Source organism: Eleutherodactylus coqui, chromosome 6 (genome assembly GCF_035609145.1).
Source record: "Eleutherodactylus coqui strain aEleCoq1 chromosome 6, aEleCoq1.hap1, whole genome shotgun sequence".
Classification (NCBI taxonomy): Eukaryota; Metazoa; Chordata; class Amphibia; order Anura; family Eleutherodactylidae; genus Eleutherodactylus; species Eleutherodactylus coqui.
The window spans coordinates 58,544,279-58,616,367 of record NC_089842.1 but is presented as its reverse complement, the minus strand read 5'-3'; the positions used below and the strand labels follow the sequence as shown (position 1 = coordinate 58,616,367).

Here is a 72,089-nt window from a genome sequence, read left to right as displayed (position 1 = left end):
ATCCCATGCACACGCTACAGGAACGCATGTGATTGTTCTCAGTAAGAGAAACCAAGTAATTTTGTAGCTATGATACTTTTTAATGGCTAACAAAAATACATGATGTTGTTGCAAGCTTTCGGACTCTCAGGATCCTTCCTCAGGCATAATGAAACAGATCTGGATGGGGCATATATCAATACAAATGTACACACATGAAAAGGCACAGACATAGCAAGACTAATTTGCACTTAAAACAATACCAGACAAGATGAGCAGAGGAGCAAATACTTAATCAGTCCACTGCTAAGGAAAGTGACAGTTTTATGATCTCTAAATTGGTGTTAGGGGGTCACCGGCCTGTGTGTTATCTCTCCTTCAGACCTACAAATAAGGAAGATGAAACAATACCTCTGCAATGCCATCTATTAGATGGCAGCATTTCTTCTAATGAATGTATGACTTTTTACGAAGTCTGTTAAACAATGATTGGAAATAGCACCCCTTCTGGGTGCTCTCCTTGGGGAGAGACCGTGCCATCCACCGACCCACATATCCCCCAGGAGTCCTTTTCTTCCCCGGGTGTTTTTTTAAGGACATCCCTCTTGACCTCCCTCAGACCTTTCATATTCTCCCCTGATGCAAGAATCTTGCTCTGAGGTTCATTCCATTCTTGAGGGTATGAAAAATGTCCATAAATCTATACTCCCAAATTCTTGTGTGACGCTGCGACTTGAAATTGCCCTTCAGTATGATAACTCTCATCTGTTCCATGTTGTGTCCCTGACTAGAAAAATGTTTTGACACAGGTTATTCCATCTTTCCCTTTCTAATTGTGTGGTGATGAGATCTCATCCTTGGTTTCAGTTTTTGTCCTGTTTCCCCAAAACAGGACAAAAACTGAATATTCCATTGTCAAAATCTGCATGTCTAAATGTTAATTTGCTGGTAGAATTAAGCCATTTTCAAATCCATGTCAAAGTCCACAAGTCAGATATGCAGATTTTGATGCAAATTTAGAATGTTTCGACTCTACTGACTCTTTTTCAAGTATACGGGTAAAACACACATGTATACACATATAGAAAAATCACATCACATTACAAACAAATCACAGCATAGCGTGTCAACAGAATAGTTCCGACCGACGTGGTCAAGCCCGCCTGAAACTGGTATTGTCGTGGTGATTAGCTCCTCCATCCAAACATCAATGCGCCAAGAGTTCATCAGTGCGCATGCCCCAAGATGCATCACACAGGGAATTCACACAAAAAAACTCATGTTATGACGTTCAATTTGTCAACCGTTCATGCGCAGGATAATACAAGATTTGTAATAATGACATGGGGTCAATGTTACTGATGTTGCAGTTTGCGCCCCATCAGTGTGCATGCGCAAGTTTTATGAAACACTCGCACGAGACCACGATGCTGAAGTGACACCAGCGGGTACAAACTTACCCGTTTGTTTAATGTTCTAGCTATACCATTGTCTCCATTTACAGGGGGTGATGGTCACCATTAGAGATGAGCGTGCACCAAAATGCTCGGGTGCTCGTTGCTCAAGTCGAACTTTTCGTAATGCTCGAGAGCTCGTTTCGAGTAACGAACCCTATTGAAGTCAATGGGGGACTCGAGCATTTTTGTATGGGACCAATCCTCTGCATAGGTGATGACTTGTGAAACACCAGAAAACATCATAAAGTAATGGAAACACCACAGAAACGGATAGGGAAGGGCAGGGGCAGCATACATGGCTGCATCTGAGGCTCCCAGGTCCCACTATTAAGCCAAAATGGGGGCAAGAGTCTGGCGGTCACCCCCCTAACAATTTACTTGGGACAAACCCTCATTAGCAAGGCACGCGCGCTGGCACATCTTAGCCAAGCACCACACTACCTGCAACCAAGGACAATCACTGCCTGCGGGTGACACCGCTGCCTCTTCTCCTCAGTTGCATAGTTGCATGCTTGCATTGCAGTCCAACAACCCCCCCCCCCGCACGACCCTGCATCCACAGCACACACAAAAGTTTCCCTGCGCAGCTTTCAGCTGCCCTCATGCCACACACTCGCTTCATAGCCACACCACCCTCATGTCTATTTATAAGTGCTTACTGGATGAGGAGGAACCAGAGGCACACACTGCAGAGGGTTGGCAGGGCTAGGCAGCGAACCTTTTTGAAAGTGTGGGCGATAGTCCACAATGCTGTTGAGAATTGATGATAAATTGACGTACAATCATCATTCCAATCCCGTGCCACCTGCGTCACAAAATTGTCAGGAACCGCAAACGTGGGCATAAAGGGGACTCAGGTGCCAGCACTTCTACACATCTCCACAATGCAGCAATACTCTGTGTGGGAAGCACGTGAGCGGGCCCTGGGTCAGGCTCGGTCCCAGCCTCCACCTTGTGTGACCCAAGGTGTCGCGAGTTACATAGCAATGGGAAATCCATGTGTCCCCACACAATTCATTCTGTGTAGGTGTCAGATAGCTCAACACTGCAATGGGAAGTCTTTGAGTTCCTTGGGCTCACCTATGCTGTGGGTGCACAAAGACGGTATTACACAGGAAGAAATCAGAGTGCCCAAACATGGCAGAGTTTCACCCCGCCAAGGACCTCGGCCCACATTTGTACCCTAGTGAGTCAGTGTGTTTGTGCCAGACAGGTAAAACACTGCAATGGGAAGTCTTTGTGCACCCACAGCATAGGTGAGCCCAAGGAACCCAAGGAAAGTATTACACATATAGAAATCAGAGCGCCCAAATATGCCAGAGTTTCACCCCTCCAAGGACCTCGGCCCACATTTCTAGCCTAGTCAGTCAGTGTATTTGTGCCAGACAGGTAAAACACTGCAATGGGAAGTCTTTGTTCACCCACAGCATAGGCGAGCCCCTGGAACCCAAGGAAAGTATTATACATAAAGAAATCAGAGCGCACAAACATGGCAGTTTCACCCTGCCAAGGACCTTGGCCTCGGCTCACACCCTCATTAATTGTGGGCATAAAGCAGACTCGGATGCTAGAGACGCTGTGAACGTCTCATTAATGCAGTAACGCTCCTTTTGTTTGGCCCAAACCAGTGTCTCAGATAACTGTGGTAACACGAGAGAAAATACATGTTGCCTAGCGCTGATCCCCAGATCCCAAGCCGGAGGATGAGGTGGAATAATAAGGCCGAGAAACCATGACCGAGGTAGGACCCGCAATACTCTGTGTGGGAAGTACGTGAGCGGGCCCTGGGTCAGGCTCGGTCCCAGCCTCCACCTTGTGTGACCCAAGGTGCCGGGAATTAAATAGCTATGGAAAGTCCATGGGTCCCTACGCACTTCATTCTGTGTAGATGTCAGATAGCTCAACACCGCAATGGGAAGTCTTTGGGTTCCCTGGGCTCACCTATGCTGTGGGTGCACAAAGATGGTATTACACAGGAAGAAATCAAAGTGCCCAAACATGACAGAGTTTCACTCCACCAAGGACCTTGGCCTTGGCGCACATTTCTACCCAAGTCAGTCAGTGTATTTGTGCCAGATAGGTAAAACACTGCAATGGGAAGTCTTTGTGCACCCACAGCATAGGGGAGCCCAAGGAACTCAAACATGGTATTACACATGAGGAAATCAAAGTGCCCAAACATGGCAGACTTTCACCCCGCCAAGGACCTCGGCCCACATTTCTACCCTAGTTAGTCAGTGTATTTGTGCCAGACAGGTAAAACACCGCAATGGGAAGTCTTTGTGCACCCACAGCATAGGCGAGCCCAAGGAACTCAAACATGGTATTACACATGAGGAAATCAGAGTGCCCAAACATGGCAGAGTTTCACCCCGCCAATGACCTCGGCCCACATTTCTACCCTAGTCAGTCAGTGTATTTGTGCCAGACAGGTAAAACACCGCAATGGGAAGTCTTTTTGCACCCACAGCATAGGCGAGCCCCTGGAACCCAAGCAAAGTATTACACATAAAGAAATCAGGGCGCCCAAACATGGCAGTTTCACCCTGCCAAGGACCTTGGCCTCGGCTCACACCCTCATCAATCATGGACATAAAGCGGACTCGGATGCTACTGCAGCTGTGAACGTCTCATTAATGCAGTAATGCTCCTTTTGTTTAGCCCAAACCAGTGTCCGCGACGGGAAGTCTTTGTGCACCCACAGCATAGGCAGACCCCAGTAACATTTCTGTAGCAAGAGTACAGGCGGACCCCAGTAACATTTCTATAGCAAGAGTATAGGTGGACCCCAGTAACATTTCTGTAGCAAAGGTATAGGGAGGCCCCAGTAACATTTCTGTAGCAAGAGTGTAGGCGGACCCCAGTAACATTTCTGTAGCAAGAGTATAGGCAGACCTCTGTAACATTTCTGTAGAAACTGCATAGGCGGACCCCAGTAACATTTCTATAGCAAAAGTATAGGCAGACCCCTGTAAAATTTCCATAGCAAGAGTATAGGTGGACCCCAGTAACATTTCTATAGCAAGAGTATAGGCGGACCCCAGTAACATTTCTGTAGCAAAAGTATAGGTGAACTCCTGTAACATTTCCGTAGCAAGAGTATAGGCGAACCCCTCAAACTATTCAGTAGAAAAGGTATAGGCATACCCCAGTAACATTTCTGTAGCAACAGTATGGGCGGACCCCAGTAACATTTCTGTAGCAGAAGTATAGGCAGACCCAAGTAACATTTCTGTAGCAAAAGTATTGGCAGACTCCTGTAACATTTCTGTAGCAAAAGTATAGGGAGACCCCAGTAACATTTCTGTAGCAAGAGTATACGCGGACCCCAGTAACATTTCTGTAGCAAAAGTATAGGCGAACCCCTCAAACCATTTAGTAGAAACTGCATAGGCGGACCCCAGTAACATTTTTGTAGCAAAAGTATAGGCAGACCCCTGTAACATTTCTGTAGCAAGAGTGTAGGCAAACCCCTGAAACATTGGTGTACCAAGAGTATAGGCGAACACCTCAAAAAATTGGGTTACCAAGAGTGTAGGCGAATGCCGGAAAAATTAGTTAGATAACAGTATAGGCGAGGGCCAGAAAAATTGGTGTACCAAGAGTACAAGTGCACCCCAGAAAAATTGCTGAACCGCGAGGGCAGGTAAAACCCATAAACATTTTTTAAAGATACAGCTCGCTGTTGCTTAATTTGTCACAGAGCCTGGAGGCAGCCCTGTGAAAAAAAAATTGGTTTCTGTTAAAGTATCAATACTTTTGAAACATTGAAAAATTGTAAAAAACTTTTAAACAGAGCCTTTTGGGCCGCAGAAAAATTGGCAGTTCAGCGTGATGACATGCTGTTTTAGGAGGAGGAGTAGGAGGAGGAGTAATAATATCCGAGAGTGATTGACAAAGCTAATTCCCCCTTTTTTGTGGGGATAGAGGATGCATTTTTCTCCTGTTGCAGCAAAAAGAATCATTAGATTCTGCTACTTTCCGCTGGTGAAGGGAAGTCAGGGGAAATCCAGCCTTTGTTCATCTTTATGAGTTTAAGCATGACGGCACTGGCAGTTGAAAGGCCGGTACGCTAATCCATGATGATTCCCCAACTGCACTAAACACCCTCTCTGACAAGACGCTAGCGGCAGGGCAGGCCAGCACTTCCAGGGTGTACAGCGCAAGTTTGTGCCACGTGTCCAGCTTTGACACCCAATAGTTGTATGGAGCAGAGGCATCACGGAGGACGGTGGTACGATCGGCTACGTACTCCCTCACCTTCTTTTTACAGTGCTCCCTCCGACTCAGCCTTGACTGGGGAGTGGTGACACAGTCTTGCTGGGGAGCCATAAAGCTGGAAAAGGCCTTGGAGAGTGTTCCCCTGCCTGTGCTGGACATGCTGCCTGATACCCCCTCCTTCTCCGCTACTTGGCCCTCTGAACTGCGTCTTCTGCCACTAGCGTTGTCAGATTGGAACTTTAGCATCACTTTTTCCACCAGGGCCTTGTGGTATTGCATCACTCTCGAACCCCTTTCCTCTTCGGGAATGAGAGTGGAAAGGTTCTCCTTATACCGTGCGTCGAGAAGGGTGTACATTCAGTAATCCGTGTTGGCCAGAATGCATCTAACGCGAGGGTCACGAGAAAGGCAGCCTAACATGAAGTCAGCCATGTGTGCCAGGGTCCCAGTATGCAACACATCGCTATCCTCACTAGGAAGATGACTTTCAGGATCCTCCTCCTCCTCTTCAGCCCATACACACTGAACAGATGAGAGGCAAGCAGCATGGGTACTCTCTGCAGTGTGTCCAGCTGTCTCTTCCCCCTCCTCCTCCTCCCCCTTCCCCTCCTCCTCCTCCAAAACGCGCTGAGATATAGACATGAGGGTGCTCTTACTATCAAGCGACATACTCTCTTCCTCCGTCTCCTGTTCCAACCGCAAAGCATTGGCCTTTCTGCTTAGCAGCGAACTTCTCACTAGGCAAAGCAGCGGGATAGTAACGCTAATGATTGCCGCATCGACGCTCACCATCTGGGTAGACTCCTCAAAGTTTCCGCGGACTTGGAAGATATCTGCCATCCATGCCCACTCTTCAATAAAGAATTGCAGAGGCTGACTACCACTCCGCCGCCCATGTTGCAGCTGGTATTCCACTATTGCTCTACGCTGCACGTACAGCCTGGCCAACATGTGCAGCGTAGAATTCCAGCGTGTGGGCACATCGCACAGCAGTTGGTGTTTTGGCAGCTGAAACCGACGTTGCAGGGTCCTCAGGGTGGCAGCGTCCGTGGTGGACTTGCGGAAATGTGGGCAGACGCGGCGCACCTTGCCGAGCAGGTCCGACAAGTGAGGGTAGTTTTTCAGAAACCACTGAACCACCAGATTGAAGACGTGGGCTAGGCATGACACGAGTGTGAGGCTGCCGAGCTGCAGAGCCGCCACCAGGTTACGGCCGTTGTCACACACGACCATGCCCAGTTGGAGGCTCGACAAAGGCAGAGGTCGGTCTGCTCTGTCAGACCCTGCAGCAGCTCTGGGGCCATGTGCCTCTTGTCACCTAAGCTGATTAGTTTCAGCACGGCTTGCTAACGCTTGCCCACCGCTGTGCTGCCGCGCTTGCTGCTACCGACTGCTGGCGACATTCTCACACTTCTTAATTGGGAGGTAGAGGTGGCAGAGGAGGAGGGGGGGGGGAGGGTTTGGAGGAGGTGGCATAAAACACTGCAGATACTAGCACCGAGGTTGGACCTGCTATTTTGGATGTGGGTAGGACGTGAGCGGTCCCAGGCTTTGACTCGGTCCCAGCCTCCACCAAGTTCACCCAATGTGCCGTCAGGGAGATATAGTGGCCCTGCCCGCCAGTACTTGTCCATGTGTCCGTGGTTAAGTGGACCTTCCCAGTAACCGCGTTGGTGAAGGCACAATTTATGTTGCGGAAGACTGCTGGTATAGGGCTGGGATGGCATACCGGGAAAAATAGTGGCGACTGGGGACCAAGTAGGCGCGGGACCACCACCGCCATCATGTTTTTGAAAGCTTGTGCATGTGGGTGGGTGGCGGCGTATTTGCGCTTTCACTCCAACGCTTGTGTTAGCGACAGCTGAACGCTGCGCTGAGAGACATTGCTGGATGGAGTGGAGGACGGTGGAGGTGAGGGTGTGGGTGCAGGACAGGAGGCACTCGTGCCTGTGTCCTGGGAAGAGGGTTGGATCTGTGTGGCAGGTTGAGGCAGTGGTGTGACCCGGAGCAGTGAATGGCCTTCGTCCCACCTTGTGGGGTGCTTGGCCTTCATATACCTTTGCATGCTGGTGGTGGTGAGCCTGGTAGTGGTGGCTCCCCGACTCATCTTGGTGTGACACAGGTTGCACACCACTGTTCACCACTGTTCGTCGGTCGTCCACGCTCTCACTAAAAAACATCCACACCTTTGAACACCTAGCCTTCTGCACGGTCGGGGGATTCTTCGCTCTGACCCTGCCTCTACCCCTGGCCATTCCACTGCCTCCTCCAACCGGTCCTGCTCCCGCACTTGCCTCCCCCTCTGAAGCCCTGTCCTCAGTAGGCTTAGCAAACCAGGTGGTCACCTCATCGTCCAGCTGCTCTTCCTCCGAATCCTCTGTGCGCTCTTCCCTCGGACTTACTGCCCTTACTGCTACTTCACTGACAGACAACTGTGTCTCATTATCCTCATCCACAAAAAGCTTTTGAGACAGTTGCCGGAAGTTCCCAGCCTCATCACCTGGACTCCGGGAACTTTCCAAAGGTTGGGCATCGGTCACGACAAACTCCTCAGGTGAGATAGGAACCGATTTTTCCCACTGATGGCAGGGACCCGAGAACAGTTCCTGGGAGTCTGCCTGCTCAGAATATGTCATTTTCATGGAGTGAGGAGGCTGGGAGGAAGGAGGAGCAGCCAGAGGATTCAGAGTTGCAGACCCTAGGCCAGGAGTGTGTAGAAGACTGGGTGGTCGATACATTGCTGGATGCGTTTTCTGCCATCCATGACAGACCTGCTCGCACTGCTCTGTTTGTAATAAAGGTCTACCACGTGGACCCGTAAATTGTGATATGAAGCTGGGGAGCCCAGAAACTTGCCACTCTCTTAATCTTGCAGCAGCCGGCTGTGATTTACCACGACTAGGAACTCAGCCTGTGCCCACACACTCACTTGGACGTCCACGTCCACATCCTCGACCCTTAGCCCTACTCCTCATCATGGCGGATTAAGAGTAGAGCAGGGCCCAAATAAATTACCCCACTGTACAGCCCTGACAACTGTGGCTTAATTCGCCGCACACAGAGACTTGTAGATAGCGGAGGCTTTATGCTGTGACTTGAAATAATTAACCCGCTGTCTTGTGCTGATACCTAGGGGTAATTTACCGCTCGCAGAGACTTGTAGATAATAGAGGCTGTGTGGAGTGGGAGAAGACTCTAAAGCCAGTGGATAGTGTTGGTAACTGCGGCTCTCTCAACCCCACCAAGGAAAGGGTATTGTGAGACGCTCTGCACAGCGGCAGAGCTGAAATACTTTGCAGTGGCCCCGGTAATATGACAGTACTGTTAAGCGTAGAGACCTCTGTCTAATGCACTGCAGACACAGAACGGTATAACTGAAGTAGTTTGCAGTAGGCTAGGAAATGTTAGAGTGCAGTTTAACGGTGTGAGCTGGTTGTACGGCACTGCAGGCTGAGAACGCTATTACTGAAAGGCTGGGAACAGGCCTAGATGCGTAATACAAAAATTGATGCACTACTCCTCCCAGCCAGCCACAACTCTAAAGCACACAGTCAGATGTAGCCCTAAGAAGGAGCATTGGGGTTCTTGCACAGAGAATCAAGACTGTATGACTTTCCCAATAGAAGCAGCTCTGTCCCTAAATTCTGGGTAATACACTGCAGACTGACAACGTTATAGTTGAAATGGCCTGCACAGCCCGAGATGTTTTAAAAAAAATTGGTGCACTACTGCTCCCTGCCAGCCACAACAGTAATGCACCTGATGTGGAGTAGCCCTAAGGAGGACCATTGGGGTTATTGACGACAGGATTCTACTCTAACACTCTCCCTATATCAGCAGCAGCCCAATCCCTAACCTCTGCCAGCATGTGTCTGAGGCGAGCCGCGGGCGGGACCACTTTAAGTACTCGGCGGTCACCTGATCGGCCCAGCCACTCACTACTGTGGGGGGGGGGGGGGGGCTGGCACATCACAGCAGAAAGTGGTAATGCCTTCCCCGCATGTCTATTGGCCAGAAAATGGCGCTAAACATGCGGGGAAGGAAATGCAATTGACTCGAGTACCACGTGGTGTTCGACTCGAGTAACGAGCATCTCGAGTACCCTAATACTCGAACGAGCATCAAGCTCGGACAAGTGTGCTCACTCATCTCTAGCCACCATACTTAAAAAAAATTTAAACACAATTTTTAGAAAAAAATCCCTTAGAGAAAGTTTTATGAGAAATTCTCCAAAAACATCATATGATGCAAAGAGAACATCATTAGATCATTGCAGGGATCACTATTGTTCCCACTCCACATCACACAAATGTGAGTGCAAATTACAAACAAGATAAACATTGGTAAGAACAATAAGATGCAGCAGTGATGCAGAATGAATAAACTTTTGATTTATATCGTGTACACCTCCAAAAATGCAACAATTGCAAAAATGGGGTTATACATAAAGGATGAATGTATAGAATTGTGCGAATTCCAGAGGAGTATAAGGGTTCACACTTGGCGTATTCCCATCGGAAATCTCGCGGTTTGGCCGCAGCAAAAACCGCGAGATTTCCGCCGGAAGAACCGCCAGGGTTTAAGCCGCGGCGACTTTTAAGCTGCCCGGCCGCTTGCTTTTCCGTTGCGGCCGGCTCTCCCATAGAGGAGAGCGCAGCCGCGACAAAAATAAATAAAAAACGAAAGTAAACAGACATGCTGCTTCTTTTGAAACCTCGGCTGCGGCGGCCGCAGCCGCGGTTTCAACCGGATTTACCGCAGCGGATTAGCCGTCCCGTGTGGACGAGGTTTCTGAGAAACCTCGTCCACATGGCCGGCTAATCCCGAGATTAGCGGCCGCGGACGGATCTGCTGCGGCAGAACCGCGGCAAATCCGCCCTGTGTGAACCCAGCCTAGATGAGATGATGGAGCCTCCACCATGACAGCGGCCGCTGGTGATCTGTAGATAAAAACAAAAAGAGAAATGAAGAAAAAAGCACATAATAAATGCACACAAGACTAATGCGGTACATCAGATACTATCAGTTTACAAGTATTGTGAAACATTATATTCGTGGTTCAACCCCCAGGTGTCATAATGTCTAAAAGAAAATTACAACGTAGTTCTTTTTTCTTGAGGGCCATAATACTACTCTTATGGATGGCGGCACACCATCAATCACTCGAAATCTTCGCTGACTAATTGAGTGAGCGCTTTCATTGAAAGGTCGTCGGATCGGTAGATCCAAGTTTTTAGTACAAATAGTACTTTTATGTTTAACTATCCTGCTCCTCACCTCCATGGTAGCTTCTCCTACATATTGTAGCCCGCAAGGGAATGTTATTAAATATACCACGTAGGATGGGAGCAGGTATAGTGACCATTCATTTTAAATATAGCACCTGTTCGAGCATGATGGAACTTATCCCCCCTTAGGAAGTTCCCGCAACATGAGCAACCCAAACATGGGTACTTGCCCATTTTGCAGGGAATGAATGTTGTTAGTTTTGATCCCTCTCTTTTATTAAACAGAGAATGTACCAGCCTGTGTCTCCGGCTAGAGGATCGCCTATACGACATGATCGGTGGATTCAAGAATTCATCAATATTATTCGTCAGGCTATTGCAAAGACTGTGCAAGGGTACTGTCTCGCTGCAATAGTATATGAACCCTCACAGTGAGACAGCGCGCATGCACAGTCTTGGCAATAGCTCGGCATTCCTTGCTAGGCAGTGAACGCTGCATCACTACCGATGTAATGTAAACTGACCTGCCGGAAGGAGACTGCTGAGAATGGATGCTACATAACAGGAAGTAGAGGATCCGGAGGGCTTGTGATGAGATGACCTGGGGGACTGGAGGAGTCAGGAAAAGATGGGTGAGGGGAAGATGCAGTAAGAAAACTGACGGGGGAGGAATAGGTAAGTATTGATTTTTTTTTTCTAATGACAGAAGCCCTTTGTTGCAAGCGTTCGGAGGTTCCCACTTTGCTTTCAGGCCAGACCAGGGTTTAGCAGTATTCCTACCTCTCCTGGAGTTGAGGGGTGTGGTGGGTGCAAGAGTAATCTCAGTCCTCACCTGATGCTGAATAGCTCTGCTCCTATTTAACCAGTGCTAGTACTGACTCCTGTGCTGGTCAATGCTTCAGTTGCCGCTGGACAGCTACTGAGGAACACATCCTGGCTGAATCTCCTCCGTGCGAGCTAAGTTCCCATTTCTTCTTTGCTTGGTTTTCTGTTTCCCTTTCTTTTGTTCTAGGGCTCCCTGATAGGGACGTGTCAGTGGCCCAGGCGCGCGTGCGGGTCCGCACCTATCGGAGTGATCGGCCCGCCGAGTAGGCAGGGCCCACTCCCAGGTTAGGGGTTTATAGGGAGAGGATTTCCCATAGTTTTATGTTTCCTTTGCAGAGTTGTGCCTTTTTTCGTTTATTTTGGATATTGCATGTCTGGTTGGACGCAACACCCTTTAAAGTCTCCACATACCTTTTAATAGCTGTTGGGCAAATGCTCATTTAGCCAATATGAATTCTTCCTGACCCACCCATACACACGCACACTCAACTCATCTTGTGCACATGTATTTTCAATGAGGAAAGGCTTATCTCCTGTGGGAATAAAGGATTGGGCATGTTGAAGTTCAACATGCTCAATCCTTCTTCCTCCAACATCTGCCATGGGTGAGAAAGGACACCCCCATATATGGGACAGTTGGATGAACTCAGTGGGTTGAAGGGTACTGCCCCAAGTTGGTAGCTTGGAAAAATTTTATTTCACATGTTATGTAACTGCTTTATTAAGTTTGTACCCTCAGATGGCTGTTGTGAAGTTGGGGAGTTGTGTAGGACCATGTATCTTTAAGCAGTGGAGCCCCATTCAGGCTGTGCTGGAAAGCAGCGTATTGGGTCACAGCATCGCTAATGAGAGGAGCTCTGAGAGTACTGTGCTGCTGCTACATGCTTCTTTGGGCCTGCGTGGATCTGCAAGCATTTAACCCTGTGTATTCACAGGGGAATGTTGAGCCCAGGCATCTAGAGTAAGACGACGAAACTCATTTTGGGCAAGTTGCATCTGGTTTCCCATCTGTTGCTGTATAAATTGGGCTACGACTGATATCGGTCCTGTGCTATCTAGCCCTGACACCAGTTTCGAGAGACTGCTACCATTCATCACATCTAAATTGTTGTTGCATAACAATAAATCTTTGTTCCTGTCACTGTGTGAGTCACTTCTCCCCTTTGCAGTGATGTCACTCTGAAGAGAGCGCTGGCCGCACATGCATGGTCAGCACTCCATTCATTTCAATGGGGCTGACGGAAATACCCAAACATGTACCACTTGGGTATCTCCATTGAAAGTGAATGGAGTGCTGTTGCACTTGCACAACCAGCGGTTCCTTCAGTCCCCTGCTCACTACAGGGGGTGCAGTAACCCTGCAGTGAGGACCTCCGTTATTGAGCTCCGCGGGGTCTCAGCAGTAAGAACCCAACGATCAGCAAGTTATCTCCTATTCTGTGGATAGGGAAAAATGTAAAATTCTGGTACAACCCCCTTTAAGCAGGAAACATGGTGTGGGCTGTGTAACAGAACATCCCTCAGTAGAGATCAGCCCTGTGATTTGCAGAATGCTAATCCCATTTAATGGGACCGGATTACGCCTTGCCTCTTCCTATGGTAAGTCAAGACAAGCACCTCCCTGTGGGGGGCCACAACTGGAGGTCCCCACACAGGTTCAGCTAACTTTCCTCTAATGTGTATGACCAGACCCTCAAGTATCGGATGATTCCGTGTGCGGCTACATTCTAACAAGGGGTTATCTAGGTGCGGCAACGCCTTTAATGCAATAATCTGAAATACGTTCTGACTTTTGTATCATCGATGCACGATTCGTACTGTTGCACTTTATTTCTATAGCGGTAATGTCATTTCAGAGAAGATAGTCAGCGGTGGGGGTTAATGGCGCACATTGCTCTTTACTTATTTTCCTGTTTGCATCACACCGCATTATAATATTCTGTTTAGTCTCTTTTGGAAAGTACTGCATACATAGTTGGCATGGGTACAAATAAAATCCACCCGTACAGTTAGTTGCTGTGAGTGATATCTGGCAGCGCTCCCACTTTCCCCAGACAGACATTCCTCCTGTAATAAGCAGCAGCTGGAGTGCTGTTTCCGGGCCTGCAGCTGAGGAAGGTGTGCGGAGGGTGTGCTGGAGCTCTAAGGGGGGACTTTAATCTCTAAACGTCATTAAATTCTGCAGGAGGAACCTTTGGGAGGAAGCAGGGTGGGAGTGATGGGGGGTCAGCACCTTCTATGATGTAGGAAGCATCTCAAGTGTCAAGGCCTCCCTGCTTTAATTTAGCAGCTCTGTGAACAACAGATAGCAGGAACATGCTCATGAGAGGCAAGCAAGGCTGCACATCTAGATCAGGCTGTTATCTCTTCAAGTGCTCTTCACTGCTGTTACTATTGTTACCATCCGCTCTCTGGATACAATTACCCTGATATATATATTTTTTCTGTAAAGTCAAATATGGGTGAATTAACAACGGCATAAATCCGATTAATTCACCTGATAATCATTGGGGAGATCTGTTTTATGGCTGACCATCAACAACTGCAGAGCTATTTACTAATAGTGGCAGGTATGATAGGATGATTCCCTGAAGGATAGCATCAATACCAAACAAACTTTATTTGTATATATTAGAATATAAAGAATCCCCAGACTGGGTAATGTAACACAAATAGAGACAAACAAACAAAGATACAAAGTTTCCACCTCTATTCCCGCAGTATAAACACTTGTGGGAGAGAGGATACTAGTTTTAAATGCACCAGACCCCTAGGTTAGGGGCTGATGGTGAAATATACTGTAGAATGAAATCATAGGGCTCAAAAACTCTTAGAACTAATGGTCACAGGCATAATTGAATTGGAGACATGGAGGGGCATCAAACAATGATTACTTCTAGCAGAGCTTTTTTTATTCTTCTACCCCATGCGCTGTATGCAAACGAGACCTAGACTGTCCGATGGGCGGGCCGCTCTGCTCGGACTCTTCTGCTTTGGCTCTCGACCTTCCTTAGCCCCTTCCCTTGCTTTATGATTACAGAAGGGGGCTGTCAATTATTAAAGCAAGGGAAGAGGTCGAAGAAGATCGAGAGCCGAAGCAGAAGACTCTGAGCAGAGCGGGCCGCCCATCGGACAGTCTAGGTCCCGTTTGCATATAGCACACGGGGCAGAAGAATAAAAAAAGCTCTGCTAGAAGTAATCATGGTTTGATGCCCCTCCATGTCTGGGCACTGATCTGACAGCACTAATAGTTAGTAGGGTTAATTTCACTTGCCAGGCTTCATTTAATGCAATAAGTATTAAGGTAATGTTTGCTACATCTGCAATAGTAGAGGCAACTGGGCATGGACTTAGAGGAAATCGGTCACTTTGTCACTAACTAGGATACATTGCATCTGCTTGCAACAACCCAGAGGGGTGACCCTGGGTAATCTGAAGAGCTGGGAGGGTGAAGTGCTGATGTGTCACGGTGGCACTTACCATGCTCTGCTCCCGGAGGTATGACACGCAGCCAAGGCCATTGTAGACTGCAAGCCAAGCTTCGACACTCCTTTGGCAGAGAGTGTCAATAAAGGGGATAAGGGGGGGTTGTAGTAGATATCACTCGTGACGCCACCGTTCCCATACACCGTTATGCCATGCTGCGGAGTAAGTACCACAGAAACTTGTGTATAGTACTTCGGGTCCCCAGGAATGATTAAAGGAGATGTCCCGAGGCAGCAAGTGGGGTTCAGCACTTCTGTATGGCCATATTAATGCACTTTGTAATATACATTGTGCATTAATTATGAGCCATACAGAAGTTATAAAAAGTTTTATACTTACCTGCTCCGTTGCTAGCGTCCTCGTCTCCATGGTGCCGACTAATTTTCGGCCTCCGATGGCCAAATTAGCCGCGCTTGCGCAGTCCGGGTCTTCTGTAGTCTTCTATGGAGCCGCTCGTGCCAGAGAGCGGCTCCGTGTAGCTCCGCCCCGTCACGTGCCGATTCCAGCCAATCAGGAGGCTGGAATCGGCAGTGGACCGCACAGAAGAGCTGCGGTCCACGAAGACAGAGGATCCCGGCGGCCATCTTCAGCAGGTGAGTATGAAGACGCCGGACCGCCGGGATTCAGGTAAGCGCTGTGCGGGTGGGTTTTTTAACCCCTGCATCGGGGTTGTCTCGCGCCGAACGGGGGGGGGGGGTTTAAAAAAAAAAAAACCCGTTTCGGCGCGGGACATCTCCTTTAAGGCCTGGTAAATTAACTTGTATAACAGGTAATTACAAGCACATTTCACTTGCAGTAGTTACAAGCTATAACTCAGAGGTAGGGAAGATACACAGGATCAATACGGCCCTATAGTCCAAGTTATCTGTATGTCACCGATCCTGGATGGGAGCACTCCGGAGGAGGAAAGGGGGGTAGGAGGTCACTCTGCATGCACTCTGGTAAGAATGCTTATTCAGAAGAGGCTTAGCCAATAAAGTACTTCTGTGTGGTGATCTTAAAGGGGTTGTCTCGCGCCGAAACTGTTTTGTTTGTTTTTTCCATAGGCCCCCGTTCGGCGCAGGACAACCACAAGGGATGTGTTAAAAAAAAATATTACATATTAGTTACCCGAATCCCCGCTCTGCGACGTCTTCCTTCACCAAGATGGCCGCCGGGATCTCCACCCACGATGCACCGCGGGTCCTTTCCCATGGTGCACCGTGGGCTCTGTGCAGTCCATTGCTGATTCCAGCCTCCTGATTGGCTGGAATCAGCACACGTGACGGGGCGGAGCTACGCGATGACGCGTAGAAGGCGGCGGAGCCAGAACGCCGCTCGTGCCTGGACCGAGCAGAAGGGGAGAAGACCGCACAGCGCAAGCGCGTCTAAAAAAAGCAAGAAGACATCAGAATTAGACGGATCCATGGAGACGGGGACGCTAGCAACGGTGCAGGTAAGTGAATAACGTCTGTATGGCTCATATTTAATGCACGGTGTATATTACAAAGTGCATTAATATGGCCATACAGAAGTGCTTAACCCCACTTGCTGCCGCGAGACAACCCCTGACAGATGACGGCACAGGAAAACGCCTGTAATGTGCACGAGTACCTATTTTAGCAAACTGGAGTAGTGCGCTCTCTCTGTTTTCTGGGGTTCACTCCTCTCACATCCACTCTCCAGACGCTATGGGTTGTCGCTCTTCTTCCTCCATCTTCACCTACATGGAAGCTTAAGGTGCTTCCATGTGGCTCTGTGTTAGCACACTCAGGTAGACAAGATGGATCTCCTTTCCCTCTCTCAGACACTCACATTACACAATATGACACAATAGAATAGATACATTCAGCAGACAGAGCTGACAAGCAATGATTTTATCAGTTAACCCTTCAGACGCTGCAGCTGTGCAATACACATACAGAAAATGACATGACAGTTTTGCACACTGCATCCACATGAGACGATACATGTATGACAATTATGGAGAGGAGCAGGATAATGTTCTGGGCCACTACATACTAATGGTAAAATAATGGGTGCAGTAAAGAGTCTTTGCTGAATAGGAGGCTGAAAAAGCAATGTATGTTCTTAGAAGGGTTATACCTGAATTGAAAAACATGGCAAATTTCTTCTTCTTCTAGAAACAGCGCCACGTTTGTCCATGGTTCTTTCTGTTATTGCAGTTCAATATAATGTCCAAATAGGGCTGTCAGGTTCTTTCTCCAGATAGGAGTTGTCGCGGATCTGCATCAGGCTGAGGTCTTACCTTCAGGACAGGAACCTATGCTTGAGGATCCTACTGTGACATTCAGTACTACACGAGGCACAGAGAAACTACATAGTACATACAAGCTACATAGTATGTTAGGCTGAATGAAGACAATGTCAATCTAGTTCAGCCTGTTTCAACCTCCCCTTGGTCCAGAGGAAGGAGAAAAAAAAACAACAAGCCAATTTAGCTCATTTGGTGGAAAAAATTCCTTCCTGACTCCATAATGGCAGCCAGAGTAATCCCTGGATCAATATTTGAGATCAACAACCCCGCTGGTCACCTAATGTCTATATCCTGTAATATCATAGCGCTCTAGAAAGACATCTAGTCCCCTCTTAAACTTCTCTATGGATTTTGCCATTACCACATCCTCAGGCAGAGAGTTCCACAGTCTTTCTGCTCTTACAGTAAAGAATCCCCTTCTGTGTTGGTGATGAAACCTTCTTTCCTCTAGATGTAGCGGATGTCCTCTTGTTACCAGCGCAGTCCTGGGTGTAAACAGATGATCGGAGAGATCCTTGTATTGTCCCCTCATGTATTTATACATGGTTATTTGGTCGCCCCTTAGCCCTCTTTTTCCAGGATAAATAATCCCAATTTTGATAGCCTCTCTGGGTATTCCAGTCCTCTCATTCCATATATTAGTTTAGTTGCCCTTTTTTGAACTCCCTCCAGCACTGTAACATCCTTCCTGAGCACTGGTACCTAGAATGTGCACAGTATTCCATGTGGGGCCTGACAAAAGCCTTATATAGCGGTAGAATAATGTTGTCATCCCTCACCCCTATACCTCTTTTAATGCACCCCAAGACTTTATTTGCTTTTGCAGCAGCTGATTGGCATTGGTTACTCCAGTTAAATCTACAATCCACTAGTACCCCCAGGTCTTTTTCCATATCACTTTTCCCTAGCAGTACCCCATTTAGTGTATATTGGTGACATCTGTTTCTCCTGCCCATGTGCATAACCTTACATATATCAATATTGAACTTCATTTGCCATTTTTCTGCCCAAGCCCCTAGCTTATCCAGGTCCGTTTGTAGCCGCACATTGTCCTCCGTTGTATTAATTGTCTTGTATAATTTTGTATCATCTGCAAATATTGATATTTTGCTGTGTAGCCCCTCTATCAGGTCATTGATAAATATATTGAACAGAATGGGGCCTAATACTGAACCCTGTGGCACCCCACTAGCAACGGTGGCTCAATCAGTGGCCCAGCCTGTAGTTACCAGGCTCTCTTTTGGACCCCTTTTTGTATATTGGAACCACATTGACAATGTGCCAATCCAGTGGTACCACCCCGGTCTCAATAGTGTCCATAAATATAAGAAATAGCAGTCTAGCTATCACATCACTTGGCTCCCCTGGAGCCCTTGGGTGTATGGTGGTGGAAAATACAATCCAACAGACCACTTTAATCTGGTGCGCCTCAGCAGTCTGAAAAGCCAAACTCTAGCGGCCACTCTGGTGCAACAAGGAAAATGTGTCACCCAAAGAAAAAACACTTTATATGCTGCTAAGTGAGACAGCCTTATCTGCACAACAAACCGCGACAATCTGACATGGTGCCTTCTCATTTCTGCATCCGGTATCTCCTGTGTCCTCCGCCTCTTAAAGTAACAGTTACACTGAACTCAAACGAAACAATAAATGACACACAACATTTTAAATGTGGCGGGACGGGGGCCGCAACGCACCTGGCTACATCAACTCCAAGTCGGGGGGAGAGTGAGAGAGATCTCACTAATTAGTACCTTCTTCTGTACCCATTTAGTAGGTGAAATTTTCCTTGATTAGAGGATCTAACTGATGTCTTAAAGGGATTTTCTGGAACTTAAAAAAAAATTATAAAATGGTTAAATCGGGACGTGTAAAAATACATTTATCTTCCTGTGTAAATGGGGATATGTACAACCAACTAATGACACTTCTATGGGTACGAACAATCTTATCAATGATCATTCATCCCCTAGTAGAGTCTGAATCAGGCCATGTAAAAGCCTATTAGTCAAGTACCGCTCTCCATTCTAACGTCGCCATTTTCGAACGCTGTCTGCTCTATTTTCACGCGTTTGTGCGCTTTTTAACGCACCTCGTCACCCATCACAATGATGGCGTGCATTTAAAAACGCTGTCAAATGCTGTAACTTGTGTGAGAGCAGACGTTTACTCCAGATCATCCTAGTTTTTACAGCAAAGGGCCAGTGCTAATGGTGTTTGCGGCTCATTCTTTGTCAGATCCTTATTATCAGACCAGAATCAAGCACAGATCATTCATACTTTGTTACCTCTTTAGTAGTGATGAGTGAACTTTTAAAAAGTTCAGTTCTGCAAGTGCGCCAAACTTTTGCAAAAAGTTTGGTTCAGTCTAAATTAGTTCAAACCAAACCAAAAGTTCACCAAAACCCTTAAAACTGATGTATAACACTGTTTAAAAGCCATAAAAGCCCTGTATGAGTCTCAGACTATTATACAGCATGGTATGGCTCATAGACTGGGTTATACACCAGTGTTAAGTGAACTGAACCAACAGAACCCTGTTTTGGGTAGAACTTTGCTAAAAGCTCGGTTCGAATAAATGCCAATCTGAACTTTTAGCAAAGTTCAGCCCAGCAGTTATGTCTTTGTCTCTCGCCATACTTTTGAACCAAATGCAATAATCAGTGACCCTTATGGTATCCCACTAATGGTTGTCAAAACATTTTGTACCAGACAACCCACGTTTTGATCCTTTTTCTATTCCATTGAGAAAGTGATGAGACAGCAAATTTGTGGCTGATCCATCTTCCTTGTTTGCTAGCATTAAGGTGCCTTTGTCACAGCTTTACACAATCCATCAAGAAGGGGGATAGGGCAATAATAAGCTGGGGCCTGTCTCCATATGTCCCATAGGGACTGCTTTAAAGGGATTGTGCAGTTATAAAGTATTGATGTCCTATCCTCAGGATAAATCATCAAGAATAGACCTGAGACCTTGCCAATTAGTTGTTCTCTGTGCTGGTGCACTAGTGTACTAAACTGATTTTGGCAGGAAGCAGACAGCGCCATTCTTGCCGCAGTGGCCAGGCTTGGAATTGCAGGCACATCTTCTTATAAAATGAATGGGAACTTTGCTTGCAATACGAAGGCTGTCCACTACAGTGGGAACAGAGTCGTCTGCTTTCTGCAAAAATCAGCTCAGTGCACAAGCACACAGGCCTGGCAAACAACTGATCTACTATTGGTGGTCTGTCCTGAGGATAGGTCATCAAACATTTACCGCTAGACAACCCCTTTAATGGTGATTGTGGGATGTAGTGTTGCTCTGACTTGATTGCACATTTTTACCCATTGCATATTGTTTAGTTCATGGATGTGATGTATATGTGACATTTATACGCATTAGGGTGGTTTCACACGAGCGATAAAATTGCGCGATTTTCATGCTATGCGAGAGTGAGTAAAAAAGTACAACTTATAAAACCAATGATTTTCAATTGTTTCCTTCCCATTAGCCGTGTTTTACTGATGCGATGTTGCAAGAAAAAAAAATCGCGGCATGCTCTATCTATTTGTGATGTGCGTTTTTTGGTTTTTTTTTATCTCCCATGTTTCCCTATGGAGCCTCCTTTTTATCACATCGCAATGCACAAACTTGGGTGTGATGCGATTTTAACATTAGAAAGTCTTATTGACTTTTGTGATAAAAAAAACACGTGATTTTATCGCTGGCGGCAGATTATTCTAAAATGGAAGCTCGAAAATCGCAGGAACAAAGGCGCGATTTTGACGTGATTTTCTTGCGGCAGAATCGCGATCACCTGTGTGGACCTATCCTTAAAGCCAAAACTCAGGGTAATGAATCGATCCCCAAGGTAATCGGAGGGTTATCTATAAATGGGTTTGGGGAATATTACGGCAAATCTATTTTGCACACTTCCAGCTTTCCACTTGCTGTTATTCCGATTTAGTGAAATTGGATCAAACCAGTAAGGAGGGATACAACGTGCCTCTTTTCCTTCCTCTCCCTTCTAATCTATTTTACTTCTGTCCATGTGAGCAGGGAGGGCTTAGTCTGCTGTGACGACCTTGTCAGGGAAACCGTCAAGGGAAACCGTGGCTCACTTCCCCATGTACACAAGGAGTGGGGGCTCGCAGACCTCACCCTTGGCTGCTGACCAGCGGCTAGACGGCTTGGCAAGAAAAGCGTGAGAAACAAGGGGGCGACACCCAAATGTCATCACAGCTGCAAAACTGCTGAGCAGAAAGGGACTAATTACAAAAATATGCACCCTGAGGCCGCGGCGCAGCGAATACAGAGGCACATTTTACTCGGCCCCGCCCAAAATCTGCAATGTAAGTTATTTTCTGTCAAGCAGCGTGGGATTTTCGACTCTTCGGAACTTGGCCGCAGCCCTCAGGAGTGTGCCTGGTACACGAACAAAGCACAGCTGGTTACCTTAACCCTCGCCTGTCCCTGTAAAAACAATCACAAGTCCCACATAACACAGCGGAGAAGTCATAAATAATATAGTAATCATCTGGAAATAACGGGGTCCTTACACACACATGCACCCCAGGCTGGAAAATCCATAGGTACCAGCCAAGAAGATTGAAATCCCATCCATAGGCAGTGGAAATCTTCCGTGCGGAAACCAACTGGCGGTGTGGATTTCACAGTCCGCAGCGTGCCAATTTATGTCACGAATTGTTTGCAGATTTCCCCATTGAGATCAAAGGCGAAGTCGTAATCTGCAATGAAATGTATGGTCGGGAACTATGCTGCGGTCTACCTGTGGGTCCTCGCTAAAATACGCACTTGTAGAGTTCAGATCCATTGCTGGAGATTTAGTGAGACTCATGCCAGTTTTTTAGTCTGGCATAGATTTTAGGTTGTGGCACACAGACAGCCCAAGATGCCCCAAATATATTAACAGGCTTGATTCTCTTAAAGGGGTTATACTAAAATCTAAAGTTATTCCCTATCCACAGAAGAGGGAATACATTTATGATCGTTGGTGGGATCTGAATATGGGAGTTCTGGGTCACCTCTTCTCATCCCTGCGGGGTCGCTTCTCCCGCCCGTAGTGACATCACACTGAATGGAGCTCTGGCTGTGCATGCAAAGTCGGTACTCCATTCAGTTCAATGGGGTGATGGAAATTGACGAGTGCTTGTGCCGGTCTATCTCCGGTAGAAAGTGAATGGATCGGCACCATGCATGTGTGACCAGTGCTCCATTTAATCTTCCCCCCCCTCGCTGTGCGGGTTGTAGTAAGCCCATAGTGAGGAGGAAGGGGGACACAGGACTCCCATTCACAGGATCATTGGGGGTCATAAAGTAATTCCCTATCCTGCCGATAGGAATAACTTTAGAATTTGGGATAAACCCTTTGATATATTTAGTGTATCTTCCAAAAGTGGAGTTCATACTAAGATCAGAGTATGAAAGTGAGTCTTAAAGGGGTTGTCTCATGGCAGCAAGTGGGGGTATACACTTCTGTATGGCCATATTAATGCACTTTGTAATGTACATCGTGCATTAAATATGAGCCATACAGAAGTTATTCACTTACCTGCTCCGTTGCTGGCGTCTCCGTCGCCATGGTGCCGTCTAATTTCAGCGTCTAATCGCCCGATTAGACGTGCTTGCGCAGATGGGTCTTTTCCCTTCGGCTCGGTCCGGCAGCAGCGGCGTTCTGGCTCCGCCCCCTTGTACGCGTCATCAGGAGGCTGGAATCGGCACACGTGACGGGGTGGAGCTACACGATGATGCGTATAAGGGGGCGGAGCCAGAACGAAATATATTTGTCCCACTGAGTTTGCACAAAAGTTTGCATTGGCAAATCCCCAACACAATTTAGTATGGTTTTGCTACTGATGCTTTTTACCATGTGTTGGTCATAGAATTCAATGGTGTCCATTTCCTAATCTAATAGGAAGAAATTGAATTTTGCCCTAAATTTACAAGCCTTCCGATAATTTTGCCTAATGGGAACGCTAAGTGTTAGAAGGGCGTAAATTAGATTATTGCCAACTTCCATGAAGAATCTACAGGATGTGCCCATAAGGATCTAATATTTGTGGCTATAAACTGTGAGCTATAAATGGGTTGGGTGAATATTACGGCTATGCCACAGAGATGCTTGTGAGTAGGTGGATCTCAAATTATCCTAGGTAGCTGCTGCATTTAGTGGTATGGAAAGCTTGCCCTATAGATATAGAAATATGCCCAACAGAAATTAGACTTCTCAAATAATAAAGCTCTATATTAAAGGGGTTTTCCCTCTTTTTTTTAATTTTATTGATGACGTATCCACAGGACAGGGGTCCGCCGCTCGAGATCCCAGCCAATCAGCTGATTCCTGATGCCACTGACACTATGGACAGTGCAGGAAGCAGAAGGTGCTGACCATAGGCCATTTTGGCATTGCAGGCACAGCTCCCATTGAGTTCCCACAAACTTTTGAAACTCTTTTTGTGTTGTAGATCCTACTAGACAATTGATTGAAATATATGCAACAATGTTGCAGGTAGGTGCAAATTACCCCTGTGATACAAGTATCCCTACATGGGGCTGATCTATATTTGTCGGTGACGAGGTATCCCAGGGCTGCTGCAGTTTTTGGTCCTCTAGCCAACTGGATTCCCATCTGAGAACATGCCCTGTGGATGGATTCAAGCTGCATTGTAAGTAGTTTTCCAGATACTCCAAGTGTTTCCACATAATCCTCTAGACTCTCAGGAGCATCATTAATGCATTCTTCCGTTACTGTCTATGAGTATGAATACAGGAATCATCCACTAACTCTTTAACCTCTTTTATAGCATGTTTAAATCTGCAGTTTTCTCTCCATTTGCTTCTATTAGGAGAACTGACTATTCTTAAGATCATTATCACTTCCAGGGAAATGACTGTTTATTATTACCAGTCCTGCTTATGTCATGTGTCTCTTTTTAGGACCTTCCATGAGTCAAGTATAGAGATGAGCGAACGCGTTCGTCCGAGCTTGATATTCGTGCGAATATTAGGGTGTTCGGGATGTTCGTTATTCGTGACGAACACCATGCGGTGTTCTGGTTACTTTCACTTCCTTCCCTGAGACGTTAGCGCGCTTTTCTGGCCAATTGAAAGACAGGGAAGGCATTACAACTTCCCCCTGCAACGTTTAAGCCCTATACCACCCCCCTGCTGTGAGTGGCTGGCGAGATCAGGTGTTCGCCTAATATAAAAGTCGGCCCCTCCCGCGGCTCGCCTCAGATGCGGTGTGAGTTAGATGAGGGACAGTGCTGTTTATACCGGAGCTGCTGTAGGGAAAGAATTGGTAGTTAGTGTAGGCTTCAAGACCCCCCAAAGGTCCTTATTAGGGCCACTGATAGCTGTGTGTTGGCTGCTGTTAGCAGTGGGATTTTTTTTTTTTTCTCAAAATCGCCTCTGCAGACCGTTGCACCTGGCATTAGGGACAGAAGTGCTGCATAGGCAGGGAGAGTGTTAGGAGTGAGTGTAGCCTTCAAGAACCTCAACGGTCCTTTCTAGGGCCATATTTATCCGTGTGCAGTACTGTCCAGGCTGCTGTTGGCTGTGCTGCATTTTTTTTGGGCTTCTCAAAATCGCCTCTGCAGAGCATTGCACCCTCCATTGATACTGCAGGGAAAGAATTGTATAGGCAGGGCCACAACACAGTTATTATTCATAGAATATACGCAGTGCTGCCTGTTGGTGGGAAAAAACTGAAAACAAATCTATTTGTCCAGCCTGTGTCCGTCCTTACGCCTGTGTAGACGTGTGAGCTGCGTGAAAAACATTGCTAAATCATACGCAGCCAGCTACGCTTTACTGCTGGGTTCGCCATTTGCTTTCCTTAATTGGGAAAAAAAAATACCTGCTCTCCAAGAGTTATAATAACTCTGCTACCCTCACGTTCTGTGACACATAAGCAGGGACACAGCGCAGTTATTAAACTTCGCAGGTTCATTGAATATACGCAGTGCTGCCTGTTGGTGGGAAAAAACTGAAAACAAATCTATTTGTCCAGCCTGTGTCCGTCCTTACGCCTGTGTAGACGTGTGAGCTGCGTGAAAAACATTGCTAAATCATACGCAGCCAGCTACGCTTTACTGCTGGGTTCGCCATTTGCTTTCCTTAATTGGGAAAAAAAATACCTGCTCTCCAAGAGTTATAATAACTCTGCTACCCTCACGTTCTGTGACACATAAGCAGGGACACAGCGCAGTTATTAAACTTCGCAGGTTCATTGAATATACGCAGTGCTGCCTGTTGGTGGGAAAAAACTGAAAACAAATCTATTTGTCCAGCCTGTGTCCGTCCTTACGCCTGTGTAGACGTGTGAGCTGCGTGAAAAACATTGCTAAATCATACGCAGCCAGCTACGCTTTACTGCTGGGTTCGCCATTTGCTTTCCTTAATTGGGAAAAAAAAATACCTGCTCTCCAAGAGTTATAATAACTCTGCTACCCTCACGTTCTGTGACACATAAGCAGGGACACAGCGCAGTTATTAAACTTCGCAGGTTCATTGAATATACGCAGTGCTGCCTGTTGGTGGGAAAAAACTGAAAACAAATCTATTTGTCCAGCCTGTGTCCGTCCTTACGCCTGTGTAGACGTGTGAGCTGCGTGAAAAACATTGCTAAATCATACGCACCCAGCTACGCTTTACTGCTGGGTTCGCCATTTGCTTTCCTTAATTGGGAAAAAAAATACCTGCTCTCCAAGAGTTATAATAACTCTGCTACCCTCACGTTCTGTGACACATAAGCAGGGACACAGCACAGTTATTAAACTTAGATAATTCATTCACTAGAGGCAGTGGGGCCTTTCGTTTTCCAAAAAGGGCAAAAATTATATTTGGCCTGCAGTCTTGCGCCAATTTATTTCCTGCCTGGGAAATCTAATCACTGGTAATACAGCATGCTGAGGGGTAGGGGTAAGCCTAGAGGACGTGGACGTGGACGTGGCCGAGGACGCGGAGGGCCAAGTGAGGGTGTGGGCACAGGCCAAGCTCCTGATCCAGGTGTGTCGCAGCTGTCTGCTGCGCGATTAGGAGAGAGGCACGTTTCTGGCGTCCCCACATTCATCGCCCAATTAATGGGTCCACGCGGGAGACGGTTATTAGAAAATGAGCAGTGTGAGCAGGTCCTGTCCTGGATGGCAGAAAGTGCTTCGAGCAACCTATCGTCTACCCGCAGTTCTGCGCCGTCCACTGCTGCCAATCCGAATCCTCTGTCTGCTGCTCCTCCTTCCTCCCAGCCTCCTCAGTCCACTACAATGACACCTGCTCAGGAGCGGGAACACTCCCAGGAACTGTTCTCGGGCCCCTGCTTAGATTGGGCAGCAGCGGTTCCTCTCCCACCAGAGGAGTTTATCGTCACTGATGCCCAACCATTCGAAAGTTCCCGGGGTCCGGGGGAAGAGGCTGGGGACTTCCGCCAACTGTCTCAACAACTTTCTGTGGGTGAGGAGGACGATGACGATCAGACACAGTTGTCTTGCAGTGAGGTAGTAGTAAGGGCAGTAAGTCCCAGGGAGCAGCGCACAGAGGATTCGGAGGAAGAGCAGCAGGACGATGAGGTGACTGACCCCACCTGGTGTGCAACGCTTACTCAGGAGGACAGGTCTTCAGAGGGGGAGTCAAGGGCATCAGCAGGGCAGGTTGCAAGAGGCAGTGCGGTGGCCAGGGGTAGAGGCAGGGCCAGACCGAATAATCCACCAAGTGTTTCCCAAAGCGCCCCCTCGCGCCATGCCACCCTGCGTAGGCCGAGGTGCTCTAAGGTCTGGCAGTTTTTCACAGAGACGCCTGACGACCGACGAACAGTGGTGTGCAACCTTTGTCGCGCAAAGCTCAGCCGGGGAGCCAACACCAACAGCCTCACCACCACCACCATGCGCAGACATATGATGGCCAAGCACCCCGCAAGGTGGGACAAAGGCCGTTCACCGTCTCCGGTTTGCACCCCTGCCTCTCCCCCTGTGCCCCAACCTGCCACTGAGATGCAACCCCCCTCTCAGGACACAGGCACTACCGCCTCATGGCCTGCACCCACACCCTCATCTCCGCTGTCCTCGGCCCCATCCAGCAGTGTAGTTCAGCGCACCGTTCAGCCGTCGCTTGCGCAAGTGTTCGAGCGCAAGCGCAAGTACGCCGCCACGCACCCGCACGCTCAAACGTTAACCGTCCGCATCGCAAAATTCATCAGCCTTGAGATGCTGCCGTATAGGGTTGTGGAAACGGAGTCCTTCAAAAGTATCATGGAGGCGGCGGCCCCGCGCTACTCAGTTCCCAGTCGCCACTACTTTTCCCGATGTGCCGTCCCAGCCCTGCACGACCACGTCTCCCGCAACATTGTGCGCGCCCTCACCAACGCGGTTACTGCCACGGTCCACTTAACTACGGACACGTGGACAAGCACAGGCGGGCAGGGCCACTACATCTCCCTGACGGCACATTGGGTGAATTTAGTGGAGGCTGGGACAGAGTCAGAGCCTGGGACCGCTCACGTCCTACCCACCCCCAGAATTGCGGGCCCCAGCTCGGTGCTGGTATCTGCGGAGGTGTATGCTTCCTCCACTAAAGCACCCTCCTCCTCCTCCTCCTCCTCTGTCTCACAATCAAGATGTGTTAGCAGCAGCATGTCGCCAGCAGTCGGTGTCGCGCGGTGTGGCAGCACAGCGGTGGGCAAGCGTCAGCAGGCCGTGCTGAAACTACTCAGCTTAGGCGATAAGAGGCACACGGCCCACGAACTGCTGCAGGGTCTGACACAGCAGACCGACCGCTGGCTTGCGCCGCTGAGCCTCCAACCGGGCATGGTCGTGTGTGACAACGGCCGTAACCTGGTGGCGGCTCTGCAGCTTGGCAGCCTCACGCACGTGCCATGCCTGGCCCACGTCTTTAATTTGGTGGTTCAGCGGTTTCTGAAAAGCTACCCACGCTTGTCAGACCTGCTCGTAAAGGCGCGCCGGCTCTGCGCACATTTCCGCAAGTCCCACACGGACGCTGCCACCCTGCGCACCCTGCAACATCACTTTAAGCTGCCAGTGCACCGACTGCTGTGCGACGTGCCCACACGGTGGAACTCTACGCTCCACATGTTGGCCAGGCTCTATGAACAACGGAGAGCTATAGTCGAATACCAACTCCAACATGGGCGGCGCAGTGGGAGTCAGCCTCCTCAATTCCTTTCAGAAGAGTGGGCCTGGTTGGCAGACATCTGCCATGTCCTTGGTAATTTTGAGGAGTCTACCCAGGTGGTGAGCGGCGATGCTACAATCATTAGCGTCACCATTCCTCTGCTATGCATCTTGAGAAATTCCCTGCAAACCATAAAGGCAGCTGCTTTGCGCTCGGAAACGGGGGCGGGGGAAGACAGTATGCCGCTGGATAGTCAGGGCACCCTCCTGTCTATTTCTCAGCGCGTACAGGAGGAGGAGGAGGAGCATGAGGAGGATGAGGAGGAGGGGGAAGAGACAGCTTGGCCCGCTGCTGACGGTACACCGGCTGATTGCCTGTCATCCTTTCAGCGTGTATGGCCTGAGGAGGAGGAGGAGGAGGAGGAGGATCCTGAAAGTGATCTTCCTAGTGAAGACAGCCATGTGTTGCGTACAGGTACCCTGGCACACATGGCTGACTTCATGTTAGGATGCCTTTCTCGTGACCCTCGCGTTGCACGCATTCTGGCCACGACGGATTACTGGGTGTACACACTGCTCGATCCACGGTATAAGGAGAACCTGCCCACTCTGATTCCCGAAGAGGAAAGGGGTTCGAGAGTGTTGCTATACCACAGGACCCTTGCGGACAAGCTGATGGTAAAATTCCCAGCCGACAGCGCTAGTGGCAGAAGGCGCAGTTCCGAGGGCCATGTTGCAGGGGATGTGCGTAGATCGAGCAGCATGTACATCCCAGGCAGTGCAACAGTCTTTAAGGGCCTGGCCAGCTTTATGGCTCCCCACCAAGACTGTGTCACCGCTCCCCAGTCACGGCTGAGTCGGCGGGAGCACTGCAAAAGGATGGTGAGGGAGTACGTAGCGGATCGCACGACCATCCTTGGTGACGCCTCTGCCCCCTACAACTACTGGGTGTCGAAGCTGGACACGTGGCCTGAACTAGCCCTGTATGCCCTTGAGGTGCTTGCTTGTCCTGCGGCTAGCGTGTTGTCGGAGAGGGTGTTTAGTGCGGCTGGGGGAATCATCACAGATAAGCGTAGCCGCTTGTCAACCGACAGTGCCGACAGGCTAACACTCATCAAGATGAACAAAGGCTGGATTTCCCCAGACTTCTGTTCTCCACCAGCGGACAGCAGCGATACGTAAGCAATACGTAGGCTGCACCCGCGGATGGAAGCTACGTTCTCTCTCACCATCCAAAACGGGGACATTTCTGCTTCATCAATCTGTGTCTAATATTCCTCCTCCTCCTCCTCCTGCTCCACCTCCTGAAACCTCACGTAATCACGCTGAACGGGCAATTTTTCTTAGGGCCACAAGGCTCACTCAAATAATTTTTCAGAACAATTTTTATAAGTTTCAATGCGCTTAAAAGCATTGGAACTTTAACTTGAACCAATTTTTCGTTACACTGGGCTGCCTCCAGGCCTAGTTACCACTTAAGCCACATTAACCAAAGCGATTAATGGGTTTCACCTGCCCTCTTGGCTGGCCATGGCCAATTTTTGGGATGTACATTAGTACTGTTGATACAGCAATTTGTGTGGGCCCTCGCCTACAGTGTAATCAAATTAATTTTTAGCCCACCTGCATTACAGCTGACGTTACCTCAGCTGTGTTGGGCAATGCAATGGGATATTTTTGTGTACCGCCGGTGGGTTCCAGGGAGCCACCCATGCTGTAGGTGCACACTGAGTTTTTAATACATCTGTACACTTCTAAAGAACCCGTCTGACCGGGGCATGCAGTGTGGGCCGAAGCCCACCTGTATTACGCACGACATTACTACCTCAGCTGTGTTGGGCAATGCAATGGGATATTTCTATGTACCGCCGGTGGCTTCCTGGCACCCACCCAGGCAGTGGGTCCACAGGGAGTTAAACCTACATGTGTCCACTTGTAAAGAATCCCAGTCTGACTGGGGCATGCAGTGTGGGCCGAAGCACACCTGTATTACGCACGACATTACTACCTCAGCTGTGTTGGGCAATGCAATGGGATATTTCTATGTACCGCCGGTGGCTTCCTGGCACCCACCCAGGCAGTGGGTCCACAGGGAGTTAAACCTACATGTGTCCACTTGTAAAGAATCCCAGTCTGACTGGGGCATGCAGTGTGGGCCGAAGCCCACCTGTATTACGCACGACATTACTACCTCAGCTGTGTTGGGCAATGCAATGGGATATTTTTGTGTACCGCCGGTGGGTTCCAGGGAGCCACCCATGCTGTGGGTCGACAGGGACTTCACAATAGGGAGTTGTACCTGCCTGTGTCTATGAATTAAAAAGCCCGGTCTGACTGGGGCATGCAGACACCTTGACAGAATGAATAGTGTGTGGCACATAGGTTCCCCATTGCTATGCCCACGTGTGCAGCTCCAGATGGCGGTGGCACAGGATTCTATTTCTCATTGCTTCTGTACAGCATTGTGGGCTATCGCTCCGCCACTTTTAAAGAGGGTCGCTGCCTAGCCGTGCCAACCTCTGCAGTGTATGCCTGCGGTCCCTCGTCATGGCAGACGCAATTCTAAATAGACATGAGCGTGGTGTGGCATGAGGGCAGCTGAAGGCTGCGCAGGGACACTTTGGTGTGCGCTGTGGGGGGGAGGGGGTGCGGTTGGGCAGCATGTAACTCAGGAGAAGTGGCAGTGGAGTGTCATGCAGGCAGTGATTGTGCTTTGTTGGAGGTAGTGTGGTGCTTAGCAAAGGTATGCCATGCTAATGAGCGCTTTTCAGAAGTAAAAGTTGTTGGGAGGGGGGGGGGGCCCACTCTTGCCGCTATTGTGGCTTAATAGTGGGACCTGTGAACTTAGGATGCAGCCCAACATGTAGCCCCTCGCCTGCCCTATCCGTCACTGTGTCATTCCCATCACTTTCCTGAATTGCCCAGATTTTCACACATGAAAACCTTAGCGAGCATCGGCAAAATACAAAAATGTTCTGGTCGCCCATTGACTTCAATGGGGTTCGTTGTTCGAAACGAACCCTCGAGCATCACGGGAAGTTCGTTACGAATAACGAACACCCGAACATTTTGGTGTTCGCTCATCTCTAGTCAAGTACTTAAAGCGGATCTGATACTTTATTTTTTTTCACACAAGAAAGCAGTCAAGGCAACACTCCAACATATAGGCTTACATGCGTGGTTTATTTTTCCATGTTCACAGATACGACATTTCAGTCCCCTTTTGAGCCTTTTTTAAGCAGAGTATAGACACAAATACCCTCCCTCTGACTTAATAACTGATGAAACAGACGCATAACTCATGAAATATACAAAAACCTATTACATATGCGTTAAATGGCCACTTTTTAGAGACCCCCATCTAGTAGCGCGTTGGATCTCCTTTGGGCTTCAGAACCTCAGCAGTTCATTGTGGCATAGATTCCATTAGCTGTAGAAACCATTCTGCAGGAATATTGGCCCATGCGGACAGGAAACTTGCCACAGATTAGATGGAGGTGCTGACATGTTTTGACAGCCCACAGGAAGGGGTCATTACTTCATGCTGCTTGTGAAAATTTTGACCCTCCAATCAGCATGGTACAACTCGAATCTGGATTCATCTGACTGGGAGATGTTTTTCCACTGGTCAGCGATACAATTTATGTGCTCTTTTGCCCACTGGAGTCTTGTCTTTCTGTTACCCAGTAATGGCACTAGAATTGGTCGTCTGCTGTTATAACCCATCCATGCTCATCAGAGTGATTCTTAACATCCTCTGACCCCTTTGGTTTCCAATTTGTTTACATCTACAGGATTCCCTATCACTGGATCTTTGTCTTTAATCACGCCATTCTTTGTATATGCTCCACATTGTTGCACAAGAAAACCCTAGACGGTAGAGAGTATACGAGAGCTTGGTTAGTCTAACACCGATGACCGGGCCTCGTTGGAAGCACTCAGATCGCTGGATTTTCCCATGTAATGTGGATTCACACTGAAACTGATCCACGGAAAACTTTTTACTTGATTTTAGGTTGCACTGCGGGGTCACATGTATTATTTCCATACAGGGAAGTTCTAATCATGGAACAACCGGTGCCTCTAATAGTCGTCATTCAGTGTAATGGGATATATACAGTATATACATAATGGCAAAACTCCCATATACTGTAGAGATATGGTAAAGCCCAATATGTTTGACAGAAACAGAGAAAATAGCATATAGTAGAATGCCAATCCAGTGCTGCCTCTATGGGACCTTTCACACGGGAAGGGATTAGTCCACAATGACATATCTGCGTCACAATGTTATCCATTTGGGGCTTGAATTCCGCACCTATGAAAGTCCACAAGATGTTCCGCAGTTGAAAACGCAACATGATCCAGACTTATTGACAAAATCCGCACCTGTGCTGCGTCCTGTGGACAATGCCGCGCTGCGTGACAAATCCCTAATGCTTTACGACAGACACTTCACATACTGACCATTTACACTTCCATTGAAAATCGTCTTAGCACATGAGCGTGCACTTTGTGAAGCCTGCGGAAATCATGAATCAGTGGGATGATATTCTCTCTACAGGACTATACGGCTAACAAATATGTAAACAGCCTCTAAATGATATTTCCAACCTTTTATGTCTCTAGCATTGGCTGAAGTCCCCGTTCCCTGGAGGATTTCAGAGCAGCAGCATATGGAAGACTTGGCTTCACAGCTACAACACAAGGCTGGAAAATAAGACATGACAACTAGATACAGCGCGCTTCTCCAAGCCTGTAGCAGTGGAACATTACATTCTTAATTATATTGCCATTGTAGCCTTTAAACGTAGAAAGGTATATGGATTCGAGGGCTATTGTATCTCCTTGTGAGAAGCGCCAAGTTGGCCATTCAATGCTCTCCTGGAAAAAGGGGATACAAATTAACTCTTCTTACAAGATCCGAAGAGATCCATGAAGAGCGGCTACAATGTCTCCAAGACATCTCCCGCCCAAGCCTGTCTCTCACAAGAATATTACACCTTGCCCATATAAGCAAATTACACCCAGGCTTAGTTGCAGATAATTACTGCATTTTAGAACTAATTGACATATATGGCCATCATTCATGCAAGGCTTATAAATAGAGAATATGGAAATTGAGAAGAATAATTTATCTACAGGTTGGATATGTTAATCGTCTATGAGAGCTGGTACATCCCACTGTGTCTGAACCTATAAATCTAACCAGGGCTGGCAACAAAGGGAAAAGAACAAATACTGGTATACCAGTAGCCGGCACGCTGCGTAGTCGTTACAGCTAATGGATGGGCAATTGCAGATAACATGATGTGAAACCACCCTAATAATTCTTTGTGCACCATGTGAAATAACTGCAGTACCTGAAAAACAATATTAATAAGGCTGTACAAAGCTCAGTCTCGTAGAACAGAAGTTCAGTTCATGTAACGTAACATACGGTTAGTGCTTAAAGAATTATCACTCTATTTGTATCAATGCAGTGTAATCAAAAACACAGAGTTTGAACTCAGTTGCAAATGTCTCTCTAATCACCAGCTCACACACTGCCCTCTTTGTAATATCGCAGTCCAGAAGCGACAGTGTATGTAAAGACAGTTCGCTCTACAATAAAAGTTCAGTACAGTTCTTGCATTCTCCCACAGGTTGTGGATTACCTAACAGTGTTCCTCAAGGTATGCACACCTAATTTCAGAATGGAGGCTAGCCTCACTTACAGTTTGGTGTGTGAGAATCATCGCTACCACTGTCCTACTGTAGGCTAGTCCAAAGTCAGGAGTATGACTCTGCTTTAATTTCCTTGAATCCTTGGAGCAGCTCTGATGCTTCCACCGAGTTTGAGCCGTAGCACAGATTCCCTCTTTTTGTAGTCTGTCTCCGGTCTCTTGGTTCAGCAGTCGTTGGCCTTTTTCCAGTAGCAGCAGCTCCTCTGCAGACTATTGCATCTCCTGTGGCAGCTTCCAGAAGAACTTCTGCTGGCTTACACAGGCCCTGCGTTCTCTCCTGTGACACCAAAAATTTTCTTTGATATAGCCACAGCTCCAGGCCAGGCTCGGACTGGCTACTAGGGGAACAAGTGAATCCCCCAGTAGGCCCTGAGCCAGAGGTGGCCCCTAGCCCACCACCCTATGCAGGATCTGTCCATATAATGAGTACATGGGAGTCTACCAATTCCTGCTTTCTCCATATAGTTCAGTGGAGACCGGGCTTCACAAAAACACAGCCACCTTACGATCTAAATATATAGAGAATGCTGTGGTGAGATATCTGTGAACAGAGATCAGGTAATATTTGCATGTAGCTGTTCGGGGGTCTCCAGGATGAATCTCACAGGTGAACCCTCAGCTCTCCAGTCTGACAGCTCCAGCCACCAGAAAGTTCCTGCTGAGCATGTTGAGTTCTGCTGTGCCAAAATTTGGCGCACGCTGTGATATCGGTGCAATTTTTGGTGCATCATGCTGTCCATCACCATAGTAACAGTTTAACCCTTTAGGGTGGCTTCACACGGATGTATGTGCAACTACTCTCACTGATACGATGGGGTAGTTGCGCAAAACAGGTTTTTATTTTCTCCTTCTCGGAGCGTTCAAACTCAAGGGCTGTTTAAGCCCTTATTGATAGCAGCCTGAGTACTAGAGGCTTATAAATGGAGTTTAGAATCTGCAACGTGTCAATTTCTGGTGCAGATTTTTACTGCAGGTTTTACTACTTTTCGGGCTCCTTCAGACAAACGCTTGTGCAAATACACTCGCCGCAGCGTAATTGTGCATGAACTTGTTTGAAAAGCCACGTAATCCACCTGTTTCTCGTGTGTCAGCGCATACTACTGTAATATTTGCAAGCGTAGGGCCAGTTCACACGCGCGCGACACTCCCTTTCCATGGAATCGATTGGCTATTAAAGCATAATGAGGTCCAGCATCCTTCTTTTCATGCATTTTGCGCAGTGTTTCACTCTTCCCCTTGTGTACTTGTGCACCTCCCATAGATTTCTATGCGGCCATTGCTACGCAAAATGCAGAAAAATAGAACAGGTCTAATGCTTTTGCACACGAGTTTGAAAAGAAAACTTGAAGACAGATGCCCTCTCTCTGTGAACCCTTTACATCCTGTGATCAACATTGAACACCGATCCCCGCTGTTGCAGCAGGAGGCCGACTATCAGTCACAGTAGGCTCTCACTGTCCATGGTGCGGTCTCTACTTCTGATAGGACGTAAACCTACATCCATTCGCAGGAACTGCTTCCCACCCAGGACATAAGTTTACAAAATATGGCGGGAAGGGGTTAAAAGAGGCATTTGCCCCAGGTGCAGCATGAAGGGAAGCCTAGCAGTGCCTCTGCCAATGGGTTGTCTGGTTGGGGTAACCCATTCAGAAATGGTAGGTCATTACTAATTGTGGATGGCTTCACTGCAGGGGTGACACCCCACCATCCATTCTTAATTGATGTCCATTTTTACATCAGTATCTCTGGTCCTTCAGGTAAAAGAGCAATGCTAGGCGCAGGTTATCCCAAATCGTGGAATCCCTTTCTATTGGCTGCACATGCCCTAATGTATGAAGAAACACACGCATGTATTAGGCACATCTCAGCTTCTCTGTGTGTCTACACAGATATATATGCCAGATCCGATTTGGAATAGGTTTCTGGTATCCTTTACATAAGTTTCTGGTGTAAATTATACACTAATGTATCAGTCCAGGGCAGCGAGGCCAAGTGATCAGAAGATCGTTGGAAAGCTGAGCAGCAGTCAAAAAGTTGCCAATTTTTTGTGTATGGTTTGCACAAAATTTTGCTACTTTTCCATGCCAGAAACTGGTGTAAAAACCTTCATGAATTTCCCTTGTCTCATAATGTAGCTATTTGGTACTGGGTTCCCTAGTATTGTCAGCAGTGGGTCCTATACAATGTACCCCACCGGGTGAAGCCATTCTAGGACATCAGAAATTAGGAATAATTAAGTTTCTAAATGTAGCACTTGATGTGGCTCATGAAAGAAAAATGTGCCCTGTTAGTCTTCCTACAGTTCGGCACGTACATGCACATTCCACATGTACACATAATTCTGCGGCTGTTACCTACGGGGTAATTAGTCATTATGCAACCCAAATACTCACCTGTCATAGCATCCGGAGACAGAACTCCCAGTATGTTTCCAATCAGTGCAACAACATAACCCTGGGGCTGGCTGCATCCCAAGTAGGACATGGAAAATCCATCATGGAATATTAGCAGACCTCCTCCTATTTTCCTGTGATACTAGACTGAATGTCCGCAGGTCCTGGAAGTGGTGTCCCTTCTGCAATGCAAAAACCTCATGTACGGCAAATGCACGCGTTTTTTCCGGTGATGCCAGCAGTGGTATGAGGCGAACGTGGAATTTACAGGTATTTTAACCACACTGACGTCAAATTTGTGAAACACTTGGATGAACGGGGTTTACTGTTGCATTGGATGTGTGGGATTTCTAAAGTCTTCCTGCCGTTGTTACCACAGCACCAAACATCACGAAAATTCAGTCTGTGCGAATTTACTCACATTGCTAAGGCCGTTTTCACATGGCCAAGATTCTCGTGCGAGATTTGTGCGTTGCAACACGGTCAAGCCAACGCGAATATGAACCCCATTCTTTGAAATGGGGTCATACACATGAGCGTTTTCTGCCCAGAAAAAAGTCACGGAATGCCCTATCTTTGGGCGTGTCCTCGCATTGCCCATTGTTATCAATGGGGTCGGCGGCAGCATCGCACCACGTGCTAGGTGCATGCAAGTGCGATGCAATGTAAGACACTCCACGATCCTCTGCTGACAGCTGTGGCGGAGGATCATCTCACATCTGCAGCAAAATCACATGTTGGCGAGCGTGATATCGGCCGGTATTGCACTCGCCCGTGTGATATTAGCCTAACAATTCCGCCAAATTTGTAAATATCAGAGTAGGATGGTAATGATATCTAACATATTATAGCAGTATAATCTCTCTCTCCTTACAGGCCTAGCAAGAAGAATATATATTCTTGCTTTCTATGTATTCTGCTTGCTAGTTCCGATTCCGCCGCTCATACGCAATCTTAGGCTGCATTTAGACGACCGTATATCGGCTGGGTTTTCACGCCCAGCCGATATACGGCGTCTCTCTCTGCAGGGGGAGGAGGCTGGTAGAGCCGGGAGCAGTGCTCTGAGCGCCCGCTCCCTCTCTGCCTCCTCTCCACCCCCTCTCCGCCCCTCTGCACTATTTGCAATGAGAGGAGGTGGAACAGGGTGGGGCTAAGTTCTGAGAATTAGCTCCACCCCTGTCCCGCCTCTCCTCATTAAAAATAGTGCAGGGGGGCGGGAAGGGAGTGAAGAGGAGGCAGAGAGGGGGCGGGAGCTCAGAGCACTGCTCCCGGCTCTACCAGCCTCCTCCCCCTGCAGAGGGAGACGCCGTATATCGGCTGGGCGTGAAAACCCAGCCAATATACGGTCGTCTGAATCCAGCCTTAATTGGGAATGGGCGGCAGAACACAAGGAACCATTAACTTCAATGGAGGCCGACCACACGGAATCCACGCTAATAGACATCATGCTGAGATTTTTCCTCCACTCGCAGAATACGCAATTCGGACCCATGAGTGAAAAGGAAAATTTGAATATACATGCCTTTCAATGCCCGTATGTTCTGTGCAGACAGCGATTGCGGATTCCACTATTAAAATCTGTTCGTGTGAGACCCCCTAGTGATGGAGTGCTGCATCGCTCCATTATTTACTGTTTTCGGGGACACTTTATAGTTAAAAAATTCTCTGGTATCTTTAAGGCTACTGGCCCTTTAAATGTTGATACAAGTGACGCAGCGCAGAGATGCGCCTTCCCAGATATCCCAGGTTTAGAAGGGAAGGAGATATATTGTGCACAAATCTCCTGATCGGGTCGCTGCTTCAAGGCTACACCAGGCCGACTTGGAAAGGGAGGAACTGTTGAATCATTAGAGTCAACAGGGCAGCTGCTGCAAATCTATGCAGCCGGCTGACATCAGGACATGACAGGTCTTCTTTAATTGCAGAACCTAAAAATGTAGCATGCTGTCTGCACGGATACAAATTAATACATTTTTGCAAGACTACATTGAAATCAATACTGTAGAACCCGGTAAAGATCTCCATCGGAAAGGATCTTTAAATAAGTCTTTTTTTTTTTGCAAAAATGCCTTTTCTGATAAAACTGAAAAACAGATTTATATAGGTGCATACATATTTAAAAAATGACGAAAAAATCCCATTCAGCAGACTCCAAGCACGGCTCTCACCTTCTTGGATAGCACGAGAGCAGGTGTGGAATGCACATCTGGCTGGAAAAATACACGGACCAATCCTCCTGCTGACACAGGAGATTTGGGGAACAATTACCGTATACAGGCTATAGAAGCATGTACTCCGCTGCCTACAGCCAGATGGGGAGGACAGTATATTGGGAAAAATATATACTAACACCCTATGGCTCTTAAGGGGCTATGAAACCCAAAGCTGACCTCCTCCAACATCAAGGGGAAGGATGTGGTTTCAGTGGTGTGCAGATATGCAACATGCTTTGCTCACACATTGCATGTTACTCATACATTACATAGCATGTTAGGCTCAGTGAAAACAATGTCCATCTAGTTCAGCCTGTTTCAGCCCCTCCTTATTGGTCCAGAGGAAGGCAAAAAAAAAAACCAAACAGCCAATTTAGCTTATTTGGAGGAAAAAATTCCTTCCTGACTCCATAATGACAGTCAGAGTAATCCCTGGATCAACATTGGAGATCAACTACCCCACTGGTCACCTAATGTCTATATCTTGTAGTATTGTAGCACTCTAAAAAGACATCTAGTCCCCTCTCAAACTCCTCTATGGATTTTCCCATCACCATGTCCTCGGGCAGAGAGGACCACAGTCTCACTGCTCTTACAGTAAAGAATCCCCTTCTATGTTGGTAATGAAACCTTTTTTCCTCTAGACGTAGAGGATGCCCTCTTGTTACCAGCGCAGTCCTGGGTATAAACAGATCATGGGAGAGATCCTTGTATTGTCCCCTCATGTATTTAAACATAGTTATTTGGTCGCCCCTTAGCCCTCTTTTTCCAGGATAAATAATCCTAATTTTGATAGCCTCTCTGGGTATTCCAGTCCTCTCATTCCATGTATTAGTTTAGTTGCCCTTCTTTGAACTCCCTCCAGCACTGTAACATCCTTCCTGAGCACTGGTACCTAGAATGTGCACAGTATTCCATGTGAAGCCTGACAAGTGCCTTATATAGTGGAGTTCTCGTCCCTTGACCCTATTCCTTTTTTAATGCCCCCCAAGTTCTTCTTCAGGTTAGTATATTTACACTAAAACAAAATACAGGAGTGGGTTCCTCATTTGTATAGTTTGGGATTACAGGACGCATATGGCGATGGTTCTGGTTGGCATCGGTGGTCGGTCATTCTTTTTTATGTATATATTTTTACTTCTTCTGTTATTTTTTTTAGTTATTTTTGTAAGAATTTTTTTTACCATCTATGTCCCCCATGATGTTATATAAGACCTTGGGATGAGGGGGTTAATCACATTGTATTTTTTTTTATTTCATACTGTTCCATTGTAGCTGGGGAATCCATAGAAGCCCCAGCTACAGGAAAAAATCCCCCTGTAATGGCAATAGTCACTAACAGAGCTGATCAGGGTCTGCTAGGACCTTGCAGCTCTGCTGTAACAGGGCGCCCCTGGCAGTCACGTGATCCCCTAGTCGCATAGTGGAAGTAATACTTTCACTCTTTAGTACATAGTGCTCATTGAGCGCTATGTAGCCAGGAAAAGAGAAGGCAGAAGCCGTTAAGAACCGCTTCCCCTCGGGGCCTCAGCTGTGACTAAATTGATTGTAGGATCAGAGGCTTTAATCCTGCGCCGTACTTCTGCTATCGCCCGTGATTAAAACTCAGGACCAAGCGCCGTATATTTACCGTGCTTGGTCCTTAAGGAGTTAAAGACACAAATCCACAGAGTAGGGGATGCATTTCTGATTGCTAAGGGTCTAACCTGTGGAACCCCCGGCAATCCTAAATGTGCTCAGACCCCCTGTGATCAGCCATTTATCCCCTCTTCTGTGGATAGGAGATAAATGTCTTTAGTTGGAAAACCCCTAATTCCTCTCTATCTACTGATACTCCTCTGCAGACATGATGACGTCAGAGCAATGTGTTTTATACTGCAATGTTACTAAACATGTTCCTCCCTTTAAGTGTTCTAATTTGGCATTCATTCTTATATGAATCATCCACCTCATGCTGAAATGACATGGCTGCCCTACTTGGCAACTCTGCAAATTATTATAACACATAGTTATCTAATATATTATCTAATTTATAGTATAGCTCCACATATCATCCAGTTCTCTGAAAATGTAACAAAGAAGCAAGACAGGAACAGAGAAAAAGTCTGTGGCACGAGACCTATGGCATACAACATAGATACACTATCCTACCAAAGGTAATTGGGCACCTGGGTAAGAATCAAAAGTAGTATTTATTTGTATAAGTTGATACTTATTGGGCCTCCTTTCCCCCTAATGACTTTAGATACTCCCATGGCATACTTTCTACTGTCAGCACCACATTATTATCTAGAATGTCAGGGTACACCGCCATGTTTGTGGTTCTTGTCACTACAACTAACAGACCGAGACCATGCCATGTAAAACATCCCCAGACCATAACGGAACCTCCGCCGTACTTAACTGGTGGCAAAACACACTTAGGCAAAAGGTGTTCCCCAGACATCCTCCACATCCAGGTATGTCCATCTGATTTGAAGACTAAATAGTCTGATTTGTCAATCCATAGAACATTCTTCCATTGCTCAACTGTCCAGTGACGACGCTCCTTGCACCATTGCAGATGGCTCAATGCATATCACACACGAGCCATGGACAGATGTGGCGTTGTTTTTGCAAGAAAGCAGCCATGTTCTTCTAATCCCGGACAACGTCTTGAAGGACGGCTAATAAAAGAAGATCAGTAACATTTGTCATAGTTTTGCTTGACAATCTAGCTATGAGGAAGTCGCTCCTGGTGGATTTTTAATTAGTAACTAGGACATATTCCTTAACCTGTCTGGCATTTCATGACTGAACCGCATGTCTGATGTCATCTTAGAAAATGAGGTCAAGGAAAGCCCAGGTTCCTTTTGATCTAAAAAAACATACTATACAGCTTGTGATAGTGATTCAAGATTCTGACTCGTGACCCGAGATTTCCAAGATAGAAATTTACATAGCAAGATTATTCATGCGCGATTAATTATGTGTTGGCACTGATATGTGCTGTTAAGAAATATATGACTGCATTTGTAGGATCACACTGCCCGCTATTATGAGGCCATCAAGTTGTGATGCGATGTGTGAAGGACAATGTAATGTCCCAGCGTACTGTATACATACATAACTGCTATAACTCAATGCCTTTAGTGACGAAGCCAATTTTTGGAAATCTGACGTGTCACTTTAACATAGAATAACTCCGTAAAGGCTTTGCATATCCAAGTAATTCTGACATTGTTTTTTCGCCACATGTTGTACTTCAAATAGGTGGTAAAAACAGACCAATAGAATTTGTGTATATTTATTAAAACGGCCAAAATTGGGAAAATTTAGAAAATGAGGAGTTTCACCCCAAAATGGATCCCCCTGTTTGTCCTGTGTTCAGAAACATACCAATTGTGGCCCTAATCTTATGTCAGTATTCACAACGGGGCTCAAACCGAAAGGAGCAGCCGGTGGCTTTCAGAACACACATTTTACTTGAAGGTGATTTAGGCCCCATTGCCCACTTGTAGAGCCCTTGAACGGCCAAAACAACAGAGAACCCCACAAATGACCTCATTTTGAAAACTAGACCCCTCAACAAATTCATCTAGGGGTGTACTGCGTATTTTGATTCCACAGTTTTTGAATTAATTTAAGCAAAGCAGAAGGAAAAAATACTAATATCTTTTTTTTGTCAATTATGTCATTTTAAAAACAGGTTGTTTTTTTTACAGCACACAAATGAATGGAGACTTTCACCCCAAAATGGATACCCCTGTTTGTCCCGTGTTCAGAGACATACCGATTGTGGCCTTAATCATATGCCTGCATGCACAAAAGGAGCATTAAACTTCAACTGATTTTAACTTTTACGTGATCACCATTATCTGGTGGCCTTCTGTCGCTGCTCCAGGCTCTCAGCTTTAGTAGCCAGGGACAAGGAGATTTTAAATTTCATGGCTCCTCTCCAGCTTCTGCCCTTGCGTCCGCCATTTTGGCGATGGGCACATGCGCTGAAGTTGAGGAAAGTTCCATGGATACAGATCCTGGCAGGTGACATTTCCAGAGGCTTTGGGTAAATAATTTCACCACCTCTCATGGAGGTGAAATGTGAACTTTTTTTTAATGTTTACGTTATTGTCATTATGCATTGGATAGCGGCAATCGCATGACCAGGGATCACGTACTGCATCCCCACCCCCCTATGAAATCTCCAGGCTCTCAGCTATGTTTGGTTGCCAGAAGCAGGGAGATTTTAAATTACCCTGGTAATCCGCGGCTTTTCCGCATGCTTCCTCCATTTTGGCGACAGATGCGTGCGCAGGAGCCGGGGTAAGGTCCACGGATAGATCTGAGGGCCTTGGGTACACATGGTAGTCAGGAGCCAGAGAGATTTTAAATTTCCCTGGCCGCAAGTCGTTCTGTGCACACGCCCGATGTTTATGTCTGGCGCGCATGTGCAGAAGCCGACATAAGGTCCTTGAAGGACCAGATCACCACGGGACATCACGAAGGACAGAGATGAGTACTTTCAGCTCCTCTCATGGATCCGATCTATGAGGGGAGGTGAATTTTTAACTTCATTTATCTTTTTTAACACTTTTATGCGATCGCCGTTATCTGATGGATAGCAGTGATCGCGTGACAGGGGGTCGCTTCCCATGGCCCCCCTAACAGCTCAAGCTGACAGCATGGAGCTGTCACTTCCACAGGCTCTGTGGCTTTAAACCGTGCTTTTACAGCCCTGAGGATTAAAGCCTACAAAGCCAGGACATAAAAAGGCAATGGGGCTGTCACTAAGGGGTTAAGATACCCTGGTGTCAAGCGGAAGTAGAGGAGCACAGGGTCTCGGACTCTCACATGGGAGTTGGAGGTTTTACAAATCTCTTGGCTGGGAGCTTGCAGGCTTTTGTTGAGTGACGCAGTAAGGGTGGACACCCACTGGCGATATTTCCTTTCTTGCGCTGCGAGAGCACGTGAAAACTCTCGCCTCATAGCGCAAGAAAGACGCCGAAATACAACCGGCATATCACCAGTGTTTTCAATGGGGCCAGCGGCAGCGGCGCTAGCCCCATTGAAAAGAAATGGAGAATGCCGCGGACTTCTGCCACAGCTGTGACAGCTGTGGCAGGAGTTTCCTTCATCCCAGCGGAGACCGCGGGGATGAAAGAATCCTCTGCCACAGCTGTCACAGCTGTGGCAGAAGTGCAGAATGATATCCCATTGCTTTCAATGGGATCGGCACTGCTGCCGATCCCATTGAAAGCAGTGCTTTCTGGGAAGCCCCGCAGTATGATTATCGGGGAAGGGCTTGAAATATAAGCCCTTCCCTGAAAATCATCAATAAGTGGTGAAAAAAAATTTTAAATTTACTCACCTCTCACGCGTCCTCTGGCTGGTTCCCCGGCACTGCTGTCCAGCACTTTCAGCAGGCGAGGATTTAAAAATCCCTGCCTCCTGAAAGGGCTGTGCTGATTGGCTGAGGGCTCAGCCAATAGCAGCTAGTGCTTAACTATTGGCTGAGCGCTCAGCCAATTACAGATAGTGCTTAGCTATTCATTCATAAATAGCTAAGATAGCGCTATGTGGCAGAAGTCCGCGGCATTCTCCATTTCTTTTCAATGGGGCTAGCGCTGCTTTTACTCTCGCAGCGCAGTGGAGAAAAAAACGCCAGTGGGTGTCCACCCTAAGTATAAGAAAGCAGGGAGTGAGTGGGCAGTTTCTGGGCTACTAATGGTAATGTGTGCTGGTCTGCTACAACACTGGTCTTCCAGACTGAGCTTCTCCGAGCTAGCAGCCCAAGCAACCCTAGTTACGATATCCACCCAGCATGGGAAGTATAGAAACTAAATCCGCAAGAAAGCCACAAGAGCCAGTCCTCCCCTACCAAAGTCTGGCACTGAGCTCCACTTGTAAACTTCTGCGGAACGCTGTTACGGGTGTTTTTATAAATGTTTGAAATAACGGTTTGCTGCAAGCAGCGAAAGTGACATCATGTGGTTGCACCCGCTGACTACCTCTGTGCCAGCTGCATATCTGAAACCCCTACACCTGGGACTTTTATCAGGAGCATGCTGCAAGCCATTATCATTATCAGGCTAGGCCATAAGTGTCAGGCTCCCTTGATTCTCAACCTTCCAAGCCTGACCTACCCCGGATTTGGACACAGCGTTAGACTTCAGGCCTGTAACTACAATCGATCTGATCTCAGTATAGAAAAAGATATCTAAAACCAAAGAGGAGGAACCTTAATATTGTGCATTCCAATATACAATTATCACAGTCATGGTTTACTCTGGCCAGAGGTAAATAGCTTAACAGATGCTGGTTGTAAATAGAAATCTCCTCTGAAGTAACTTAGTCTTGCTGGAACTTCGGTTAACCAAATGACTCAATCCACATAATGAAGTTTGCAGTCATTGTCCCTTGAACAAATTATTAGCACAGTACCTTTGGGGAGGCTGTAGTGATGAAGTCAAAATAATCTGTTTTACTGGTAAAAAGCTAGGATGATGGTACTCATGGTTACACACCACTGAAACATGAATATCCAGATATCGGCTGTCAGTCTATCTGTTCTCAAGGGGCTCTTTCCCCCTATGACGGTTTGCAGTTGGTATTGGTAGCTGATGCTTCTTTGAACGAACAGCAGACCTCCCTCCGGCACTTGCATTGCAATAGCTGGGTAGTGCCACTCCAGGAATCCAAGCTGCCCTATCTCTGTCCTTCTGGTATGGAAAAAACCCAGCTCTCCAGCAGCACTGGAGCAGCTCACTCCTCCCAAGGCTCTCTGTTCCTTGTAAAAACTGCTTTGGTCAGCCTAGAGCCTTTTATACCTAGCCCATCAGCCAATCCAAAGGGCAGTTCGTCTTATTAAGCCACACCAGCAACGCTAGAGTAAAAATATACAGTCATTTAACCTTTTGTTAAGGTTCTAGCACAATAGGGACCTGTAGACACCTAACCTGCATCTTACATGGCTTCAGACATCATATTGATTGGGAATTCTACAGAATGCTGAGGCTATGGGATTGCACAAGGGCGTAACCACAACGTGAAGGCTCACATGAGCTTCAGTATTCTACTTAAAGGGAGTCTGTCAGCTGGAACTGGCTGTCCAAACAGAGCAGGAGGAGCTGAGCAGATTGAAATATAGTTGTACGGGGAAAGACTCAGTATAGCTTGTATTATGTTCATTTATAGCTCTGCACATTTGAGCTGATCAATTCAATGGGTGGAGCTATGAGTGATTGATAACTGCCCCTGTATATAGAGTCAACAGCATGTTGATGCCTGCAGTTTAGAACTCATGTTCGAGCTGAGAGAGTCCCTTTAAGGGCTCGGTCACACGAGCGGAGATCCGCACGTATTCCCGCACAAAAAAAATGCACCGCAGGTGCGGACGAAAATCCGCACGTGACAAAGAAATAACATATGCGTGGCAATGGTTGTGGTCATGCGGACCTTCGTCCGGAAATACACGCAAATCGCCGCTCGTCTGACTGAGCCCTAAAAGAGTAGCTTTCTGCCAAGAGAGAAGTCAGGCGACAGTTTAACTCTCTTAAAGGGGTTGTCCCGAGAAAGCAAGTGGGGTTCAGCACTTCTGTATGGCCATATTAATGCACTTTGTAATGTACATTGTGCATTAATTATGAGCCATACAGAAGTTATTCACTTACCTGTTCCGTTGCTGGCGTCCTCGTCTCCATGGAGCCGTCTAATTTCAGCGTCTAATCGCCCGATTAGACGCGCTTGCGCAGTCCGGTCTTCTCCCTTCTGAATGGGGCCGCTCGTGCCGGAGAGCTGCTCCTCGTAGCTCCGCCCCGTCACGTGTGCCGATTCCAGCCAATCAGGAGGCTGGAATCGGCAATGGAACGAACAGAGCCCACGGTGCACCATGGGAGAAGACCTGCGGTCCACCGTGGGTGAAGATCCCGGCGGCCATCTTCGCAAGGTAAGTAAGAAGTCACCGGAGCTCGGGGATTCGGGTAAGTACTATCCGTTTTTTTTTTTTTTAAACCCCTGCATCGGGTTTGTCTCGCGCCGAACGGGGGGGCTATTGAAAAAAACAACAACCCGTTTCGGCACGGGACAACCCCTTTAAGGGTGAACGCAGCGGTAAACCATGAGTGTGCCCAGCAGATGGATAGTGTTTACCAGAGCCACCATAGGCGTACTCTTCTGCTGCCTGCATTAACCCCTCAGGAGCAGCTGGCACATGGTCAGACCGATGCTGTGACTAAAAGAGGAAGAGCTGAGGATTTGGGACTGTTAATACCAAGGGTCTGAGTCTTTAGAGGTGAAACAAGCTATCGATCAACACCTGGGAAAAGTGAAAGTGAGCCTTGTTCTTAGGAGTGCTATTGTATGAGCAAGGTTAACAATTGCAAATGAGGTGCTGGAAATTTAAAAGCACTATTTCTTCAGGAGACATAAGAAACTAAGTTTTGGAAACAGATGTCTGTCAGTATTCTGTCACTGTCTAATAGACTGGAAAGTGTTGACAGGTTCCTGTTAATTAGAACTTTGTCATCCTGTCGGCTGTTGTGTCTGTCATTCCCCTCGCAACTGCCGTTAGATGGCGTCTCGCCTTCATGGAACCTCCTATCACAGGTCCATTTGGGCAGATTTGGGGTACTCAGTTTTGCTGTTTCACACACTTGTGCCCATTCATTGATTCTGTAGTACTGCAATATATGTTGAGAATAAAATTAAATATTGCTATTTAATGGGTACAAGGAATCGCAATGCCATCTGCTAATTCATTAACACACATTATAGGTAACATTGTAACATAGTATGTCAGGCTGAAAAAAGACACATGTCCATCTACTCAGCCTATTACCCCCCCCCCCCCCCCCCAAGGTTGATCCAGAGGAAGGAAAAAATTCCAGATGCGGTAGCAGCCAATTTTCTTAACGTAAGGGGGGAAAAAAATCCTTCCTGACTCCAATCTGGCAATCGAAACAATCCCTGGATCACCGACCCTTCTGAAGTTATTAGTGATTATAACATGTAAGATTGTATCGCTCAAGAAAGGTATCCAGGCCCCTCTAATACTCTTTTATCGAACTCGCCATCACCACGTCCTCAGGCAGAGAGTTCTACAGTCTCACTGCTCTTACAGCAAAGAACCCCTTCTATGTCGTTGTGGAAACCTCCTTTCCTCTAGACGCAAAGGATGTCCCATTGTTACTGTCACAGTCCGGGGGATAAACAGATCATATGAGAGAGATGTCTGTAATGTCTCCTGATACATTTATACATAGTTATTAGGTCGCCCCTCAGCTGCCTTTTTTTCTAAACTAAATAACCCCAATTTTGATAACCTCTCTGTGTATTGTAGTCCGCCCATTCCATTTATTACTTAGTTGCCCGCCTTTGTACCCGCTCAAGCTCTGCTATGTTCCTCTTGAGTACCGGTGCCCAAATCTGTCCACAATATTCCATGTGTGGTCTGACCACTGACTTAAATACAACAGTATTCTAACCATAGTGCCAAAGCATGCTGCTATGTGCCTGGAGAGCTGGGGCCCAACCCTTATTGTTGTTGAGGAGCTGACATGTTTGCAAAGAAGGGGTTAGGTAAATGATCAAAGAGTCATGGAAAGGGTGTGTAGGGAGAAACAAATACTATATAGCCCACTATCTTGGGTGGTAATCCCGGCAGTTAAATGAAGGGCCAATTTGGTTTCTGCTATGAGATCCCCATGACATTCTGTAATCGGAGTCATTGTCTATTATTTCTGTGCTCTTTGCATTCCTGCACATAGTTGAGCTACGTGAAGTCTGTGAGAACGGGTTAATACAGAAGAGACCTGAGGGGCACACAGCATGTGTTGCTAGGAGGAAATTGAGGGAGTAGGTTCTGGCTGGCCACCAGAGCAGAATGACTGCTTCTATTGTAGGCCGTGTGCTTCCTGCCTGGGAAAAGAGAGGGAGGCCTACAAGACTTGTGCAGCCTCCCACGCAGTGCAGGGATCCGAGCGTCTGTCGTGTGTCAGTACAGCAACACATTATCTACTGAATGCCACTTCTTTCCCACTCACCACCGCTTCTGCTGTTTTCTCACTTCATTTTTTTTTCCTCTCCCTTTTTTTCTTCTCCCTCTTCTCGCCTCCCTTTTCTCTGGCTGCTGTCTGAGCCCTGTGAGCAGTCATTTGGTTTCTTATTTCTTATCACTGTAGAGCTGAACTGGCTGGGAGATAATTACAGGCTTCCAGTAAAAGCCATGATTTTATCAACATTTCGGCTTCTTGAAAATAAAGCAGGAATAATGTATTTCGCAGCGCACTGCATTTTTCGGTCATTTTTTTGCAGCCTGGTAGATCTTCGACATTATCGTGATATATGCATATGGTTTCTATTTTTTAATATGGGGGTTACATGTAGATATATATGGGTTTTAAGACTAAGATTGTGCTTTCCGTCACACATAAAAAATCCTCACAAGGGTGCTTTTAGACGAAATGAGTATCGGTCAAAAAACCGTTCGAACAAGCAAAAATGAATGATAACCGTTTGGTCTAAACACAAGCCAGCGATGAATGGTAGCCGTTCGCTTTTCGCTCGTCGTTGACTTTACGCAGGCATAAAAATCATCGTTGGCTTGTTCACTTATCGTTCGGTTTAACCCCTTAGTGACGGAGCTTTTTTGCTTTTTTCCATTTTTGTTTTTTCCTACTCCATTTTAAAAAATCATAGCTCCTTAATTTATCCATCGACGTCGCTGTATGAGGGCTTGTTTTTTGCGGGATGAGTTGTATTTTTCAATGGCACTATTTATTGTACCATATAATTTACTGAAAAACTTTTTAAAAATTCTTAGCGGAGAGAAATGGAAAAAAACCAACATTCCACCATCTTTCGGTGCGTCCTGTTTCTACAGCACACAAATTGCAACAAAAACGACCTGATATTTTTATTCTATGGGTCAGTACGATTGCTATGATACCAAACTTGTATAGTATTTTTTTTGCTGTAGTACTTTAATTTTTTTTTTTTTAAGATATTTAATTTTTTTCAATTATTTTCTGCGGTCATTTTGTGCGCGCAATACCTTTATTTTTTTCGTCGACGTAGTTGAGCAAGGGCTCATTTTTTGCGGGATGTCCTGTAGTTTCCGATAGTATCAATTTGGAATACATACAGCTTTTTGATCGCTTTTTATTGCGTTTTGTCTGGGAGACAGGGTAACTAAAAAAGTGTATTTCTGGCGTTCTTTCTTTTTTTTTTTTTTTCAGACGACGTTCACCGTGCGGGAAAAATAATGCACTACTTTGATAGATCTGACTTTTACGGACGCAGCGATATCAAATACATATTTTTATTTTATCATTTTGATTTTTTAATAATGGATATGGCAAAAGGAGGGTGATTTAAACTTTTATAACTTTTTTTTTTAACAATTAAAAAAACTTTATTGATTATTTTTTTTACATTACTTTGAAGTCCCCCTGGGGGACTTTAACATGCGATGCTTTGATCGCTCCTGCAGTATGACGTAATGCTATAGCATTACGTCATACTGCTTTTTTACAGGCAGTCTTTCAAGCCACCCTGTGTGGATGGCTTGATAGGCAGTCTGCTAAGGCAGCCCTGGGGCCATTCATTAGGCCCCCGGCTGCCATGACACCTGCACGGATCGCCCAATCTCACCGCGGGGGGGCCGTGCGGGACCCCCGAACAGCGTTCGGGGGATTTAAATGCCGCTGTCAGAATTGACAGTGGCATTTAAAGGGTTAATAGCCACGATCGTGGCTATTGCCCGGGGTGTCAGCTGTAATAAACAGCTGACGCCCGCGCTGTATGGAGGGAGATAGCGCCGCTACCTCCCTCCATACACGTCCTTCCATAGCAGGACGTAGTTTTACGATAGGGCTGTCACTAAGGGGTTAAACAGTGCTCTTTCAGCGAATATGAATGATGGAGGAAGAAGTGGCAGCAATGCCATTTTCCAATGGCGTAGTATATAGGCAGCCATTGTAAAGAGCTGTGTTAGTGGGGCACGCTTTGCTGTTGCACTGAAGAGGCTTAAATCCTATGTCTCCTGAGCTGTGAAGTGGCATGGGGTATCGATCTACCAAAATTAACTGGTAAGGTGTAGCCACATTTGAGAAAGCTACCAAGACTTCCATACCACAGATACCCAACTCCTAGTATTGAGCGTGCTTCCAAGAAGAGTCCAAAGGGCCAGGCCGCACTAATTTTCACAACCTGTCAGTTGTTCATCAGATCTAGGCCCACATAGAATGAAGATGTCTTGCTCCCACTCCAAATCCAGAGGTAAGACCCCAGCTGATGCCCAAAGAGGGAGGGTGACAGACAACCCCAGATCTGCCACACAGTATATCGAAAGCTGTCTTCAAAAGATAAGGAGCTCTTGATCAGTTCCCGAGACCTCCAAGGCAGAAGGCTCCACATGGCTCAGAGCCAAGTGGCCTTGATGAAGCTCCAGTGTCTATCTAGGCTGCCACCCAAGCATTCATTGGAAATCAAAATTCTAGATCCTACAGGAGTCAAGGTTACAGGGAGGTGAGCAAACTGACTGCCCAAGAGGGACACCTATATGGTTACCCCTAAGAAATCCTGTTGACCTTCGTTTTATTCAGACTCAGTGGTGTAGAAAAATTGATAAGATGCATCTAAATATCATATATACTATTTATGCCATATAATTAAAAAGTTCAAGAGATTGATCAATTCTCACATTTTAGGCATAGAAATCTCTCCAACTAGTGATTTGGAGCTTTTAAACAAATGTGAGAAACTGTCATCACATTGAACAAAGTAATATGTAGGTCCCATTATCAATAGCTTATTGCATGAGGCTCTGTGGTGTAAGAATCTCTATTGAATTGCGTATTTGCACTGCACCCTCCCACATGGACACCCTCTGTGCTAGCTTAGTCAGCCCCAATGGGGCATCTGGAGATACAACCCCTTTATGCCAATTGCTTCTTTGAGAAAACATAAGGTTTTCGTTGACCCCTACCAATAAGCAAGTTACTCTCTATCCTGTTTATAGGGAACAACTTGATATTCTGGTGGTGGTGGTGATTATTCGCTCAGTCGAGGCCGACTTTCAGTCACGTATGGACCATCATTCTCCATGCATTCCTATCCTTGTCCGGCCGTGATCCATAAAGTATTTTGGCAGAAATAGTGGAATAGTTTGCCATTGCTTTCTCCACCTCTCCCCATTTATCTGGGCTTTAGACCGGCATGTAGCTAGCTACATGGCTGGATTGATATTCTGGTACAACCCCTTTAATTTAATTTGGTTAAAACATACCTTACTCAATGAAAATCAGGAACCTCTCATAACAAGTACATCAAGCACTGCTTAACCCACGTGTTGCTATGCACATAACAGTCGTCACCAGCAAAGGAGAAAAAGCGGCTAGCTTTGGGCAGCTAACCTGGCAGTCTAACTTAGCTCACCATGCCATCCCGACAGCCACATTGTGCTTCAGTCGTGTAGTCAACAGGAGCTTGTGCTACCTCCTGAAGGGGAATGTTTACTTGAATAAGCCACAAGCTATCCAGGAATTGAAAAGGAATATCATACAAGAAATTGCTGCAAAACATGCTAAACAGAACTTGCAGCAATATAGAGAATCATAGAGTTGGAAGGACCTCCAGGGTCATCTGGTCCAACCCCCGGCTCAGTGCAAGATGCACTAAATCATCCCAGACAGATATTTGTCCAGCTTTTGTTTGAAGACGTCCATTGAAGGAGAACTCACCACCTCCCGTGGTAACCTGTCCTACTCATTGATCACCCTCACTGTCAGCATCAGGAGCATCACGTTCAAGCTTGCTTAACCACAAATGGAGAAAAAAATCCTATACTTTACTAGCTGCATGTCTGGTGAGGTTTAGGCCAAAACGTCAAAGTTTGAAGGGGGTTGCCTTAAAAAAACAACTTGTATTTCATGGCAATAAGATATTTGATAAAGTTCTGATCATATGGCTTCAGCTGACTGGCCTCCTACTGACCCATAAGGCATGTGCCAAGCATCAAGTGGCTGCATGTCACTGGTTCTCCATTGAAAATAATAATATAAAAGCTATATGTGAATGCTCACCATCATGAATTATATATATGACAGATAAATTCAATCTTGGATATAGCCTGAGTTGAGATCAGCTACAAAGAGTGTCTTGAGTTTTGAAAGAACTGGCCTGAACATGCATTACACGAACAGCCCATTGATCCCAATATGAACTTGAATTACTTCACTGCAACTTGAAATCTTTATGATGTTTCATTAGGACAAGCAGAAAATTTGAGAAGGTCTGTGACGTGGTCCCTGTACAAAGTCTTTGAATGACTGGATCCTGACAGCTCTTAATCTCACAAGACTTTTATGTCTCCTGTTGAAGACTTTCTTTGAATCTGAACCTTTGATGCAGCACTAGATCCATAAAATCCATTGAGCAGCTTTTCCAGTCAAGTGCTGTGGTGGAGATTCCAAGTTATCTAATGAGTGAAGACCTCTACGGGTATTCCTGGGTAAATGCATAGGAACGATTATCGCTGGGACGTCCTGTTGGGCATCTGCACCCGACAGGTTGTCCCGCGTAAAAGGGCCCTTAGGTCTTGAATCACTCACTACTTTGTAATGCTACCATGGATGGTTTCTCCAAGCTGCAGGTGCTGCTTTCTTAATCCAACACAGACGTTTTATTTTGAGAGCGTAAACAAAGTGACATGGAGGGAAAATGAGAACTTGTTACAATGATTTAATGCTCCTAATCCAGAGAGTCTGCTCTTGAGCACATTAAGCTAAAAGTAAACATGCTCAAACAAACTTGTCAAACAAGGTTGGATGGAAATGCCGTCCCAATGGATAGAAAGCAATTGTGTACTTTATCAATAAGATCGGCTTACATTCATTATGCAACGCACCATGTATGTGTTGTGGCTTAAAGACATTTTCCATAATATAACATTGATGGCCTGTCCATTATTATATCCTTATAGAGATGTTATTTAGGCACTATATAGTACACCATGGGGGAGGGGGCCTAAATCAAATGTACTGCACAGAGTGTGAAGCATGGGCTGGTGGGATATAGGTCGTAGATACAGAGCAAGTGCAAATTAAGGCCACATGCATATCATCTCCTCCCCCACCCCACCCCTCCAGTCTGTTCCTGTTGGTTGGCTCTGTCATTGGAGCACATGCTGGACCCGAATGGAGCCGAACAGACCCCCATTGACTATAATGGGTTTCCATCTTGCTTATGATGTTCTAACTAGCATTTTCCATGATAATATAGTTCAGCATGCTGTGCTATTTTGTACAAGATTTTGTGCTGGATCTGCATCGGAGGCTCTGAATGCAGCATCCGATGCAGATGTGAATGGAGCCTAATGTGAATAATGGTAACAGATTGACTTAGTGCAGTTTTTACAACACAACCCTCAGTAAATGCAATTAACTATTGGTAGCAACAATCTTTAAACTCTGAATGGGAAAGACCATAGCAAGCCTAGAACTGGCCTCCTTAAGAGGTTGTATGAATTATTTTTTTGGCTATTGACCCCCGCCTGCCCCAAAGTAAATTTAATACATGTACTTACCGTGGCATCAAAGTGGTATTTCAGTACTCTGGCAACGGAGTGCTATTTAAGTGCTCCGGCACCGTGGTGTACGTTCCATGACTTCTAGCTCGGAGACGTCCCTTAAACATGTCATGTGAGCTTCTAATGTAGCAGGTGTATGAGACATCACTGATGACGTCCCGTTGTGGGCTACTATTGGCTGCAGCAGTCACATAGGGCAAACAACCACATGACTGCTGCAGGCAACATCAACAAGTGTCCAGCAGAGAGAAACGGCAGCGGGGGAGCATCGGGGGAGGTGACTATATGTGGTGCCACCAATGGTTTTTCTATTAGAAAACCCCTTTAATGATATTATTGTTGATACTGGAACAACACAATCCTTCTAACTAGTAACCTGGACCTCGGTACACCAGATGCCCTTTATAAACATCTCTGTAGTACTTAGCTGTGCCAAGTAGCTTTGTCCCTGAACAGGAAACTCCTGATGCTAGTCCGGTACGGAGTACGCTAATCCATACTGACGGCGAGCATGTTCTCACATGCTAAATGGGGACCACAAGGCTGAATCCACCAGTCCAGTAGTTCTGCCATCCAATTGGCAATCAGCCAGTTGTTGACACTTTACGGTCTGCTCTCCTGACTTCCACACACACAGCAACTCTGCTCTGCTCCAGATAGGGCTGCCACCCAGCTGGTAGCCACCAATGCAGTCATTAATTTGATCAATTGGCTGATGTTGATATTTATCTTTTGATGGCAATGTTTATTGCTGGTAAAAAATTAATTAAATTACCAAGGCCAGCCTGGTGGCAACCCCCTCCTCCAATTAATTTGCTGCGCCCCACTACTAAATCTCAGGCAGCAATAGAATTTTAGTGTTGAAATGGGTAAATGAAATGCTCCTCATTTACTAGAGGATAGATAATCAACCACTATGGATGAAGGTAAAGGTAAAGTCCCCTGGGGCAAGCACCGAGTCATGACTGACTCCTCGGGTAACATCACTTCGTGGCGTTTTCTTGGCAGACTGTTTTTTTGGGTTGGTTTGCCATTGCCTAGTCATCCTTTTTACCCCTCAGTAAGTTGTGTACTCATTTTACTGACCTCGGAAGGATGGAAGGCTGAGTTAACTTTGAGCCGGCTACCTGTACCAAACAGAGATTGTACCCACAACCTTCAGGTCGTGAGCGAGAGCTTAGGACTGCTTTTCTGCTGCCTTAAAACTCTGCACCACATGAGGCTCTATGGATGATGAGGATCTCTCTAATATAACTCCTGTAAAGGGCTTTCCTAAAGGGTTAAAATGCTGCTATGGCAATGGACAGAAGATATTCCAAAACGTGCACCAAATTACCATGAGCACTAAAATTTGCACCAAGTTATGGCACAGAGGAACTAAGCATGCTCACTGAGAACTTTATGGTGGGACAATGCCTAGATATAAAAAGGTCAATTTCTGCTGTGCAACAGTATTTGCAAGGACTGTTGCAGAGTGAGAGGAGCTGCGGCTGGCCAAGCTGAGAAGGAGAGGACAGCAGGTGCAGAGCTGCAGGAGAGGAGGCAGCTGACCGTGAGGGAGGGTGCCTGGAGGACTGTGAGGAAAGCCCAAAGACCTACTGTCAGCGTCTGGAGCCAAGAGGAAGACAGCAGCCACACCATTTCTAAAAAAACCTGGTGGAACAGCTGAATCGGACATGGGCCTGAGGAGAACTATGGTAGAGTCAAGCTCCTCACCCAAGGCAAGTCCAAGTCAGCAGCAGCTGTGACTTCCACACAAACTGTCAGTGAGGCCGGCCTTGTTAGGGGACACAAGGTGTGCACACCATTAGTGATTCAAACAGTTAAACAACAAGCCTGTTGTGTAGAACGTGAATTATTCTATGGCTAGCAGTTACGAACTGAGATAGTGCCACAGGGATGCAAGCCTACACAACAGAGACATATCGCTTGGGGTACCAGCTCTGTATTTGGGGTACCAGCAAGTGGACTGTGTTGCTAATAGTAAAGCGTTAACCCCTTAAAGGACTGACTGTGTGATTTGTGCTTCGATTTATCTGCATTGATGGTACTGATTGCTGTACAGTGTTATTGATCTTGTAGTTTCAACTTTCTCCTGTACAGTAAACAAAGAATTAATCATCCTAGGATTTACTTAGTTGTTGCTAGTGCCAGGTTATTTCGTGGTAAAAGTTCAATAGCCTAATCGTTATAATTTCATTGTTCACTTTGAATGCTTTGTGTTTATATAAATATTGCATATTGAGGTTACTCCATCTGCTGCATCATATCTTGCATTGCGATATCACCACCTGCAGTCATTAGCTGCTAGCTTGGGTGGTGGGACGAGAGTTCACGCCATCAATAACACTTTTGTGTCTGTGTCTTCCCTACAGATCAATGAAGAGGAAAGTCTCCCATATAGGCTATACATGGCAAAGGTTGGCTCAACATGTAGTCCTTCTATACACCCGTCCATCAAAGATAATGTATACATCCCATAAATCCAGTATATAAAGTAATGATTCCCAGCAGTAATTCCTGCATCCTGGTGCTTAAAATTCGATTTTAGTCATGTCTTTTTACTGCTTTTTATTGCTTGTCTATGTTAAAACCACTTTTGATAATTAAATATACTAACAAATATCTAAAATAAATTGAAAACCCCCAAATCTGAGCCCGTGACCTCACTATTTTAAAGTGCCAGTGTTTTTTGCAATGTAACAGCTATGTGTGCTTCATCCACGTTGGCAGCATGGTCGCAGATTCCAAGTGGGGCTGGATGTATTTAGCAAGCACAAGAGATTTATTCTTCCATCACCGGTCTTCTGAGAGCTGTTACCGAGCGGAAAGCAAGCTCCAGGCCTTGCGATTTATTAACAGCGCTGTCACAGTCTGTTAAACTGAACCATAAGAGCTGTCAGGTGACAACATAGTCAGAGCTCTCCTCTCCGGCTGACCTTTCCCTCCGCACTTCTAATTCTGAAACCTGGTTGCTTATTACAGCTTGGCATTGCCCGTCTCACACTCACAGCACATGCAGACTTTTACCCTTTAAGTGCTAAATCATAAGGTTTCAAATAGTTGGCCCATCTGGGGTTAAATGGAGCAGATCCGTCCTAAAATGATCATTAAATTAATAGGGTGATCACATGAAGCCTCATCTGAGATCATAGCAAGATGATGGGTCCTGATGGGAAGCTGCGGCCTGACATAGGTACATCTACCTCGCAATGGCCATTGGTTGGCAATGCAATATTAAATGCCGGCCGTTTAAACGTATGGTGGATCATGTAATATAGCAGGGCATGCTACAAATTCAACACAGCACAGCTCCGGTACTCAAAGCCACTATGTAAGAGCTCGTTCATACGGGTGAGAAGATTCTCGGCCGGCGGTGTCACGGCCACAGCGCAGCCTAAAATTGCATAAACAGGCATTAAAACTCCCGTTTTAATGCCCGTTTAGACGGCCAAGTGCAGCTGTAGTGGCCCAGTACATGCTTTCCTGGCCCCTTCCATAATGACATACATGTATGTCTTATGTAGATGCTCTGTGCAAAACTGTATTGTCATTCTGTTTTGTGTATTGCACAGCTGCAGTAAATGAGAGGTTAATGTCTGCAAAGTGTGAGCTGACTGTCTGTAAATGTTAAGTCTGTCTGTCTGTATTTCCAATTCTACCTGCACTTGGAACACTGTCTAAAGTTTGCCTTGTATTGTCGGAGTGTGTATTCAAGTAAAGTTATTCCAGGCCCTGACCGTTCCCGGGGACCTGAGGTACTATCTGTGGCTCGTTTATTTCCTCGCCGATGTTCATGCTGGGGGGTACCAGAACGGCATATATATATATATATATATATATTAGTTATATAGTGAGACAGTGACTGACAAAGTGCTGGACGGCAGAGCGGCCTGGGCTCAGTGGAGGAAGCCAGCATTTGTGTGTCAGTAACACTAAGTTACTGACACAGTGTAGTTTTGTAAGTGGCTCCAAGCCGCATAGTCCGGGCCGGCTTTTCCTGGAGTGGTCAAAGTGAAGGGTGGGATGGCCACTCCCACGTACCAGGTGAGGCTGGTACCAGGCCCTATAAAGCCTGGGCCTGTAGGTCTTGGGGATGAGGTTGGCTGAGAGAGCCAGAGAACTGGCTCAGTGGAGCTAGGAGCCCGGCTAGCCCAGTGGGTGGCTGAGAAGGCCAGAGGTTCACAGGGAGACGCCCCTAACCTCCACACCTAGGAGAGGTGTGTGCTGAGACCTCTGTGGGTCTGAGAGCCAGGCTGGCTGTGCGCAGCATGCAGTACTTCTGACAGTGAGTAGTCAGGACCGACTTATGTGTAGTGAGTGCTCAGACGAGCAGGTGTTTATTTCTGTTTTTACTTTATGTTTGCTGCAATAAACCCAGGTGAAGACTGAACTAAAGAATAGAGATGAGCGAGTGCACTCGTCCAAGCTTGATGCTCGTTCGAGTATTAGGGTGCTCGAGATGCTCGTTACTCGAGACGAGCACCACGCGGTACTCGTCTTGATTAAACGAGCACTGACCATTGAATTTAATGGAGCCGGCAATACAGCTGGCTCCATTGAAAGCAATGGGCTGCCGGCGAGCGCGGGATGAATTTTCGGGAAGGGCTTAAAAATATAAGCCCTTACCTGAAAATCATCCTAAAATGTGTAAAAAAAAAAAAAAAAAAAATGTATACTCACCTTTCCACTGCAGCAGGAGTTCAGCCGCGTCTGGCCGGCAGTTCTCCGGAACTGCTCTGAGTAGTATTCAGCAGCCGGGGATTTAAAATCCCCGCCTGCTGAATGAGCTGCCTCTGATTGGTCACAGCCTCACCAATCAGAGGCAGGTCTCACTCACACCCATTCATGAATGGGTGAGTGCTGCCTCTGATTGGCTCAGCGCAGGGACCAATCAGGGGCAGCTCTCAGCTGTCATTCAGCTATTTTTACACATTTTAGGATGATTTTCAGGTAAGGGCTTATATTTTTAAGCCCTTCCCGAAAATTCATCCCGCACTCGCCGTCAGCCCATTGCTTTCAATGGAGCCGCCTGTATTGCCGGCTCCATCGAATTCAATGGGCTAACATCGTTCTTCTCTGCCACAGCTGTTACAGCTGTGGCAGAGGAAAAAGATCTTTATGCTGACAGTGCGGGGGAGGGGGGGGGGTCTCACTCTTGCCACTATTGTGGCTTAATAGTGAGACCTCGGAGCCCGAAATGCAGCCCTGCATGTTGCTCCTCGCCTGCCCTATCCATTTCTGTGTTTTTTACATGACTTTGGTGATTTGCTAAGATTTTCACAAATGAAAACCTTAGCGGAGCACCAGTCATATACAAAAATGCTCGAGTCGCCCATTGACTTCAATGGGGTTCGTTACTCGAAACGAACTCTCGAGCATCACTGAAAGTTCGACTCGAGTAACGAGCACCCGAGCATTTTGGTGCTCGCTCATCTCTACTAAAGAACTTTATTGTTCCGAGTTTCACTGTCTCTGGCCGTGGATGCCCAGGTTACTACCTATCCTAACGCTAATCCCTCACAATATAAATATAAATATATATATATATATATATATATAATTTGTGGGAGGACAGCTCGGTAGAGTGCGGGTTTGCGGCAGTCAGAGACGGAAAGAAGTGGATAAAGTCCAAGAGCAGGCGTGACCTGCGTTTATTTCAGTCCAGAAAAATCTACACAAATGCAGCCTTAGCTTCAAGCAAGAAAATAACAGTCCAGCAATAGGTCAATAGGCAGTCCCTGCCTGACCAGGTCACGCTCAGCAGGTGCACCACACAGCAGGGCTTTTACCTCTAGCAGGTATCACAAGCTGCCAGGGTCCAGCAGCCATCTTATTCCCCCCTGTGTCAGTGCACACTGCTATTTATATACACACCTCCTGTTGGCTCAGCCTCAGCACCTGTGCTGATTGACCTCGCACACACCCTGGAGTGGAGGAAGTGGAATGTATGGCCCCACTACCAACCTGACATCCATTCCAAAAATCCAGGCCCAAAGACTTTTAAAGAAAAACCTCCAGCAACTACTTGCTGGAGATTACATTGCCCTTCTGGATTTTCATGTCTCAAACAGCAGGAGATGAACTTTCTCCAGTCCCACTAGACATAATAACGGAACCTAGGGGCGATGTAGCAACCACTATCATGCCCCTCAGTACCTCACAATATATATATATATATATATATATATATATATATATATGTATATGTATATATATATATATATATATAATGACAAGGCACAGACAGGATAGATAGACATGTGAAAGTTTTATAGTCTCTGAATTAGTGTTAGGGGGTCACCAGGCCAGCAGTGTTATCTGCGCTATAGATGTCTCATACTTCCCAGTCACGCATAGATCCTCTTGAAGAATGTAGGTCTCTGTTATAGGTGTCAAAAGTTGTTATAAATTTGTACTCCCGTTATTTTTCTATGGCTTTGTGATTTGAAATTGCCTTTTAATATGGTGACTTTCATATGTTCTATGTTGTGTGTGTGTGGCTAGATAAGTGCTCGGCCACAGGTAATTCTGTCTTTCTTTCTTTAATTGTGTGGCGATGACACCTCATCCTCGCTTTCAGTTTTTGCCCTGTTTCCCCGACATAAAGCCCCCCAACAGGACGTTTACAGCACAGGATCAGGTACACAACATCAGGCGTTGAACATGCGAATGTCCCTGGGATCTTTTTTTTTTTTTAAACTCCTTTTTATTGTCATTTTTTCATATTAACAAAGGTAACAGTATCACATTGAACATATAACGTTACATTGTTATCTTACTTCTGGACCATTGTCACATATGTAGAGATTCCATCTTGCATTGGTTACACATAGAGAAAAGAAAGATAAGTGGAAAAGCACAACATACTTATATGGTTCCCGAATTTCACATAGTAGCCATTGTCAGCTGTGGCTTGGTTCATGTGGTCCAATTAAGATAACAAAAATTCGACAAAGTCAACCTCAAAATTAAACTTAACAATCGTATACATAAAAATAAGAATATAGGTGGTAAATTACTAACGTATCCTCTTAGTCTCATCTTTGTTTGAAGTTAAATTAAATTGAAGCTGCAATAATAACTCACATCTCAAGGTTTATACATTTGTCGTCTAGAGCATCTCATGTATATTCGAACGCCCCTAGTTATGTTATTTTTAGTTTCCCCAGGCGGTCCGCACCATCTTGAATATAATACCAGGTTGTGTTACTGAACGGCCTCATACATTCAATGATTTCGTTTGAGTCTAGGAACTTTTCTATAAATGTCCGCCACTTTTCAAAAAAGCCCTCAGCCTGAGATTCTGCACACCTCTCCAGCTCTAGTCTCTCCATCCGTAAAAGATATTTTAGCTGTTGTAGGATATCTGATACTGATGGGGTTTGGGCTTGCAGCCATTTTGTCAATAAGCATCTCTTACTTATTAAAAGTATAGTATGTGTCATTTTGAGACTTTTTGGTTGCTCATGGAAAGAGTGAAATATACATTCTTGTGGTAATAACTGTATTGTGTGGCCCCCAATTACGTTCACAAGCTTCTGAGTATCTTTCCAAAATGTTTTTATTTCAGGGCAGTGCCAAATACCGTGTAAGAAGTCGGATTTGGGTTCGGAACATTTAGGGCATGCGTGCAGTCTTGTTGGGCCTCCAGGTTGTGGGGGGATATTAAATCCATATATTGCTCCATGTATAATTTTAAAATATGTTTCTCGCCATCTCTCATTTTTAATAGCCTTTCTTACGGAGGCCCACCCGTCTACTATTCCCTGTGGTATATCAGGGTCCTGTAACTCTCGTGCCCACTTCTTGAATACCTGAGAGTCATTCTGTTGCGTCCATCCGTCCCTGAATCTAGAGTACAAGTCTGAAATTGAGTGCCTCTGCTGGGGACCTTTTATAATTATATCCATAGGGTTAATTATTGCCTCCCTGGTGATATCTCTAAGTCTGGATCGCAGGAAATTTTGTACTTGTGCGTAGGGTAGGAAGTGTGATGCAGGAAGGTCATATGTGTCGCACAGCTCTTTAAATGTTCTATATCTAGGTTGTACTGGATGGAGGAGATGTTGGACCGTCTCTATGCCTTTACCTCGCCATACTGCAAACATTTTATTTACCTGCCCTTCCCTAAATTCCGGATGCCCCCATAGATCCATATATTTTGACATTTTAAACGAAAGGCCATATGCTTTACGAGATGCTTTCCAAGCGGCGATAGTATCTTTTATCATGATAGAATGCTTAACCTCTGGTGGAAGACTAGAGAATCCCGCGTGTAGGAGAGAATTTGGGCTCCACGGATGAGATAGTTCTGCTTCAAGTTCATAATTGGAAAATTTGTCAGCCCTCTGCAGCCAGTCTAGGGAATGTCGCATGAGGCTTGCCACGTTGTATGTGCGTATATCCGGGAAGTCAAGTCCCCCCCTATCCTTGGAGAGCATTAGCTTTTTCAAAGCAATACGTGGGCGCCTGTGGGCCCAGATAAACGCAGAGAAAGCGGAATACAGCTTTCCCAAATCTTGTCTATGTATCAGAAGTGGGATAGTTTGTAGAGGGTAGAGGAGCTTTGGGAAACTGATCATCTTGATCAATTGGCAGCGGCCCAAAAATGAGAGTGGAAGGTTATTCCATCTTTTGAGTTCATTTATAATTTTGTGTATAATTGGGGGATAGTTCAGCCTGTATAGACTTTCGGAGCTCTTGCCTATGTTTATCCCAAGATATTTAATAGAGGTCTTTGCTACGTTGACAGGGACTCTTTCAGTATCTAAGGTATTTGTTCTGTTCCCGGGGGAGATGTCCAATAATTCGCACTTCGTGGTGTTAACCTTGAAGCCTGATTGCCCTCCAAATGACTCAAGTAAATTGAAGACCTTTGGTAAGTCTCTATTCGGTTTTGCGAGTGCTAGTAAGATATCGTCAGCAAACAGCATCGTTTTAACAGTCTTATTACGTATCCTAATGCCCTCTAACTCTCCATTTCCCTCTAGCGTACGGGCCAGTGGTTCAATAGCGATATTAAATAACAATGGGGAGAGGGGGCATCCTTGCCTGGTACCTTTCTGCAAGGGAAATCTCGAGGAGAGAAAGCCAGGGGTGTATATTTGCGCCTGAGGGTTTGCGTATAAGTTCCATAAATAGGTACAAAAAGGGCCTTTAAAACCCATTCTATCCATCACTGCTTCCAACCATTTCCATGAAACGTTATCAAACGCCTTCTCTGCGTCTATTGTAAGCAGCGCCGCGCTAGGATGGTCTGATGGGTTAATTTTAATCTCATCCAGGATGGTCAGAATCTTCCTTATGTTTGCAATTGCTGATCTACCCTTTACGAAACCCGATTGCAGAGGGGAGATCAGTTGCGGCATCACAACGGCAAGTCGGTCGGCCATGATTTTCGCCATCAGCTTCAGATCAATATTTATCAGGGAAATTGGTCTATATGACTTTGCATTGCTGGGATCTTTGCCAGGTTTAGGGAGTAGCTTGATGTGCGCAGTATTAGTTTCGGGCGGTATAGGGGAATTTTGCATATATCCATTAAATAAAGATTCTAATAGTGGGGTTGTCTGGTCTTTAAGGATTTTAAGGAACTCTCCCGTATATCCATCTGGACCCGGGGCCTTGTTATTTTTTAGATTTGAGATGGCATCTTTTATTTCTAACTGAGAAATAGGGGAGTTTAAAAACTCGCATTGTTCTGTGGTCAGGGTCGGTAGTTCTATATCTGGAGGAATCACTATAGGGGTGACGTGTGACATTGGTTTTTGTATGTATAGTTGTGCGTAAAACTCGAGAAATATATCGTTTATTTTCTTTGGATGGGAGTGGAATCTACCGCTTTGATCTTTCAGCCCTGAGATATTTGACGTATTAAATGGTCCTCTTGCCAGATTGGCCATAAGCTTGCCTGCCTTATTTCCAAATTTGAACAAATGTGCCTCCCTACGAGAATGTATCAATTGTTCTCGTTTTTGTAGCCAGTGTTCGTACCCTTCCTTTGCTTCCACCCATTTCTGCTTACTTTGCGAATTTGGTTTTGATTGGAATTGGGTATATGTTTCTCGTAGGAGTGAGCTAAAATGTTCTATCTTCTCGTTAGTCTTCCTCTTTAGTGAAACTACATATGAGATCAGTCTGCCCCTAAGGACTGCCTTGGCTGTATTCCAAAGCAGCTGGGGATTATCAGAGTGCGCCTCGTTATCTGAGGTAAATTCCAGCCACCATCCCCGCAGCATTGATTGGAAGGTTTCATCCTCTGCTAGGTATGAAGGGAATCTCCATATGTAGTCGGTGCCCCTGGGGACCTTGTCGCGTATTGTCAGCACTACTGGGGAATGATCGGAGATCACCATTTCCCCGATATCAATTTTGGCGACTCTAGAGATCAAGTTAGGTGAAACCAGTATATAGTCGATTCTCGACCAGGAGTTGTGTGCGTGGGAAAAATGGGTGAACTCGCGTCCCTCTGGATTACGGTCTCGCCATACATCGCTAAGCTGTTGTGTCTCATAGAATTTTTTGAATGTGTTGTCCAGATATCTAGGAGTGTTGCTATGCGTTGCCTGGCTACGGCGATCTTCAGTATCATTGAGGACTGAGTTAAAATCTCCTCCTACTATTTTAAGTGTCCCGGTGTCTGTCAGTAACTGGTCAGACAATTCCATGAAGAATTGCTTGCTGCTGCTATTAGGGCCATAAATGTTATAAATACTGAATTCTTCCAAACTATTTTTGACGCGTATGTGGAGGATCCTCCCGTTAGAGTCGTGCCAATGCTCCTGAACTGTCAGTCCCAAACCTTTTTTAATGAGTATCAACACTCCTGCCTTTGAGTGTACTGAGGGTGACCCATAGACCTCCCCCACCCATAGCCTGCGCATGCGATAGTAATCCGCCTCATTTAGGTGTGTTTCTTGAAGTAGCGCGATATCTATTTTTAACCGTTTCAAATGGCGCAATATCATTGTGCGTTTCTGTGGGGACCTAAGTCCTTTTACGTTCCAAGAGATAATTTTCATATTAAATGTTTGTCTATCTATAACTGATAAAGGTTTTGCAAGTCGCTAGAAAAACCACCAAATAACACCTTAGGTTTAAACAAAGACGAAAAGAAAAGAAAGAAGAGAAGGAAAGAAAAAAAAAAAAAGGAGGGGAAAAAGAAAGGGGGAAAGAAAAACAAATCCCTAAACTATTACTAAACTGGGGTTCTCTCAAGTCGCGTAAAGTACGAATTAGAGAACAAAAAAGAAGAAGAATGCGGCCTCTTTTAGGGAAAAATGCCTTGCAGTGGCCTAAAAAGAGGGTGCATGAATTGACTTCCCTTACTTCCACTTCGTGAACAGCGTCAGGAAAGACGAGAAAAAAACACTTTATCTATCACAATCTGTGTGCAATGGTGGAGATATCACCTCACATCTCTTTTTTTGCTCCTTTTTTTTAAACATATTTAAGGAGAGAAAGATAGTATAACAAAGTGGAGCAAACCATTTCTCTTAATTAAATCTGTATCTCCGCTCCAGAATCTTAAACTATGCATCAATATCAGGAATGTAAATCTAATGCGAAATTGTGCTTAGAGTCCTGCAACAGTTCACCTTTCAATTAGCGCATTCGTTCGAGTCGTCATACTCACTACACGTCGCTCAAACTTTAAGTAGCAGGTGTCGGTGCTGGTGCATGCCTGCGCCGCTGCTCCTTTGGTGCCGCGGAAGAGGCCGAGGTGCCCTCTCTCCAGTCCATATCATCTCGTGACCCGCGCGGGGGGCGTTCTTCCAGTCGGCCTGGTGAGGTTCTGGGTGACGTCAGTCGCAGCTCTCTCTCCGCTTTCTCCGGATCCTGAAATGTTAGGCAAGAGCCGTCTGGTTGGTAGACTTTCAAAATCGCTGGATATAGGAGCGCGAACTTCTGTTGTTTTCTGTACAGAGCCGTGCATATTGGTGAGAATGTCTTTCTTTTCCGTTGGACTTCTGCCGAAAAATCTGCAAAGATTAGGATTTTTCCTCCCCCAATGTCCAGTTGGTTTTGTCGGCTTTTAAAATTACGTAAAATAGAGGTCTTATCAGTATAGTCCAAATATTTCACAATGACCGGTCTAGGTCGCTTCTTTGTGGGTGAGTAGTTACTATCTCTGGTGGCCCGTTCGTCTGGCCCCAGTCTATGCGCACGTTCGGCTTTGCATGCATGGGTGATCCCTAGTGCGTTGGGGATCGTGGATTCGCACAGTTGGCGTAAGTCTTTTTGTAAAACTGATTCAGGGATCCCTATAATTCTCAGATTGTTTCGTCTGGATCTGTTTTCTAAGTCCTCTAGGCGATCCCATAATTTTTTGTTGTCGCTTAGAAGATTGTCAATACAGTTAGCTTTGGAGCTTTGCTCCGCTGACAAAACTTCAATCTCATGTTCTATATTCTCCAAACGATTGCCATGTTGCGCCACCACCTCGTGTAGCTGATGCAGAGTGCCTGCAACTGTCGCCGCCAAAGTTTCTTGTAAGTCAGGGGATATTAGTTTTGCCACCTCTATCGCCAGCTTTTTATAATCTATTACTGATGCTTCCTTTTCTGTGAGACTGTTGTTTTCTGATGTTGCCGGGGGAGGCGGGGGCGCAGTAATCGAAGTTCCTTCCTTATTTATAGCGACTTTTTCTGGGATTTTGTTTGGTGTCGTATCAACTTGCTTTGCCTTAGAACGACCCATTTTGATGACAAAGTCCTCCATGCAATGTAGTAATGTTCGTGTGTGTGTGTATATATATATATATATGTGTGTATATATACATATATATACAGAAGGATCCCTGAATTCTCAATTGAGCGTATGGAATTCCGAGGGTCAGCGACACGGGGCTGGGCTGGATGGAGCTGTGGCTTCTGGTACGCTGTATGGGTGTGAGTCCTGGTTTTCAATTGCAGTTTTTGCGCATAAGATTTTTTTTTTTTTTTTTTTTTTTTTCTTCTTTTATTATTTTTTTTTCCCCTCTGCTTAGTATAGCAGAGTTATATTGGTGGCACTGTTATCAGGGACTGGGTTATGGTATGGTCGTGTGTTTTGTGCAGTACTTTCTCCAGCAGTGCAGGCTATACAGTTCTGCACTGCTTTGGCTTGGTGATTCAGCTTCTCCTCTTTCACTGCTGCCCGTCCCTGCACGTGTGTCCCTTGATAGCTACATCTGCCTCCGGGGGAGGGGGGAGGAGGGAAGGCACGTCTCTTCTCCTCTCTGTGTAGCTTCCTTCCCAGCACCTCCGGCGGGTAAGTGAGGGACAGGGAACGGGACCCGTTGTTATTGAGCAGCGGCCTCGGCAGATGCAGACCAGCGCTGCTCACTGCCGCTCCTCGGCACGTAGTGAGCGCAGCAGGGTGAACGGAGCGGTTAGCGCCGCTTAGTTACAGCGCCCCAGCCACTGACAGTTCCTACCGACCTAACGGAGGTTGTTCCCGGGCTGTAGCGCGATCCGCGGCTGTGTGGGGTTCTTTTCTGGAGCGGTGGGGTCGGAGCTCGTCTCCTCCGCTACTTCACTACATGGCGCCGGAACCGGAAGTCGTCCCTGGGATCTTATAGCCCTGCTGTATGTTGGGGATCCGTATCCTGTCCGCAGTCAGTACATGGAGCAGGTCTTGCAGCTCCTTCATTACAGGGATAAGTTCCTTTTTGTGTGTTAGAGGGCAATGCCCTCCTGATTATAAAGTTCCTCATATTTGGAGGTTGCCTGTAACACAGAAGGAGAGGGTTTGGGAATGTGGTTCTCAGACGGTCATCCTTGTGTAGGGTATGATGGAGTTTCCTTGCGGTTTTCCTTAGTACCTCTAGTTGTGAATTGTAGGTCACTAGTAGAGGTACACAATCGTTTCCTTCCTTCTCTGTGTATTGGAGTAGTGGATTTCTGGGTTTCCTTGTGGCTCTGGTGATTTGGTCATCAATTGAGGTGGGATGCTAGCCCTGATTTAAAAATGTCCATTCAAGATGGTATAAATGTTCCTCTCTGTCTGTTAGATTGGAGCAGATGCGGTTGTATCTGATGGCCTGGCTGTAGACAATGGACTTTTTGATGTGTTTGGGATGGAAACTGTCCCCTCTGAGGTTTGTGGGCTGATCAATCGGTTAGAGGATTGATGCGGTCATCGAACATTAGAAAGCCCTGTAGCCTCAAGAGTATGAGAACAGCCGAAAGTGCTTGACTGTGAGACAGTGAGCCATGAAACCATAGACTGGAGGGGAGCTACAGCCATTGATCCCTGTATTACTGAGTAAGCAGAAGCTTTACTACCGAAGAGACTAAGTGCATCTCTGTTGAGACTGTTGAGTGCGATTCCAAAGTTACACCAGTCCTGCTGTGTGACGAAAGAGACTGATTTGATTTGATAGCACCAAAAGGCCATTCTAATTAAAGACTGCTTTGACAAGTTCAAGAGACGGTGTGCTGAGTTTGAGGAGAGGTGAAAGATGTATCCTCTCAGGCGAAGAAGCCCAGGTGTATGAGACTGTGCCAGAGTTGGCGTTAGGCCCATGTGTTTGTTAGAGTTGAATATTTCAGACTGCACTGTATAATGTTATGTAACGTTGTATTATAGTAGCATTCTATAGAGTGATAGACTGTAACTAAATTTTTTTGTTCCGAGTAAAGTTTCAAACTTTGCTGCCCTGTCTCTGCCTCAAGTCTATCACTGCAGTACCATTCCATACGTTCCACCTGCACCTAACATTCCTGCCAGCCCTCTCATTCATTATAAGTATCCCTTCTAGTTGTAAAGAGAATTCATTACATTGGTGCTTCCCAAACTTTTTAACATGAGGGAAACCCTTGGAAACATTTTGCCTTCCTAACAAACCTCTACTATCATGCCATGTAAGAAGGAACTGCCTCTCCGCTCTTCCCTTCACAGAACCCAGCAGTCCAATGGCTGTGCTAAACCCTGCACCCTCCACAACATTGATGTGGTCGGAGCACTCACAGAGAGATACCTTCCCCCAACCAGGTCCTGAAAGTTCTCAATGCTTCTGGCACCATATCAAAGATTTGGTGCTGTACCATCAGAGAGCAGGAGCCCAGGGGAACCTTGGCTGCTGAGATTCTGATAGCCTACAGAGGAGAGTGTAGGAGCTGGTGAGCAGAGCTGAGATGCTGCTGCAGGCACTACCAAAGAGTGGAGCAGCAGTAGCTGCTTTAAGGACACTAAAGACTACTAGCTAAGGCTCAGAAACTGCTTGGAGCTGTTGAGAAAAAGAGGGTTTATTGTCTGTAGAGGTGCTGCCATCCAAGCTGCGACAGTCTGCTGGAGAAAGGGAGCCAGTACTGAAGCTACAACTATAGCAGGACGTTTGGACACCCCCTCCCCCCCCCCCCCCCCCCCCCCAGTATTACTAGAAATCATCGTCAAGGAATGCTTTCAACTCTGGAGTAGCTTGAGTCTATCAAAAATCGTACTTTCGCACAATGTATGTAAGTGAGGCCGGCCTCAATAAAAGCTGATCGGTGTGCACATCAGTAAGGACTTGTTAGTCCTTCGCATAGTGAGGGTTCAAACACTATTTGTCTGGGCAGTAGGACTCTAATGAGGGCTCGCCCGTTTAGCAGTGAACCATAATTGGGGCATTATCTGAAGTTGAGCCAGGACATTAATGGAGAGCATTAGTAGATTTTCTGTAAACTGAGTTCTGTAACCACAAGTCGTGGAGGGTTATTTCTTTAGCAATGAACTGGGTGAGTGAAACCAGGATTTTGTACACTGTGTTAATGTTTGAATTGTATTGTTGACACTGTGTGTTATAATATTGTGATTATTCCATATAAAGTGGGATGATATTATTATTTCTTAGTGCGCCAATAGCAATATTCCTAATTCTTAGCTAGCCATAGTTAGTATCGGTACTGTAAAACCTATAAGCTAGCTAGCCATAGTTAGGTACTTGTTTAACCTATATGCAGCAGTGATCATGCACAAAATGGACCTAGACGAATTGGAAATCGGGGTGGAAATAGGTGGAAGAAACATCAACAATTTCTGTTTTGCAGATGACACAACTCTGCTTGCAGAAACAGAAGCAGGTCTGAAAAAGCTGATATGGAAGAATAAAACTGAAAGTGTAACATGGGCCTCTACCTGAATTTAAAGAAGAGTAAAATTATGAAAACTGCAAAAAATGGCAAAATTCAAATCAAAATCGACAACGAGGTCATAGAATGCGTACAAAACTTCATCTTCCTTCGTTCAAAAATTGACCAGGCTGCAGAATCTATGGCAGAGATAAAACATAGGATAGCATTGGAGTGAAGCACGATGCTAAACATGGACAAAATCTGGAAAAGTAGGGATTACAGTATAGCGACGAAATGCAGGATAGTGCAAACCACCGTTTTCACCAGAGCCATGTATGGATGTGAAAGCTGGACTGCGAGGGACTCTAATAGAAGGAGGATTGATGCGTTTGAACAGTGGTGCTGGTGAAAGCTGCTGCGTATGCCCTGGACGGTGAGAGTAACAAACAGAATCGTATAAGGCCCGATATACCACTGGAGGGCAAGATGATCAGACTCAGACTCACATATTTTGGCCATGTAATGCAAGCAGAGTCGCTAGAAATATCTATAATGCTTGGACAGATCAGTGGCAAAAGAAGACCCAGCCGCCAAAGGACACGATGGCTGATACTGTCAGAGCTGATACTGACATGGATATCACAAAACTGATAGAAGCAGCGTAAAGCCAAAAAACATGGAGAAAACTCACCTTTAGGGTCGCCGAGGGTCGTGAACGACTAAACAACTAACAACAACAACTGTAAAAAGTTGCTTTGTTTCCTAAACATGAAACTATTGTTCTTTTACAATTATTTGTTCCAACATATAAATTGCATATTTTTGTAACTGCCTACTGCATTATACCCTGGAACCTGCGTCACACAACATCCCCCACACATAGAACCTTCATGTAACAGCTTCTCTAACACATACATCTCTCATAATCCCTTTTGTACTATTGCACTACATCACGTTGGGTTAAATTAGCTCAGCATGATCAGAAGCAGCCTGAAGTCCGAGAAGAAATCAACCACTTTTGGAATATATTGAGTCCTACCAAACATCTTTGGATGAACAGTATCCTTGCATCTAAACAGAGCTTCTGCCCAGGAACCTTTGACCACGTTCCAGGGAACTGCATGGAACCCTTTTTTGGGAAACATTGCATTATACAGACCTTCAGATGAAAAACTATAAACCCCAAATTTTGGAATTCTAGCTCATTATGCAACAAGAACTCCTCATCAGCCGAAGAATGAGCACAATGGCTATAGACAGCATGTAAGAATCGTCTTGTTCATGAATATCCACGGAAGTCTTTATCCAATTCAAAATAATTTACCTCATATTACAATACGCCGAGTAATAAATTACATTATGCTAATATGAATCCTTTTAAGACAGAAGCTCCACAAAGCACGCATGCCATAATTATATCAATAATCCGAGTCTCACAATTGATAATTATGCAAGACACTTCTATAAAACCCTTTATTAATGGAGACGGAATCAGGTTTTCCGTGTGCTGCTCATGAACCCACGTAGACCGCCTTCCTGCGTAAATGTCTTTCCAAATTGAATCCATATCAT

At 46.2% G+C, this 72,089-nt stretch overlaps 1 long non-coding RNA gene across 1 annotated transcript; it reads left to right on the top strand.

Annotated features, from left to right (window-relative positions):
- The first annotated feature begins 36,847 nt into the window (after nucleotides 1–36,847).
- LOC136631325 (uncharacterized) lies at nucleotides 36,848–57,068 on the top strand. The gene is made up of 3 exons (XR_010793002.1): nucleotides 36,848–36,969; nucleotides 40,949–41,068; nucleotides 56,853–57,068. It is a non-coding gene; the product is annotated as an uncharacterized lncRNA (long non-coding RNA).
- The last annotated feature ends 15,021 nt before the right edge of the window (nucleotides 57,069–72,089 follow it).